This window comes from Chlorocebus sabaeus, chromosome 23 (assembly GCF_047675955.1).
Source record: "Chlorocebus sabaeus isolate Y175 chromosome 23, mChlSab1.0.hap1, whole genome shotgun sequence".
NCBI classification, from domain to species: domain Eukaryota; kingdom Metazoa; phylum Chordata; class Mammalia; order Primates; family Cercopithecidae; genus Chlorocebus; species Chlorocebus sabaeus.
The window spans coordinates 18,324,413-18,396,501 of NC_132926.1; positions in this window are offsets into that span (position 1 = coordinate 18,324,413).

A 72,089-nucleotide genomic window follows, 5' to 3' on the forward strand; every position below is an offset into this window, starting at 1 on the left:
CACCTGCCGAACTCACAACCCTTCAGAAAGGGAGGAAGAAGAAGAGGCGAGCTATTTTCCAACTAAGAATATCTCATTAAAGACATTTGAAGCTTTTACAGTAATATTACATTATCTCTGGTGGACCCTTAGAGGAACACAAGCACATACAAATATATTCCCATTCTCTTAAGAACTGTGCCAAGAAAGAAAAGCTGAGAAGGCATCTTCCTCAAAATTCTGAAGGGAAACTACCCTTTAAGTAGGCACTTTTGGTGCACTATGCATTAAAGTGTTTTAATAGCATCCATTTATCATTTTAACAGCAAGCATTTACTAAAAGGTGTATGACCAGGTGCAAAGAAGAAAGCACATAATGTATCCTCAGGCTTAAATTTTCAAAAGACAATGTGAAGTTATGTCAGAAATGAGAACTGCTGTTCTTTTCCTTGTATTTGCCTAAAGCATGTGAGTTTCAAGGCTCAGCTCTATAAGAGACAAAACTTTTGATAAGAACACTATCAATTGTCTTTTATTTGAGGAGATGACTGAAACGAGGCCTCATCACATCATGTTAACCTTCTGGTTAACAAGGCTGGAAACCTTTTGACCATGGGCCGCCATGACAACGTAGTAAATGTAGTAATGATAACAACAGACATTGTGAAGAAAATCAGAATTTACTTACCACTTTCACACAAATTGTCTGAAACTGTTCTTCTAAAAATCCTGTAGATATAGACCTTATCTCTATTTCACACGGCAACACGAAAAATGTTGACTTATTGCCTAGTTGGCGTATGGAACATATTCAAAATCATTCTTGCCCGGCAACCAAAGTAATTTAAAACCACTTACATCTGTGGTCCCTCAAGAAATAGTAGAGATAATCCCATTGATAAATTTCAGCAAAACTTCAAAATCTGCTTTCCTACACTACCCCATTGTATTAGGAGTATCCTATGCATTGGAGATTCATTGCAGTAAGATAACATTACCGCTCCTGAATATATAAATAATAATCTTTCTCTAATTCTTTTCTCCTCTCTCTCACACACACATACAGCCTATCAAAGTATATTATTTTCATGTTTTCAGTATTTTTTTTTGCTTTCAGCCAATGAAATCAAGCCTTTCATTGTATATCTTAGTGAATAGTTTTGACCCATGTGTCAACACTTAACAAGTATCCCATAGGCTTGGCTCCTCTGAACATGGAAAAGGCAGAATATCACATTGTATTTTGAAACACAAGTTTGCAGCAGCTCAGAGTTTTCAAGAAAATTGTAAAAGAGCAAAATGATAAATATCAGCAGACAGGAATGGATGACGTAAAAATATAAGGAAAGATCTCATTAAGCATTAGTTGAGTCTAGGAGAGTAAACCAATATTTAATTTGGTGATTATTGTAAGAAAATGAAACAAGAAACCATATATGACTTCAGAGTTATTGCCAATGAAGAATCCAAAAACGCATTTCCATATGTCATGTGGTCATAAAACAATTCCTAGGAGACCTTTACGGCTTACAATTTGCAGATCTCAAAGCTAATGTATTATGTAAGGCTGAATAGCGACTCTAGATTATTGAGAACAGGAGTTGCAAACTTTTCTTTTTTCAAGGGCAGATGGTAACTATTTTACACTTGTGAGACAGATCTCTGTCACATTTATAAAACTTTGCCATTGTAGCCAGAAATCAACACAGGTCATACTTACATGAATACGTTTGACCTTGTTTCAATAAAACATTACATACAGAAAGGAAGTACTGCCAATCCATGCCATAGATTAAAATTGTTGTGGTTTTGGTGTGTTAATTTTTTATTTGCATTATGCTCACTACTCAGATTCTGTACACAAAAGCAGTGTCTGAACTGCTTCCATTTATATTTACTTCTGGAATCAGGAGAGGACAGAAAGATCTCAAATATGATTGTGTAGTAGCTTATTTTTTGTCACTGACTTTCACACTTGAGGGACCTGAGGCTAGTTTGGTAAGGGCACCCCTAGATTCTAAGCATGCTTCTCTGTCTTCAAAGTTCACTCTCTTTCCTTCCAGTACATGAAATGTATTGTTGGAGGCTTCTACAACTTGTCTTCTTGTTCTGAGAGTTTCTGTAACTGCAGATAACCTATTTGACCATCCCTTGGTATAGTTCTGGCTAATTTCTATAAAGGAGTTAATAGGTGATACCATTTGTCATTACACATTTGAGTACATTTTTCTTATCAAAAGGAGACTCTCAAGATTGGAATGTCTTGAATATACAAAGGAGTACATCTCTGATTGTATATTAAATACACCATGTCAGGAATTGGACAAGAGATTTCAGAAGCTTACACAATCAGTCACACTTTGTAAGCCTTCTTTATCCACTCATAAGTAATGCTTGAAAACATCTTTCTACTCTTTTTTTCTCTATCCTATTTCTGTTTCTGGAACTTGCATAATGTAACCATACTTGCCCGAGGCATCTTTCCCCGTGTCTGCCCTATGCTGTCATGCCACAGTCTGTATTGCTTTTGGAAATGGGAAGCTGTTATTAAGGCCTCTGACTCAACACTGGGAAACTTCAGTGATTCTTTTCTTGACTTTGAGATAAAAGAAAGACCACATTCCTTCTTCTACCCCTAGTCTACTTCTGTCCTGAACTTTGTCACTAAGACCCCAGCTTACAAAACTTTGCCCCTCTCATGAAATGCCAATACTAGAAGAAAAAAGTAACATGAAAAGGCAGTACTGAGAGTAATTTATTTTATTCTCTAGTCTCACTATATGCTGTTAAGAATGGAACATTTTATAGAAAAGAGGTAATAAAGGAGATGAAAGATATCAGCATCATTCTGATAAGCCCAGTTGTCTTGGAATCGTGAATACAGAAGATAAAAAAGAAATACATGTTTCTGTTAAATACTGTTAACACAAATGTATAATTCACACAACCAGATGCAACTGTGACTTCTTGGCTGTAAAAACAGAAGTTAGAATGCATGTATTGGGACAGCCAAAGAGTCCAGGAATGTGAAACCACACACAAAATATTCCCTTATATGTTCCACTTACACTCAGAAACAGATGTGCACCTCTCTGTCATCCATGTTTTTAAACACAAATAAGAAAGCTGCTAGACAAGGACACAGACCCAAACTAAAAAGTCATTTCCCAGCAAGTGACGCAGCAATCTCTACTTTGACTTTGACTTTAGCTCCACAGCTGTGGTGACACTCACATTATGGCTACAGGAAGGAAATTGTTCCCAGGTGAGAAGTAAATTATCTAGCTTGGCACAAAAATGCTGAAAAGGCAAATTCCACCTGCTTTTCTCTAGGCAAGATATTTTTGTTCAAATATCTTCCTGCCACCTCCTCAAGTAGTCTCCCCCATGTCCAATTTATATCCCGTTTCTGGAAATAATTTCAGTTTTGCATTCTTTATACGCATAGGCATGTTTATGTGTGGAAATGCATGAGAGACCTTAGGGCCACAGCACACACTTTCTAATTCGCTAAAGAGAGAGTTTCAGAAAACCTCAAATGCAAATGCCTTGATTTATCAATTCTCCCATTAATTCATGGATTCATTCATTTCTTCTTTTATTCGACAAATGAGTCTCAAGTGCCCGTGTTGTGACAGGCACTATTTTAAGCTCTGGGATTATAGCACTGACAGATGAGGTCAATGTTCTTGTTATCATACAAGAAGACAGATAAAAGATCATGTAAATAATAAATAAACAGACACACGCTTTCCTATTTATTTCACACTTAGCCTGTGTCCAGCATTTATGAAAACAATTTTCTAAGATCCTTCTATAATAGAAAAAATGAGGAAGAGGGCATCACGGCCTTTGCCCTAAAGAAACATAGAATTTTATGGTGGTGGCAAGCATTCAAGTCACTTACCCTAATATAAACCATAATTTTTTAAGTTCTATAATAAAGATACAAGAAAAGTGTTGGCAGAAAACTACAGAAAGAGCAGACAGTGACAAATGACAGGGAAAAGCATGTATGGAGAATTCTTGAAAAAACTATTGTTGATGATATTGAGGAGGAGGAGGAGGTTGATAGCAACTAATATTCCAGTCAGCACTCACTTCATTCCATGCACTGTTATAGGTACATTATTATAACTTTACGCATGTGAATTCCTTTCATCTTTGTAATCCTGGAAGATAAGCGTTTTCTTATTCCCATTGTACGCTCACTGACTCTGAGGCCTGGAGATATTAAGTAAGCTTTCCAAGGTCACAGATGTAGTATGTGAGGGAGCTAGGATTTGAACCCAGGTAGACTGGACCCATTAGTCCATGTTCTTAAATACAGCTCAATACAGCCTCTGATAGTAAAAGGAATTTCAGGAGATAAGAAATAATAATCCTGCCTGATAATACAATGTAACCAAAGGTACAAAGTCTTGAAGGTTCCAAGCATGTTGAAGAACAAGGAGTGGGCGACTTGGTTGGAGAATCTGAAATAGGAGAAATGTAGAGGGATTTGAGGCTGGGAAAGAAAGAACCCATTGTGAGATTTACTGTGTTACCTAATTTTATTCTTTAGGTCAGCAATGGGGAGTCATTGAAAGTGTTTAAAAATGAGAATACAATGCCACTATTGAGAAGGGTTTTACATAATGCATACTGCTACATGACCCCTGTGCTAGGTGCTTTATGTATATTATTTCTAATCCTCAAATAACAGTAAAATTATTAACACAGCTTTAACGATGAGCAAACTAAGGCACACTGCTGATATAAAGCAAGACGGGGATTTAAATTCACATAATTCAGATGACTGCACTATTTCCTTTAATTCCTGTGAAACTGGACTTTTAGCAGTATTCGGGAGGTAATGAGAAAGCTAAGATTATAGGCAAGGAGACCAACAGTGTACCTAGTAGTCTTTATTATTTTATAGGCTTTTAAAACTTGTTAAATACCAACCTGTGTATTTACCGTATTTCTTTGATTAAATTGTGATTTCATTTTGAAGCCATAGAAATGATTAGTTCAATTACTAGGAGGTTTAGGTCCTGTGAATCTGGTAAACTTGTTCACTCATTTACTGTCTTTTCCAACACTCACTGTTACTGTGTTTACTGTTTGCCAGTCTGTGCACTCGGGGGTACAAAGGGTACCATGATAGACACAGTCTTTCTCATTGTGAAATATAAAATCAAGCAAGGAAGACAGAGAAAGGTAACAATAACAATGAAAACAGGATAATAAAGATAAATAGAAGGTGCTTTGTATGGTTCCTCATAGCACAGACTTCTAACCTGGCTGAAGATTCTGTTAAAAGGGGCTAAGGGGAGGAGGTTAGTAAGGAAGGAGCAAAAAATGTTTCCTGGAGAATGAGGAGTTACCAAAAGCATTAGTAAGAAAGATCATGCATGCATCAAGCATCTTCTAATTGGAGAATATAAGTCTACTCAAAGTTACAACATCTGATTGGATTTCAGACTTTTCCTGCACCCACTGATGAGGACTTGAACAACTTCCCGGTTGTTGGAATTTCTAAGTTGGGTGTCAGGTGCTCAGGATGTCAAAGGTGTCTCATGGGACAACAGCAGTGATTTGCACAGGGTAGTCATAGACAGTGCCAGGCTCAGACCTGCAATTTGAAAGCAAAGTTAAAGACAGTGCCTTAGGTTTCCCTGTGTTCCCTCCTGCTCTTTTCATAGGGAGAGGTTCCTAATCAAAGTTTCTGCACCAAATGCTGGCATCAATTGGTATAAATGATTCAAAAAAAACAATTGGATAATTTTTATTTCACTTACCAGAGATGAATGTATGATTGTATAAGGTCAAGACATGGGAGATCTTAGATTCATAGAGACTGGTAGCCCTTAATTTGGGAATTTTGTGCTTTCAACTAATGACAGTTAGAGCTGGATGTTAGATGTGTTCAGGAGTCTACCCAACCCAACAGGCTACCCACCAATCAGAATTTCCAGAACCTCCTTGATTTACCTTCATTTTTTCAGGAAATGACGTGATACAAATAAAATCTGTGCAAATGGAAAATAATAATATGGAATCAACAACAATAGTCTTCTGCAAAAAAAAAAAAAAAAAAGGCTAGACAATGACAAGGCACAATAATGGGTCCTGTTGTTATAAATACAATTATGATCTCAAAATGTAGCATTTGTACAGAAGGGAATAACACATTTTCTTGGAAAAATGACTTCCTTTTCCTCAAAGTCCTTGATTTATGCCATCTGATTTGTGCTGGGATGAAATTTAATTGGTGGTAACTGTCATCAACACATAAATGTCTAGGTTTCATCTTGAATTTCACAACTGGATGAAGTTCATGGACAAATACATATTCATTCTGCCTTAAGAAAACCTTTTCTAGTTTCTAAGCCTTTTGCTTTCTTTCTCCCTTAAGATGTGGTGAGACGTCTTTTACTGGTCTCATCAGTTGACCTCTGATTATCCATAGCTCTAATTTTTTTACATGCTTCAGAAACTATTTAGATAATAGTATGGCTTGGGTGGCACTTTCATTTGAAAACTTTTTAAGTGAACTCTAGGGGAAAAATACTTAAGTTGTAAACTGGGCCCATGCCCAATGGCACAGTAATGACAGTAATAATGACTTTAAATTTTATTTTATAGAAGAAGTAATTTTATGTTATGGTGTCAGTCACTGAGCATCTATTAGGTGCCAGGTACTGTGCTAAGAGATATATAAACATCATCCTATTTATTTTACACACCTTTATGTACTAGGAGCCATTTATCTCCACCTAATAGACCAAGGAAATGAACATTAAGTCAGTTAATTAGGCTGTTAAAGGCCACCACTAGCCAGAATGTGTGTGTGTGTGTGTGTGTGTGTGTGTCATCTTCAAATAACATTTTGTGTGTGTATGTCTGTGTGTGTGTGTTCCAGTTGCTTTGGTTATATAACAAGTTATCCTAAATATTAGTGCTTGAAACAATGATAAAATTTATACTTTACTTACAAATCTGCAGTTTGGGGAAGACTTAGTGAGAATAGTTTGTTTCTGTTTTACTCGGCATCCCTTGGGGTGGCTGGAAGGGAGGAAGCTGGAATCATCTGAAGGCTTATTCACTCACATTTCTGGTATTATCTGTAGACTGTGTTTAATTGGGGCTGTTAGCAGAAACAAGTAAACACCATGGCTTTTCCATGTAACCTGGGGTTTCTTTCTCACAACATGATTGCTAAATTCCAAGGGCAAGCAGAGAAAAGAGACACAGACAGAGAGACCATTTATTGACTCTCAATAAACTAGGTATTGATGGAAAGTATCTCAAAATAATAAGAGCTATTTATGACAAACCCACAGGCAATGTCATACTGAATGGGCCAAAGCTGGAAGCATTCCCTTTAAAAACTGGCACAAGACAAGGATGCCCTCTCTCACCGCTCCTATTCAACATAGTATTGGAAGTTCTGGGCAGGGCAATCAGGCCAGAGAAAGAAATAAAGCGTATTTGAATAGGCAGAGAGGAACTCAAATTTTCCCTGTTTGCAGATGACATGATTGTATTTTTAGAAAACCCCATCATATCAGCCCAAAATCTCCTTAAGCTGATAAGCAACTTCAGCAAAGTGTCAGGATAAAAAATCAACACGCAAAACTCACAAGCATTCCAATACCCCAATAATAGACAAACAGCGAGCCAAATCATGAATGAACTCCCATTCACACTTGCTACAAAGAGAATAAATACCTAGGAATCCAAATTACAAGGGATGTGAAGAACCTCTTCAAGGAGAACTACAAACCACTGCTCAAAAAATCAGAGAGGACACAAACAAATGGAAAAACATTCCATGCTCATGGATAGGAAGAATAAATATTGTGAAAATGGACATACTACCCAAAGTAATTTATAGATTCAATGCTATCTCCATCAAGCTACCATTAAATTTCTTTACAGAATTAGAAAAAACTATTTTAAATTTCATATAGAACCAAAAAAGAGCCTGTATAGCCAAGACGATCCTAATCAAAAAGAACAAAGCTGGAGGGATCATGCTACCTGACTTCAAACTATACTATAAGGCTACAGTAACCAAAACAGCATGGTACTGGTACCAAAACAGATATATAGACTAATGGAACAGAACAGAGGACTCGGAAATAACACCACACATCTAGAACCATCTGACCTTTGATAAACCTGCCGAAAACAAGCAATGGGGAAAGGATTCCCTATTTAATAAATGGTGTTGGGAAAACTGGCTAGCCAGATGTAGAAAACTGAAACTGGACCCCTTCCTTACACCTTATACAAAAATTAACTCAAGATGGATTAAAGACTTAAATGTAAGACATAAAACCACAAAAACCCTAGGAGAAAACCTAGGCAATACCATTCAGGACATAGGCATGGGCAAAGACTTCATGACTAAAACACCAAAAGCAATGGCAACAAAAGCCAAAATTGACAAATGGAATCTAATTAAACTAAAGAGCTTCTGCACAGCAAAAGGAACTATCATCAGAGTGAACAGGCAACCTACAGAATGGGAGAACATTTTTGCAATCTATCCATCTGATAAAGGGCTAATATCTAGAATCTACAAGGAACTTAAACAAATTTACAAGGAAAAAACCAAACAACCCCATCAAAAAGTAGGTGAAGGATATGAACAGATATTTCTCAAAAGAAGACATTTATGTGGCCAACAAACATATGAAAAAAAGCTCATCATTGCTGGTCATTAGAGAAATGCAAATCAAAACCATAATAAGATACTATCTCATGCCAATTAGAATGGCGATCATTAAAAAGTCAGGAAACAACAGATGCTGGAGACGATGTGGAGAAATAGGAATGCTTTTACACTGTTAGTGGGAATGTAAATTAGTTAAACTATTGTGGAAGACAGTGTGGTGATTCCTCAAGGATCTAGAACCTGAAATACCACTTGACCCAGCAATCCCACTACTAGGTATATACCCAAAGGATTAAAAATCATTCTGCTATAAAGACACAGGCACACATATGTTTATGGCAGCACTATTCACAATAGCAAAGACTTGGAACCAACCCAAATACCCATCAATGACAGACTGCATAAAGAAAATGTGGCACATATACACCATGGAATACTATACAGCCATAAAAAAGGATGAGATCATGTCCTTTGCAGGGACATGGATGAAGCTGGAAACCATCATTCTCAGTAAACTAACAAAGGAACAGAAAACCAAACACCACATGTTCTCACTCATAAGTGAGAGTTGAACAATGAGAATACGTGGACACAGTGAGGAGAACATCACACACTGGGGCCTGTTGGGGAGTTGGGGGGGCTAGGGGAGGGATAGCATTAGCAGAAATACCTAATGTAGATGACCAGTTGATGGGTGCAGCAAACCACCAGGGCACGTGTATACCTATGTAACAGACCTGCACGTTCTGCACATGTATCTCAAAACTTAAAGTATAATGTAAAAAGATTCAGTCTTCCTCAATGTATAACTCATATGTGAGTATATTTGAATACATATGAATAGGAACATCTTGCACCCCACTCATATACAACTCATATATATGAATATATATGTAAATATGCAGACATACACATCTATATACTTGTATCTACATAGATGACTTCTTGGCATCATGAAAATCCTCAATCTATCTGTGATGGAGAATTTAAACTCTAATAATGGAGGTCATTTAGCAGAGATCCTTCAGAATCTAACTACCATTAACTGTCATGCCTAAGGAACACTTTCTTTCACATTCTGTTTCTTCTGGTCAACAGGATCTCAGCTTTCCTATTTCAGAAGATGGTTGTTTCTGTGTATGTTTCACCTGCATTAAATATACAACATGTCAGCTAGTTCAGGAAACAGGAACAAGGAGACATGGTCTGAAAGAGGAGAACGGACAAGGGCTCAGATGGTGGCATTAGATCTGGTTTGGAATCTTGCCTCCACCTCTTAACTATACAACCTTGGGGAATTTATTCAACCTACAGATGAGTTTTAGTTTTTTTGTTTGTTTTTTTGTTTGTTTTCCCAGGCTGGAGTGCAGTGGCGCGATCTTGGCTCACTGCAAGCTCTGCCTCCCGGGTTCCCGCCATTTTCCTGCCTCAGCCTCCCGAGTAGCTGGGACTATAGGCACCGCCAACACGCCCGGCTAATTTTTTGTATTTTTAGTAGAGACAGGGTTTCACCGTGTTCGGTGACCTCGTGATCCGCCCGCCTTGGCCTCCCAACGTGCTGGGATTATAGGCATGAGCCACCGTGCCCGGCCGAGTTTTCATTTTCTTATCCACAAAATGAGGATATTGTTGCATTCCTCACAAGATTGTTATGAAGGGACATGAAATAGCATCGGTAAAGTATTTGGTGCAATGCCTAGCCCATAGATGTTATGTAGAAAATTGTATCAAAGTTTAAATAAAGAAGGAAATGTCATTTTTTTTTTTTATAGCCTATAAGATATTTTCATGATTTAGCTCCTGTTAACCTCCCTGGCTTCATCCTACCCCACACTCCACTAAGTCAATTTACAATCATTATGCTCTAAACTTTATAACCTTCTTTCTACTTAAAAAAAAAAAAATCTGTCCTGGCCTCAAAGCTATTGTGAATTTTCTTCTCTTTTTCTGGAAGATTCTTTTCTCAAAACACTGCATTGTTAATTCTTTTCCATCATTCATATAGTTTAATCTTATTGAGGAGGGCTTTTCATGCTCAACTTCTTACCCAAAGGACTTCTGTTCCTCCAAATAATTATTTATCATGTTATTTTGATTATAATCTTTCTGACAATTCTTTGTACTCAAACGTATCTTTATTATGGATTTGATTTACTTTGTAATTATGTGGGTCTCCCACAAGATTGTGAGCTGTGTAGAAGCAGATAAAAGCTGTGACCTTCTCTGCCTTGTTCGAGGGCCCGAGAGAGTGCCAGGCCAATAGTAGGTGCTCAGTATATATTGGATGGATGGATGGGTAGATGGATGGATAAACACGTATGAATGTGTGTTTATGTGTGTTTAATGAGGGTAAAGTGAGGAATTATTTTAAAAGGAAACAGCACATAAATTAGCATTTCTATGGGAGAGATGAGACTATGACATTTACCTACTGTTCTTTATTGAAGGGATGCAACTGAAAGAGACCTAGGTGATTTCTCTTTATTCACCGCAGGGCTCACACTGGAGATGAATTTACCCCATGCTGCAGTGAAATAATAAGCTACTTTTATCTTTTCCTTGATGCCCTTCATTCTTTCCCTTGGGCCTTATGAATGCATGACCTAGGGATTATTTCTGTTTCTTTCACTTCTGTTCTCCTGGGTTTAACTCAGAGTATCTAACTGGATGCCTCTCTATGAAGAAAATTTGCCTCCCTTTTCCAGGAGATGTTTCAAAATCTCAAAAAATGAATGTATTGCACATGCAAATCAATACTCCAAAAACAAAACAATTCTAAAAATCATCCAAGCTTGCATAAAAATAAACGTTAAATTCCTTGGACTATTTTTTACTTTTCTGGCCTTTATACTAGAGCTATTTGGCAAATGAAAATTCATCAGTGTATAAATGAATTTATGTGTTTGTGTAAGAAGTTCTAATTAGCACATACAGTGAAGTGTGGAGAGTTTTCTGTGTAACATTCTCTGGCTGAGGTTTAAAACCAAGGTCTCTCCTCTGAAATAAGTGGACAGCTGCTACGTGCTTAAAAAAATAAAAGGAAAGAAAATAAGTTGTTAACTTGGGACTGTGGAGTGGAACTTGACTGTATCTCCGGAACAGATGTTTCAGGTCTGGGACATTTTGCATGGAATCATTAGAGACTTCATATCCAAAGACTCCTAGGGAGCTGTCTGACTGTTCTGTTTAATTAATAGATCTCTTTGCAACTCTAGAAGCAGCAGAGCCAAGAGACTATTACTGGCGTGCAGTGCCAATCACTTTTCCACCTTGAAAACTCTTATGGTCACCCCAAGTGGCCTTGGACTGGTCACCAGGCCTCCCTAGGCCTCAGTTTCCCCATCTTAATTGGAGAGAATATGAATATTTCCATGTTTCACAGAGATATGTCAGAGTACCTAAACTAATGAATTGTACAAAGTTGTTTGCTTTCTGACAACCCTATTTTTAAAGTCCCAATTATTCTCTTTTTCTTTATAATCACCATGAATTCAGGCTATAATAATTCTGGGATTAAAGCCACATAATATAATATTCTCACAATAGTTTAATGGAACTAAATAGTTTGCTTTTCATCATTCATGTTCAATCACTCAACACTAAATTTAGTATTAAGCAATTTTGTAACAATTTCAAGAGAAAAAGGGTTGAGAGAGAACATTGCTCTTCCGTGCTCATAAGCTTCTCTTTGTTTTCTTCATAAGCCTGGACATTTGGAGAACTGAGGGAGGAACATGACATACTCAGTAGGGTGCTTTGTACAGCACCTAGAAAAGTGACTTTCTTCTTATTCAGCTGATTTACAAAGTGATCGATGATAAGTAACATCCCTAAGCCCCCTGCCTAACCTAGCTTCTCAAAGATCAACTTAGCAGCCATTAAGGGATATTGTTTTCATATTGACAAGGAAATCAGAATGTTTTACTGAGTGGTGGTTGCATGTTTTCTTCCTGGTGGAATATGATTTCCTAGTGTCCTTGAAAGCACCACACTTCCCTCTCCCTACCCTCTTCATACTGGAAAACATTTCCACTCTCTTTGCATCCTCAAACAAAGAGACTTCCTATTCACTTAGTTTGGTTCCCTTGTGACCTGAAATCATTTTACCTATAGAAGACAGATGACTTCAGCCCTCCCATCTTGAGCTTGAATTGCAATACAAACCAAATTAGATAAAATAAATCAATAATATCTTTGCAGGCCAAATTCACTTAAGTAACATTTACAGTTCAATTGCCCACTTTGCCTATATACTTTAATCCATTAACACTCTACATCTGGCATCTGAATAAATACGGTACCCCAGCTGAATACAAACAAACTAGGAGTCCATCATTATTTTGTGTTGAGTGAAAGGTTAGTAAATTTTCATTTCTTTTTTGTTTTAAAAAGTGATGAAGTAAAGAAAAAGCTGGTATATCACAAAGCTTGATTTGTTTGACTAGCTTTTGCAATGCACTCAGAGCTCATTGATGGCTGAGAAGCTTATATTGCTGTAATTACATGGACCATTGCATTCATATCTCTTATGCTGTGAACCCCCATATATATAGTCCAATACATTTGTATTTGGATTCTAACTTGGAAAGCAGACCTTAGATAAGGAATAGTAGACACACATGCTGAACTGTGGCACAGAATTTCATAGTGGGTTCTGTGCTCATCAAATTAATAGGACACTTAAATATTACTGTGGCTAGCATAGGCATAACTCGAACATCTTGGTCAGTCCAATTTGCTAAATTTTCATGTAAACTGCAACTGAATTAGTCTCTCCAGTTCCAGAATTACCAATAGACTATAGTATATTATACTGAACAAAGCTCTGTAGATAAGATTTTTATGTAATCATTGGTTTGAACTTGGGAGAAGGGCTTTCAAACAACTTCTTTCTACCAATATCAGAGCCCTAGTTGTGTCAAAACCTTGGTTACAACTGGAAAGAGGTGACATTGGAAACCTAGTCCCAGAGGTTTAGGAAATAGAATGCAAAGTAGTCAAGCATCTGCCTATACAGATGACTGTAAGACCATCGCTGCAAAAGCAGTGACAAGACAGCAACAACATTCCCACTGGATGTATATTTCAGGGTTTGGGGCTACCTAATATTTTGGCTTTTTGTTTCTTATACAATACCATCAAAGACTCTCATGGGTATGTTGTATAATAATATAGCACAGGGACTAAGGTAGAAGTTTCAGTGTTAGGAAGCCTAGATTCAAATATTGGCACTGCTACTTTCTACTTTCTCTCTGATGGGAGAGTCAGTAACTTTTGTAAAATGGGAATAAAAACAAAAGCTAATTCGTAAAGGCCTATGATGAAACTAAACTAAGTGACAGAGAAAGGAATCAAGGCACATGGAGAAGGGGAGAGAATGAATGAACATTTAACCGAAGGCATGTCTGCCGCCTGCCATTGCCCTTAATTCAGGCAGGCATGGAGTGGGAGTGAGATGAAGGTCTTGAATTTCTTGTTTCCACAGGTGGTTCTAATATATACGGTGCTTAGATTTTTGGCCCCACTCAGCATGCTAAGTGTAATTATAATATACGAGGATATACAGTTTTGCTCTAATGATGAGAATATGATCCAAGTATTTCATCTAGTGCACAATCAAAATCAGATAAACTTTTCCATTCTTATAAGAAAAACTGACTGTGTTGTACATGCAACAATAATAAGTTGGTACCAAGCACAGTATAGCTTCCTAAGAGTTATTCAGTGGTTAATTTTTGAACACATCTAATTCTGCTCATATGTGATGACTTTAAAACCTGGCCCAGAATAAGAAAGAATCCTGCCTTCTGGGCCAGAGTGTACCACTGAGGTTCAAGGATCAGACCACATAATCTGGCAAATATTGGGGATTGAAGCACTCAGCAACTACCAAATGGGTATAGTAAAGCCTTTGGAAATGACTCTTTCATTTAGCTCAGATCTAAAGTTCCCTCATACTTGAGACAGAGTCCTTAATTCAGTAAAGCAAGCTCATATATCAGAGATAATTCATAGGATTTATCCAGCAAATTGTGTGGATAAACAGGGGAAAAATTAGCGACACAAAGAGAGAAAAAGCATTTGTGCTACAGTCTAAATCACATGGAAAAACAATTTACAAAATGGGTATTTTAATAGACAAAGCAGAATGTTTTTACTAGTTAAAAAATGCTGCAAAATGTTGGCAACAATAGTTTGCATCCAAATAGTCAAACCTAATTGTTTGTGAATGCAACATAATTGAGTCCTCGTTGTAAGAGCTTTAAGAAAACCAAATAATATAACATGGGCTTTTATGACATTAAAAACAAATAATTTGTACAGAGTTATTATGTTTGAAGAAACACATACCCCTCAACTCATTTGATTTCATTAGCAATAGACAAATTGGTGAATGTATTGTTTTGTTTTGTTTCTGCTTTGAACTTCACAAAAGATAAACCTCATTTCTCTGGAACAATGTCTACTCTATTTCCTTAGAATTAAACTTTCAAAGTACATGCTAAAATAAAGCCACATTTAAAGTAAAAATGACACTCATAATTACTAGTAGCTGTTAACTGTATTAATCAACTCTCAGTGGCATTTACAGTACTTGTGCAACCTCTAAAATTGGAAGCAATACCCAAAAACAACTGAAAAATAAGACTCATCAATGTAAGTGCAAACTTATACTATTAAGGAAGAATTCTGATCAGTTAGAAAACCAAAAATGGGATTCATAATAACCTACACTAGAGCAAACAGAAATAGACCACAAAGAAAAATAAAATAAACAAGTGTACGTGACTTTAAAGAACTTTAAAATGATTCCCAGCTTCTGCCATTTTTGAGCCCTGTTGCACATATAACATTGAAGCGAGAAGGAATTAAGCAGAGAAGCAAGTTATGGATCACACACTCTGGTGTAATCAAACTTCAACAGTTACAGCAAGAACAAAATGTCAGCTCTAACTAACTACCTTATTGAATTCCCCAAATCTATGACCCACAAGATAGCCATATTAATTTGGTCATGCTCAGAGCCTGAGGGAAATCACTCAGGGAATAAAGGATATCCAATAGAGACAAAATTAAATGTGAGGCATGCTAGCTTTTCAAATCTACACAAAACCATTTGACCATGATCACCAGCTTGTCCCAGTTTGCCTGGAACTTACCTGATTGTAGCCCTGAAAATCCTGCATCCCAGAACATTCACAGCCCCCAACAAACTACAAGAGTTTGTCACCCTACCATTTAATCTGAGCTTCTCATCACTGCTGACTTACTCACCTGAACATATCTTTGACTAAACTATATATGGAGCAGTGGTTCTCAGACTTTACTGTGCATATGGATCACCTAAAAAGCTTGTTGAACACAGTGTCCTGGGCCCCATCCCACTTCCAGAAGTTGAAGTGGAGCCAATGAATTTGCATTTCTAACAAGCTTACAGGTAAGACAAATGCTGCTGGTTTAAGAACCACATTGTAACACTGCTGTAAACTTCAGATGCCTTTTCCATTTCTCAATTTTCCTTCCTACCTTCTGAGTTTAGTTTTCAAGAGTACCGATGCATGAACAGATTGTGTCTTAGAAGTAGAAATAGTTCATCCTGGAATGAAGGATGACAATATAACTAATGGAAAACTTATCCAATAAACTGGTTATTTATACAACATTAAAAGATGTGAATATTCTATATATATATATATGAATTTTGTCAGTTAATTAAATTGTAAAGCCTTTCTAAACTGCTAATTCATTTTATGGAATTAATAGAAATAATAAGAAACAGAGATAACCCTTGGCCATAGCCAATGTGTTTACTGTAGTTGTAAAACTAGAATAACCCCAAATGATCTGAAGAAGCCCAGCAAGATTTTTATAAAGACAAACACATGTTAACTATATCAGAAGTTCTCTAATTCTCTGACACCAACTGGGTTTCCAACAATTCAGTTCTGACACTAACTTCCCAAAGTAGGGCACATCCCAAGGATTAAGAGCTCAGTCCTACAAGACTGCCTCCACATCACACACAAGTCTCACTGGCTATAAATTAGGAGGTCCCCACAACCTCCTCCTCAGGTTCTATAATTGCTAGAATGATTCACAGAATTCAAGAAAAGACTTTCCTTATTGCTGATATATTTTTTTGAAAGGATACCACTCAGGGACAGCTAAGAAGAAGCACTGCACAGGATGAGGTATGGGATCGCCAGGAAGATCACGTCCTCTCCAGATGCACTCTTCTCACAGCATCTCAATGTGTTTACCAACTCAGGGGCTCCTCAAACCCCTTCATTTAGAGGGTTTCATCAAGGTTTCATCCCATAGACCTGGCTGATTACATTATTCATCATTTGTGCTTAAACTCTCTCTCTCCTACTTTCTCCTGAAATGGGGGACTGGGCAGGAGTTCTAACCTTCTAATTACTTGGTTGGTTTTCCAGAACCTGGGGACAAAAAAATATATATTTATTTTTGTATTTTACCACAGCAGGAATTTACTTTTATTTATTTCCCTCAGGAAGTAAGATACAAGTCTCGGAAGAAAAATGTGTATTTTGTAAGGGATTAAGTTTCAACAGTCACAGCTCTGTCTCCAACACCTATAAATATAGATTGAACCAAGGATCATGAATGTCCACAAGAATGCCACAAGGTTATTGTGCTTCATTTACTCTAGTTACTGTTGTAGGGAAGTCAGTGGAGATGTTTTACAGATAATTTTCAATAGCAGAAGCTGAATCGGAAGGAAATTCTCTGGGTACATTTATTTAACTAGAATATTATACTTCCTAAGCATTTCAATATACTGAATGTTGAATGTACTATTTGTTTAAAGATAATCTTGCCCTGGGGTGGTGGTGAACACCCATAGTCCTAGCATTTTGGGAGGCTAAGGCAGGAGGATTACATGATTCCAGGAGTTCAAGACCAGCCTAAGTAACAAATTTAAAATTAAATGGGCATGGTGGTATGTACCTGTAGTACTAGCTCATGGGGCTGAGGCAGGAGAATCTCTTGAGCCCAGGAAGTGGAGGCTGCAGTGAGCTGTGATTGTGCCACTGCATTCCAGCCTGGGTGACAGAGTGAGATACTGTCTCAAAAAAAAAAAAAAAAAAAAAAAAATATATATATATATATATATATATATATATATATTTACAAATTTAAAATCTTTTGATAAATGCTAACATTTATAAAGAGCCTCCAACCTATTCATCTGCCATTTTTCATATAATACATTAAAAAACTCATGTATCAGCACTTATACTTACTTGCACTGCTTAATCTTTACTGGCTGCATTTGGAAATAAACTCTTCATGTTTCCTTTACACTAAAAATACTGTCCATTTTCTGACTATAGTTATAGTTTCTTTTAAATCTCCATTAACACAGCACTAAATTTCCAAAGTCATCTCTAAGTTAACGACAACAACAATAATATCTGCAAGAATTACATGTCATTTATCGAGTGTTCCCTATGCTACTGACCCTGTTGTATACAATTTATTTTCATTATTACTGTTCATCTTCACTCTAGAGCCAAGAGTAAGGTGAGATGATTAAAGCTCTCATCTTAGGTGGAAAATCTGAGGGCCTATCAAAAACTTAGTAGTCAAGATAAATAATTTTTAGTGAATTTTAAAAATAAAAATTATTAAATATTTGTGATGAACAAAATGTCAGAAGTTGAAATAAAGAATAAATCAATACCAATTTTTCCTTTTGCCTCAGATTCTAATATGGCTCAGTACAGCAGTATTACTGATTTTTCACAACTCTACAAAATACATGATAGTATTATTCCCATTATATGAACAGACATTTAGAGAAGCTCAGTAACTTGTTCAAGGTCACAGAGTTGCTTAATGGGGAATAGCACTGCAAGTTCTTCAGCCATGATATTACAGTGCCTGTCATTCACACAGTGCTGGTGATGAGTGTGATGATGGGGGTACAGTACTCACCCTGAGGTCAATGCTTTACTAGAAGAACTCACTGAATATTATGATTGCTATACTCATGGTTTTGTTTTAGGGGAGTGAAAGGATATAGATTAAAGTCATGCAAAATAAGACATGTGTGGGGCAGAGGCTGGGAGGATTCCAAATGTGGAGCTTCCAGTTATCCTCCCCCAATGGAGCCCCTGACATTACCTCTACCAGCAATGATTTGTGACAATATGCACAAAGTGTTACCTATTAGGGAAGCTCACCAGACCTTGGTATCCAGAGTTTTTATTGAAACTCAATCACACAGGCAAAGTTGACTGCCTCTGTGCCTGACCTTTGGTCTCCAGCCCCTCTAGAAGATGAGTGGATACTTCAGGGCCTGAAGTCATATCATTAATCATGTGCTTGGGCTGTCCAGTGTGGCTCAACTTCCCAGGTAAACAAAGGTACTATTATCAGGCAGGACATTTCCATGGCCTAAAGATCGCCTCACAGGAGCCGAGGGCAAAGGCCAGCCCTCTCTTTTGGGTTAGATTAATTCTTTGCTATGCAACATGTCAGCACTGCGGGCAGGAGAGAAGCAGGGTATGAATAAGGAGATGGACACCTCTTTTTGGAGCAAATGGTATAAGTCTTAAGTTGATAAAGTAACATGACCCCACAAAAGTATACATAAGTTTCAGGTACATTGTCTATATCTTTAGTAGAAAAAAACACATGTGGAAAAATAATCTGAGCTGAAGAATAATATTCCTTTCAGCTTCAAGACTGCTGGTAGGGAAAAGAGTCTAGTGCTAGGCATTACATGCTAGGCATTACATGCTGCCCAATTTACTAAACCTACCTTGCTGCTTTGGTGAAAGGAGATGCCTGTATTAGTTTGTTCTCACACTGCTATAAAGATACTACCCAAGACTGGGTAATTTAGAAATAAAAGAGGTCTGATGGACTCACAGTTCCACATGGCTAGGGTTGCCTCAGGAAACCTACAATCATGGCAGAAAGTGAAGGGGAAGCTGGCACTTTCTTAGCAAGAAAGAGAAAGCAAAGAGGGAAGAGCCCCTTATAAAACCATCAGATCTCATGAGAACTCACTATCATGAGAATAGCATGGCGGAAACAGTCCCCATGATTCAATCACCTCCCTCCCTCAGCACGTGGGAATTACAATTCAAGATGAGACTTGGGTGGGGACACAGCCAAACTCTATCAATGCCTAACTCTAAAATCAATCAGTATTGAAGTCAAGAAATCAAAGGAGATGTACACACATCAATATATTATTTACTTGATAAATGATCTCGGTCAGAGACCATATCTATCCCACCGATCCTTAGTATATTTCTCCTGGAGCTCCTGAACATTATCTCTACTGCCTTAGTCCAAAAATAGAAAAGGCTACCTAAGAGGTAGAAAGCTTACCGCTGGTAGCATGTCACATGATTTTAGGTGTTATATGAACAAATAGGTTTTATTTTATTAGCTATGTATTTATGTAGTGTTATTAGTACATTTTTAATAGAGGCATATTGGAAACATACTAAAGAAAGTATTTAAGCTTTTAAAAAAATTATCAATTTAAAGAAAAGCATTAAGTTACTTTTAAAAATAACAGAAGAAGCCATATTTGGATATGGCAAAAGTTAGGAGGGAAAGAATATATTTAAGTTTAGGAAACCACAGATTAATAATGCATAGATTTTATTCCATTAATTTTAATAAGAGGGTTTTAATTCTATGGCTGTCAGAAAACTGGCTTCCGAAATGGAAATCTAGCCATGTGTAATTCAGGATTTTATTTATTCAAAAAAATTTAAACTGAGGATGTTTGTTTGTTTTTTGAGATGGAGTTTTGCTCTTGTTGTCCAGGCTGGAATGCAACAGCATGATCTCGGCTCACTGCAACCTCCACCTCTTGGGTTCAAGTGATTCTCCTGCCTCAACCTCCTGAGTAGCTGGGATTATGGGCACCCGCCACCATGCCTGGCTAATTTTTGTATTTTTAGTAGAGATAGGGCTTCACCATGTGGCCCAGGCTGGTCTCAAACTCCTGACCTCAGGTGATCCTCCCGCCTTGGCCTCCCAAAGTGCTGGGATTACAAGTGTGAGCCACCACACCTGGCCTGAGGAATTTTCTTAAGTTTCCTTTTTTTTTTTTCCCCAGAGATCACTTTTGAAGGGGAAGGTGGGGAAGAATTCTTTCTAACTTAACACAGAAAATCTGATCATTCTGAAATATTTTTAGTCCTGAATCAGTTCGCTGATAAAAATTTTCTATTCAAAGTTTCCCCCAGTGACAACCATTATCATCAAATGCTAACAACCCATCATTCCTGTACCTGATGATTGTATGTCTTTTCTAGAAAATCAATCGGACAGCTGAGGAGGAGGAAGGCTGTCCTGGTGGGAGGGGGCATCCAGGTCCCCAGGGCTCCACTCCCACCTCAGTATGACCCTTAGAAAGGGCTCCTCCTCCCTCCACTACCTCCCTCTCACCATTTGGGAGGAATGGGACAGTGACTCTATCATCACATGGAGAGATGAATGAATTCCTGTCTGCAGGCACCCTGAAACATTTGAAATGCAAAGAGGCAGGAGGTGATGGAATGGGTTGCTGGCTGTGTCTGCGATCGCAGGAATGAACAGAGCATGTGACTAGGCGATGGGATGCGAGGGCCCATTCTGAATATGGAACAAGTTACTGGTTGTACTTGGAACCCCCATACTCCTTTGTTGTCATAGAGCACGATTAAAATGAATGAGCAAATGTTAAAGTCGGGGCTGAAATCATCTCCTGGATTGTTTCCTTGTTTTTTTTTTTTCCTCCTGATTTACTTGTTTGTTTGTAACGGACTAGGAGAAAAGTAGTGTTGAAGAAGACTGGATTTTAAGATTCATAAGCTGCAAAGGGAAAATCACAGTGACTAACTATAGAGGCTTTAGAATGGATGGACCTGATTCTCAGTTCACGGTTTCCTGTGTGACACTGAAGAACCAGCTTTACCTCTCAGTTTCCTTGGCTGAAAAGGGGGTATAATAATAGTAGTGACCTCTTGTTGTATTTGAGATAATTAAATGAGATAATGAAGTGAAGCATACAATACTCAGCACATAATTCTGCCTCTTAGTATTCATTTAAATGAATAATTTAACATAATTACATTATTATGACTTAACCTCTTTAAGTTGCATTTCCTCATCTGTGAAATAACAGTAACTACTTTGTGCCTATTTCATTATGTTAATGTGAGAATCCAATGAGATCATGGAAATAAAGTATCTGTAACATGATTCTTGGGAGCCTTTCTGTTCTTCTGAGATTTAAGTGAAATGGGTCTGAATGCTCTAAATTTTAAAATTTGTGTGTTCCCAATGCTTACTAACATACACACACACACACACACACACACACACACACACACAGAGTTTCTACCAGTTTCCCATCTTTCTTTCTCATTGCCCCTGTCTCCATGCCATTTTCATAGACATTCCCAGGAACCCACATGTCAAATGCAGACCCAAGATTCTGTCCTCCTTCTATTCTTCGAAGAAATCTTATTACTTTGAGCATGCATGAGCTTAGTAACTTTACTGAAAATCATCAAACATAGTGTCTTGTTATGGTGCCCCCATCTTCTATTCCGGGCTATACCCCTCTGCTGTCAGCGTTCCAAAAGCTTGTCCTGCCATATGCTGCCCACCTTGTCACACAGAGCTGGCTGGAGGTGGTAGTTCTAATGCTTCTACTGCAACTGCTTTTGGAATGACACTCCCCCCTTCCCATTCCAAATATCTTCCTTTGTCAACTAAAAAGCATGCATTCTAAAGTATCATATATGTAAACTATAAGAAGGCTGAATTTTAATTCCAAGTCAATTCAGGATATATTTATGGATACTCTTCCTTAGTCATAGATTACGCTGGTTTCTCCAAATGCAATAATGGATAAACCGTATTTCCTTCTTCAAAAAGCTGGCAGCCAGTTAACAAAAGAGTGAGGATGGCAAATGGCTACAAGACAGGGGAGAGGAGATAAGGCAGTGCATCTCCCATTTCTGGAGAAGGTAAAAAAAAGGCACAACAGGATAATGAGATCTGTAGAAGAAAGACAAGATAAAGAAAAAGGAAAAAGAAGAGAAGGTCATTTCAGGTAGACAAAAAACTATTGCAAACAAAAAGGAAGAAAAAACACTTAGAAGCATAGCATGTTGAGGGAACAAAAACATTTTATTGTGTTTAGAGTTCAGGCTAGGCACTGAGATGGATCTCTACTCCAATGTGTAAATATTTCTAAAATCAAAACAAAATTGAAAACGTCATATTTTAATACTATTTAGATAACAAATAGTGATCAAATCCAGCTCAGAATTAATAATCTGGAATAAAAACAGGCATTAGAATCTCAGGTTTATTCTCATTATATATTTAGATAGATAGATAGATAGATAGATAGATAGATAGATAGATAGATAGATACACAGGCAGATAGATATCAGTATATACCAATAAATGATATATATCATAATACATTGTAATAGGAGCAGGCAATAATAGATATTGTTATATAATTACAATAGATACTTATGTAGTTTTAGGATACCTTGGTATCTGGAAAGATGACATGTAAGAACCCCAACATATAGGGCTTTTGAGGGCATATACAAATGCACCCTTGGATGCTAAAATGAGAATCCCAAACAGAAAGAAATAAAAGCATATCAACTGTTGCCCTTAGGGGCAAATTTTCCTATTCTCCATCATTAAAAGTTATTCATTGCAATGAAAATAGGTTTTTACAGCTGGGACTAAAATTCCTATTTAAAAACTAGCTAAAAGATTATAGCTATCATAAACAGAGGAAAGAGAGCATGAAATTGGGGGTTGTCAAGGTAAAAAAAGAACCTAGACTTAAAACTGAACTCACAGAAGACCCACGTAATAAGTAAGGTTATTCTACCTGAGACGAAAAATGTCCTATATTTCTCCTACATAAATGGTTTTTAAATATATATATATATATTTCAAATATAAATAGATCTCACCTTCTAAATTTGAGAATAAAATCTAAACATGCTTGAATCTCAGGCTTTATCCCACCAAATTCAAAGAATGACCACCTGGTCTTTGCCCAATATGCCCAGCCTTACTCTTTTTATGCAAGTGTGGGTCCAATTTTCTTTACAATGCATAGGACAACTGTGTAATTTGTGTAACATAACTTTTGTCTAGACTGTAGCGATAGTTGAATAACATCTGAAGTACCCTAATCAGGAATCTACCCTCTAGGGTTTTCATTAGCTCCTAAAGATACTCAATCAGTTATGTACACTCCAGAGGCAGCTATTGTTAGTGCTTCAAATGTTACTATATAAATTGGACAGAGTTTATTAGTTACAATAAAGGATATTAGAAGTGAATTTTTGTTGTTAAAAAGTCACAAAAGTGACTTTTTGGAGACAGTTTGTTTAAAAGTATTATTGATAAGCTTGCCACTTTAATGCCTCTGGGTTAGTACACCAGATCTAGAAGGCTTGAGCATTTGTTCCCCCCAAAAAATGGAATAGCTTGAGAATCAGTGGGATTTTCAAACGGTCTATAAGGATGGAAAGTCGAGTCTTTACCTATAAGGAATAGGCTGTATGTCCATTTATGCACCTAGTTGTTAACAATGTCTGTTTGTGTGCCAGGGAGCTTGACAGGGGACTGGCTGTCATTAAGACTTAATGCTTCATAGAGTGCTGGACTGTGTGAAGACATCTGGTTTCTACTTACCTCTAACTGTTGGAAGTAATCAATAATTACCAAAGGACTTTATTAATTGTGAAAGTCAAATGATCTTTACCTGGGTTCCTGAAATTCCAACCTCCATACAAACGCACACTTGAAAATAACCCTTACCCTAGAACTTAAAGTATAATAATAATAAAAAAAAAAAAAAAAGAAAAGAAAATAACCCTTATCAAAGTCATGCCCTTTAGCACTATGGTGATTTTGACTCCCAAGTGACATTTGGCAATGTTTGGAGAGATTTTTGTTGTCACAGTTGGAGGTAGGGGCGCTACTATCATCTGACAAATAGAAGCCAGGCATGCTGCTAAATATCCCACGGGGAATAAGACAATCGTCCCTCCCAACAAAAATTTATCTAGTTTCAAATGTCAGTAATGTTGATGTTGAGAAATTCTGAGCAAAGGATACAGTTGGGACCCCAGGTCTGAAAACTGGTAAGACCTCATTCTCTAAGTCTTACTCAGGAGAAGCCACATCTTCACTTCCTTTCAGAATATCCTCTTGATTCCATCCCAAGATCCCCTTTCTCTCTCAAATAAACATCAAGAATTATATAAATCTGTTAATTCTTGGTGAAGCACAGAAGCTCAAAATTAAAGTTTTGCAGAACTTCTGTAATGTCTAAGATTGGGGCACAAATGAGGATTTTTATATTCCCAGTCTTCAGAAGGTGGAAAGCACTAAGAACATTCCAAATATCAATAGTTCAATAAACCCTCATCTTGACTTTGAAGAAACCACAGATTCAGTCCAATGGTTGTGAGGCATTGATATTACACCTTCCTTGTTCTAATTTTTTCTAGACGATAGAAGGGGCAGGCAAGCATGGCAGTGCTATATAATAATGTCCATAATAATAATGGACATGATGATGATGCTAGCTATTTATTGCTGTAAAAGTGATAGGGTCGGGTTCTGCAGCTCACACCCATAATTCTAGAACTTTGGGTAGCCGAGGCAGGTGAATTGCCTGAGCTCAAGTTTGAGACTAGCCTGGGCAACATGGTGAAATCCCATCTCTACAAAAAATACAAAAAGTAGCCTGTCATGGTGGCTCATGCCTGTAGTCCGAGCTACTTGGGGAACTGAGGTGGGAGGATCACTTGAGCCCAGGAGGTGGGGGTTGCAGTGAGCCAAGAAGGTGCTGCCACTGTACTCCAGGGTGACAGAGTGAGACCTTGTCTCAAAAAAAAAAAAAAAAAAAAAAAAAGGATTCCATAGTATTAAGAATGTGCCTTATATTATTTATATATTTCACATCCACCTCATTAAGAAGGTGTTATAATTCCTATTTTATAAATTAGGATACTAAGTAAAAGGAGGTGATTTAGGTTGCCCACATTCACACTGATACTTAATGAAAGAAGAGGGATTCGAACCCAGAATAGAAATGTTTCAAACTCAAACTCAATAACATTAATTCATTTCAAATTCATTTAGTATTTGTCATATACTAGGCACTGATTTGGGTAACTTGAGATCAATCAAAGAGCAACAGGGACTAATATCTCTTCACCATTTAGTTATACCATCTATAATATGAACATTTTCAGCTATAGTAAAGCAGTGAACTGCTTTCTTTGCTTGTCACTGGATTGGATTATGAGATTTTTTTTTCACTATACATGTTTTTCATCATCTTAGTTCCCATTCAAAGCAGATTTTCTTGTTAGGTGACTTTAACTTACTTTGTATGTCAGTCAATTCCAAGCATTAGACCAGAGCAAAATCTTTCTGATATTCCCAGCAAATCAAATTCTAAAACTTAAAGTTTCATAAACTAGAACCCAAGCTCTTAAAGCTTAGAGACTTGGAGAGAGAAGCATTTACTTGAGGCAAAGTTCTCTTTTGAGGTCTGCATAAAGAATCTTACTGAGATCCAAGACTCTTTAATCATCAAAGACTCAGTCTTCACTGTCATCAGACCCAGTGTCACCACTCTCACCCGGGCAAAAATTCCCTTTGACTTTAGTAGTTGAGAGAGTAACTGGAGATTGGCCTGAAGAACGGATGCTGTACCTGAGGGGGTAGGGGGTTTGCAGGAACATTGGTTTTGTCTCTTAATAATGGGATTGCCAGCCATGGCACTGTAAACACTAAACTATGTATCAGGTTAGCAAATATGACAGTGTCACAGAATTGTCATAGAGCAGTGCTCAAGGGTGTCCATTTTGGAAAGAGATAAAAGAGGAGACATTCAGGCATCAAGGAAAAGAATACATAGTCCACATAAGGATGTAACCAGCAACCTGCAACCAATTAGTTGTTGCCATTCAAATAATATGTTTCCAATCTGGAGAAACATAAACTACTAAGGAGGGGCAACCATAAATGCTTAAAAAGCTAAACTTGAGAATCAGAACAAGGCTCTGTTCTCTGCTCCATTACTTAGCAGCTGCATAACTTAAGGCAAGTTACCTCCTTAGTGCTTTACACTTGTTTGTTTTATCCATTAAAAAGATAATATTGATAATACTTACCCTGAAGGATAAAAATGAAATAATATATATAAAACACATAGAAAGTCCGGCACATTCTAACAATAAAAATGGCATTGTTATTATTAGTTAGCTAACTTGCTCATTCAGGTATTTTCAACCATTCTTTGGAAGCCTGAAATGAGAACTTTTTCTGTAGATAGCGTTCCTTGTAAAACATGAGAAAAGACGGCATGTTTTCAGTGGCCTTTCAGTGTAAGAAGCTAGAATTAGCTCATCGTTAACATATGGATTACTTGGAGAAGTTTCAAATCCCAGTTTTGCTACAGCAAAATCCCTAATGCCTTCACCATTAAACTAATCACTTACCATTACTGTGAAATAATTTTGTTTCCTGTTTAATTTTCTTCATAAATAATGATCATCTAAGTTTAAAGACAAAAATATCAACGTCCAGGAAAGAATTTCAAAACTAGGTAAATGAAAGGTATTGTTTAGCAAACATGTTGTATTCTGTAAGAAAACAAGGATATTTTGTCACTAGTTCTGTGGCCATGAACTAGGGGGAAAAAAGTGGTTACTATATAATGCTCCAGTGGATTGTGATATGAGACAGATCATAAATTGAGATTTAAACTGAAAAAGACCAAAGGAAGTGATGAAAATTAACTCAGATGGTCAGAAAGTAAAATTGAAAAAGCAAGGAAATGAAACTTACAAGAGGAAATAGAAAACCACAGTATGAGGGAATACTCCTTTGGATATTAGCATGGTGGTAACCAAGCTCCTAAGTGCTCTGTCGATAAGCATAGCTGTCATTAATCTTTTGTGACAAGACACTTTGGAATAGCCAAATTGTGATAGTCCCAGGCCCTTTATTATCCTCAGGATGGAAGATTAATTCTATATACAGTAATTGTTGTATCATGTTTCTCCATTGTAGTAAGTTTTAACAGAAATGGCTTTCAAAAGCTGTCTTAATAAAAGTGATTTAGAAAAAAAAAAAGTACTGAACTCCACTTATTTCTTTTTCAGTGTTCACTTAGATATATTTGGATTTTAACATTTTTTTAGAAGGACAGAGTTACTATGTCATTTAAAGCTGAAGTAAGAACTGAGAGGTTTGCATTTGGTCCAGGGTTTTCTAACAAAAGACACACTACCAATTGTGTAATTAGTGCTGTTTGCACATGTTCTGTAAATCTCAAATCTTATGACATTTAAGTGTTTTGTGAGAGAGATTTTCAGGAAGCGGTTAAGATCAAAGTTAGACAAATCCAAATCTAAACTATTATCTCTTAGTGCAAAACCAGAAATTTATAGCAAACAGGTTTTCCTTAGCAAAAAAGAGAGAAAGAGGGCCTTTTAATTTGCTACAATAATTATAGAACCTTGCAGAGAGATTTTAAAAAATGGGAAAAAATAACAAGACAGAAATCAGGCCCCCCACAATGTACCTCTCTCAGTAAAAGAAATTTATGGTTGGGTTGGGAGGGAAGGCTCTGCAGTTCCGTCAACTGTATTTCATTTTAACTGTTATGTGACCATGAACAAATTTCTTAACTTCTCTGAGTCTCAGCTATGATATCTGTTGAGCATAGATAATAACAGTACCTATTACTTAGGGTTGTTTTGAAAATTAAATACTCCAAGTAGAAATGCTTAACAACCAGTGCCTGCAACACAGTAAATTCTCGCTGAGGGTGGGCACTTGTAGTGGGTTGAACAGTGGCCCCCAAAAGATATGACTGTGTCCTGAATCCTGCAAATGTGACCCTATTTGAAAAAAAAAAAAAAGAGTCTTTGAAAATGTAATTATGGATCTCAAGATAAGATTATCCTGAATTAAGCAAGTAAGCTCTAAATCAAAAAAAAAAAAAAAAGTGTCTTTACAAAGACAGAAGATAAGGCACACAGAGAGGAAGACAATATGAAGGTGGAGGCAGAGATTGGAGTGATGCAGCTACAAGCCAAGGAAAGCCAGGAGATACAAGAAGCTACAAAAAGGCAATGAAGAATTCTTCCCTAGAACCTCAGAGGGAGTGTAGCTCTGCCAACATCTTAATTTCAGACTTCTAGTCTCCAGAACTTCAAAATAATTAATTTACGTTGTTTTAACCCACCTAGTTTGTGGTAAGTTGCTATAGCACCCCCTAGTAAATTAATACAGAGCTATTTTTTAATGGCTTTATTGAAATATAGTTCAATCCCTACAGTTTTTCCATTTAAATTATATAGTTTGATGGTTTGGGTTATATTATGTAATTAGGTTTCTTTATATTGTGGTGAAATACGTATTTTAAAAGTTTGTCATGTTAACCATCTAAAAATATACAATTCAATGTCATTAATTATAGCACAATGTTGTACAACCATAACTCTATCCTTACATTCCAAACTTTTCATCACCCAAACAGCAACTCCAAACCCATTAAATAATACTCCCCATTTCCCTCTCCTCCCAACCCCTAGTAACCTCTAATCTACTTTCTATAATACAGAGCTTTTTACTATTCCAAGTTCTACTACTTTTACCATACCAACAACATTTGGAGCTGTGATAGAGCTATCTCCGTTACTAGACAGGTGATTTTTGCAAAACATAATTGCCAGACAATGACCTAAAAATGAAAATATTTGCCAATTCACCAGTTGTGTGCTATAGGAGGTACCCATCCACCAAGCAACTGGTTTGGACTTTGCGGCTGTGTAGCCCAATGAAGCCCACAAGGTTCTGAAAGTAATTATAGAAGAAGGGCTACATTCCTATTTACCTCAAATTTCTAAATCCTGATATATTCTTGCTTTATCAGTGGATCTAAACCTCTTCTCCTCCTGGGTATACTTGGTGGGCAATTTGGGTCTGTGGAAGTTTTCTCTATAATCCATACACTGCTATATTGACAGTAGGCAGAATCTAGTTCACTCTCCTGTTGATATGATAAAAATTGTCTGAATGTTTTCCATTACCCATTTTTTTTTTTTTCCTATTTGAAATATGGTTCTCTGGGGAAGATATTTTATAGTATTTGTTCTACTGTCTGTTCTTTATTTATGTACTTATTCATTAATTCAACAAATGTTAGGGGAAATGGCACACTATTCTAGGCACTATAAAGGAGGTAAGTATTTGAATTTGCTTGGTCTATACTTGTATTTATCATCATCACTGCTGCTTACCAGGCTTTGAAGCATGTGCAAACTTTAGAAAGTTCTTTTTACTGGTTGTTTTAAAGATAATCATTCATAGGCCGGGTGCGGTGCCTCACGCCTGTAATCCCAGCACTTTGGGAGGCCGAGGTGGGTGGATCACTTGAGGTCAGAAGTTCGAGACCAACCTGAAACCCTGCCTCTACTACAAATACAAAAATTAGCCAGGCATGAACCTCCCAGCTACTTGGGAGGCTGATGCATGAGAACTGCTTGAACCTGGGAGGCGAGGGTTGAACTGAGCCAAGATTGCACCACTGCATTCCAACCTGGGTGATAGAGTAAGACTCCGTCTCAAAAAAAAAAAAAAAAAAAAAAAAAAACAGGTAATCATTCATAATAATTGGGGCTAGATCACAGGGCATCATATTTTAAACCATCTGCCAGAAATTTTTTCTGTTCCTTCTGTTTAAAAAAGAAAGAAAGAAAGAAAGAAAAAGATCCTTTTTTGAGCCAAGACTTTTTTTGACATTATAGGGATAATCATATCGGGATTTGGGTCCTACTTCTGCTACTAATAGCAGATGGAGTTTAGGCAAGGTATTTAATCATGTTAGGTCTAATTTTTCTTATTCTTAATAAAGCATAATGCTTGAGTCTATATCTTACAGTTTTGATAATTAAATGACATGAATTGTTTAAAACTACTAGCACAGTATCTTACACATGAATGTTTAAGAAATGGTAACCCAAGTGATCAGGTTAAAAGGCCAGCAATCTTACACAAATATTAAGTAGTCTTTAGTTTCAGAAAGTTTCATTTCTCTAGAAAATGTATTCCATCATTTTTACAGGCATCTTCCTAGATATCTTTTTTTTTTATTTTATATTTTAAAGATAAGATCTGTGGTTTGAGATTAGACCTAGATTGAATGACTCTTCTCCTCAGCAAAATATCACCCTCCTCATTCAGTGATCCAATGAGCATTTATTAAACACTCACCATCTCCAGTGTGCTATGTTCTGTACTTTGCCCTAGAAATTCATGGCATAGTGGTATACAGACATGTAAGCCGATTATTACAAAAATGAAATAAAGGTTTTAATAGGAGGCTATGCTGGGCACTAGGGAAATATTATGAAGCAGACACAACTCCATCGTGCAAAGGCAGGGGAAACGGCATTTAAGGTGAGTCTGGAATCATACATAAAAGGCAAGTAAAAATAAAAGAAAGATAAGATTCAAAGTGCAAGAAAGGGCACAGCATGAATGAAAACTTCAATATTTGCTTTATGTGGAAGAATGAGAAACCCATGACAGTGGGACAGGAGCTGAGATTGACAATAGCTGACTTAGAGCTAAGGACTTTGGCTCCTCTCTCAAAGATAATGGGGAGAAATTGTAAAGCTTCAAATAATTAGAAATCTTTATTTTTTTATTATTTTTATTTATTTATTTATTTTTTGAGATGGAGTTTTACTCTTGTTGCCCAGGCTGGAGTGCAATGGCATGATCTTGGCTCACTGCAACTTCCGCCTCCCAGGTTCAAGCGATTCTCCTGCCTCAGCCTCCAGAGTAGCTGGGATTACAGGCACGTGCCACCACATCTGGCTAATTTTTGTATTTTTAGTAGAGATGAGGTTTCACCATGTTGGCCAGGCTGGTCTCGAACTCTTGACCTCAGGTGATCCACCCACCTTGGCCTCCCAAAGTGCTGGGATTACAGGTTTGAACCACCACGCCTGGTCATGATTAGAAATCTTAATCATATTTCCAACCTGCCTCCCCTTGTGTTTTCCACAACCACCCATTGAGCACCCATTTTGTGCACCTGCTTTGTCAGAAGAAAAGCAGAGCCCAATCCGCAAGGCAATCACAGTCAAGTGAAGGGGCAGGCAGGTAAGTATATCACCACACCTGGATACATTAAGGGCTGTTGCAGAAGGAAGTCGAAGGTGCTTTGTGAGAACAGAAAAAGAGCATCTAACCAAGTCTTGGCAAGGTCAGAGGAAGAGCTCCAGAAGAAGTGTTTTCTAAACTAAGCCTTAGAAGATCAACATAGTAAAATGCTCAGGAATTGTGGGTGTAAGAGTGCACTAGGCAGAGAAAGTGGCTTACAGAAACCTATTGTACCACAGCAGAGAGAACACATGTGGAATGCAGAACACAAAAAGGTGTTCAGTATAACTAAGACTTACAGTGGAACGTGGGAAATAGTAAGATACTTGGCTGCAGAGAGAGAAAGAAAGAGAGAATCATTATGTGAAGGGCTCATTAAAACATGTTTTGGAGTTTAGACTTTATTTTGAAGGTAATGGGTATCTAAAAAGGGTCTGTGCAGAGAAGCAGCACAATCCTACTGGCGTCGTAGAAAGATCACTCTAGCTATATATACAGAGAAGTGCTTGAGGGGTAAAACAAGAAATAAAGAAATCAGTTCTACTTTGTAGAAGCCTGCTGCAATCATCCTGATAAAGGATGAGTATCTTAATTATGATAGTGGTAGTGGGCATAGCTTGGAGAGATATTTAGGAAGTAGAAGGAACTGAACTTGGTAATGTGAGAAGTAAAGAACAAGGAGTTAAGGATAATGCCAAGATTTCTGGTTTGGCAAGCCCAGTGGCTGACTATGTTTTCATTCTATGATGAATTCAGAAGAAAGAGCTCTGCTTTGGAAGAAAATGATGAATTCAGTTGTGAATGTGTTAAGCTGAAAGGAATGTTCCCACAGAATACTTTAACAGATACTTATGAGGGAGTTGATATTCAATATAGACAGAAAATATAGATTTGGGATTTGCTAAAAAGAGGTGGTCACAGAAGCCTTTGGAGTATTGGAGATTGCCCAAGATAGAGGAAATAGAATGAAAGGAAATAAGGAATGAAGATGGAGCTTGAATTCATCAATTTCAATTTCAGCATTTATGAAATTGGCAACCATAGGAACATATTAAAAGTCCTGGCAGGAGCAGGGAGGGAGGTAAGAAGAAAACTGAAAGTATTATTACATGAACCAAGGAAGGAGTAATAGGAAGAGAAAGAAGTCAATCCTATCATAAGCTATAGAGAGTCAAAAATAAGGACTAACACGTTTCACTTTAGATAGATAACTGTAGACGTATACAACTGAGAATCAAGAAAATATTGAGAATAAAGGTCAGAAATCAGTTATCAAACTGATGTACATGTCCAAGCAAGAGAAGATGAGACCCAGGCTAGTTCAATAGAATGGGGTATTGGCAGGAGACAGATTTACACATGTTAGGGGATACAGATTACAAGGCTTCGCAATAAGGAGTGAGGGATGAAACAGAGTCATGGAGAAGATAGACGGTTAATTTAATCAGGGATTCATTGAATTTGAGAACCACTGAGATTTCTAAGTAAAGCAATGTACAACTATTATGTATCAATTAAAACATAAAAGTATCTTCAGTTCATAACAGAAGTCAGGAAAAGAGAATCACCAGTTATCCCCGTGGGTGAGGAGTGATTGCAGACTGAGAAGAGGAGAGACTGGGAGAGGATTCTGAGAACATTGTCCTATCAGGGAAGAGAAGGAACTCCTAGAGGGGCACTCACTAAGAGAGAAGAAGAACCTTAAAAATTAAGTGAAATAAAAAAATCTACAGTCTCCAGTGCTGCAGAAAGCTGCAGTTCCATAAATTAATTCTCCTGGACTGACTCAGTTCTTATTCCACTAGTGTGATGTTACTAAGAATAAATGCCCCTATAAACACTCTGGATTTAGAATAACAAATTAATAAATCCTTTATTAAACAAAAAAAGGTACATACAAATGTCAGTCTGGAAGAGAAACAAGTTAGTATCCGACAAAATTCAGGTTTTGGTTTTAATACAGTCCATTGTCAGAGAACGATTTTTTTTTAAATGACACATTGAATAAAACATAAGAGTGGCCAATTGATAGACAAAGTGAATAGATGCACCTTGTAAGGTTGTATTAGTCATTTTGCATTTCTATAAAGGAATACCTGATACTGGGTGATTTATAAAGAAACGAGGTTTATTTGGCCCACGATTCTGCAGGCTGTACAAGCATGGTGCCAACATTTCCTTGGGTTCTGGTGAGGCCTCTGGAAGCTTTTACTTATGACAGAGGTGAAGGGGAAACAGGTGGGTCACATGGCAAGAGAGTGAGCAAGACAGATGTCAGGTTTGTAAAACACCAGCTCTCATATGAACTAACAGAGCGAGAACTCATTCATTGCCACGGAGAGGGCACAAACCATTCAGGAGGGATCTTCCCCCAAAACCCTAACACCTCCTACCAGGCCCCACCTCCAACAATGGCAATCACATTTCAGCAAGAGATTTGGAGGGGACAAATATCCAAACCATATCAAATGGTAAGAAAAACATTCTCTTAACAATTTGAAGGGAGCACAATATGAAATGTTATGTGACCAGTCTCTACTTCCCCATGGAATTTGTCTCAACTGTTTGTTGAAGCCACATTATAGTTAGACAAGATGTTGACATCTAGCATCCCTTAAGACTATTGTATATGTATGTATGCCCCAAAATGCATATACTAAAAATATGACTTAATCCAGTAAAAAACATTCTAATGATAATCAGCAACATATTCCAGCTGAATAAAATTTCAAAATAGATACTCTGGAGGAAGTGAAAATGCTTAAACAACTATGAATGAGAAGGAAGAATTAGATACTGAAAACCATGTAAATAGAGCAGGAAAAAGCTCAGAAACTCGTCCAAACTTACAGGCATTTTAACCCACATTAGCAAAATACTTTGGTAGAACCAAAGTCTCTTAAATTGCAAAATGATTATATTAATGAATAAATACATTAACCATAATATAGGCCTATGTTCTTCCATGCACAAGTAGCTTTCCCTCATATGTTTGCTAATTTGAATGTTTTCATATATAATTAAATTGGTAGCTCTAATAAGATAAATGCTACATACTAAATGCTAGGTTGATCACTAAATACAAATTATCTTGATGTACAATGACTGCAATGAGAATTATAAATATCTCAATGCACATGATCTAGCCCCTAGAATAACACCAGAGTAACACTACTCCCCTGAGCTGGCCCTCCCCACCCCACACTTCCGGGCTGTTTTATACTGAAAAACTGAGGGGGGTTCGGTGTTCAGAAAGTCTTCACATTAAGAATTCAGAGAGTCTGAAATTACTTGTTGTCCGGATCCAACCGTCTTGCTGCTTATAATAAGTCCACAAATGGAATTTACAGGCAACAGAAATAGTTATAGAACATTGTGTCCTTTTAAACTAAAGTTCTGAACCACTGGCTAGCTTAGTGGCCAGAAAAGTTATATTTTGGCTCCAGATCATTGTCAAATGCCTCCTACGGATTCCATAATAAAAACAGAACCTCTAACCTTGAGAGTAAACTGCAGGGGTTCGTTTTGCCACATTCTGATCTAATAGAGTAGCCAAGACTTCATATCTATTAACATCCATATCATCATTTTAATACACTACTTTATCATTCCAGGAGAGTGCATAGAGTGCAGCAAAAACCATATTTTACAAGCCAATTTTAAATGCCTTTTAATGATGATTCACGGTGCTCTAATACAGATTTCTCATCAATATCACCATCCTGCAGGCACGCATTAAAGCTGCAAATCATTCCTTGGGTAGCGTTACTGTCAGACTCCAAATGTACGGCAAACGTAACTCAGATGTCTTAAGCATTTCCCTTGGATGCAATGGGCACATCCTGATTTCTGCAAAATGGAAGGAACGCCCATTATGCCAGACATAGATTTGAGTATCCTTGACTGGAAGACATAACTGAGCCTCTCTCTACTCAAGAACGAAAAAGAACAGGCAGACACTCCCTCCGTACAGAGCACCGTCCTCCTGCCCCACAAAATAACCATGAGTTGAACATCTGTCTAGGTTTCTACAATTTGCAAATTGTTTGGTTATGTAAGTCTTTTTTTTCCCTAGTAAGTGTTAATCAGCATTCCTGCTGGTGGTTCTTAGGGTTGTTACCATGGAACTTATAAATGAATTTAAAGATGTAGCTGAGATAAATGGGGACACCTGTGGATGATTTCTTTCCATTATCATTAGCATAAACCCTTACAGGCCAATTCCTGCAAAATCGTGATAAACTGCTGGAAATAGAAATGTATGATACAAAACATGGTGGGAAGGCTTAAATTGTTCAGGGTCTTTAGCATATTTTCACATTGGTATTAAGAATTTTAGAAATAATTTAATCATTGCCTGATTATAGCAATGTTGGGAGTAATGAAATCCTTGCCTTATTACATATGGACTCATTCAGAGCCTCATTATTTATTTGGCAAGCATTAAGCATCAAATCAATTTAGTCAGATACTTGTAAATGGGAAATTCAAGATGAAAGTGAAAATGAAGATTAAGAGGTAAAATTAAAACTATTTATTTCTAGCAGGAATAGAGCAATTTTCCTTGCAAGAGACCCATCCCAAGAGAGTTTAAATAGGAAGAAGGGCAAATGGTAGAATCCATCCCAAAGAAGAGAACTTAAAATGAAGAACAGTGAGCAAAGTATCCCCTACTTACATTTGCCTGGAACAAATGACATTGGAATAAGAGGGTGATAACTTTGATTTGTAGCTGTGGAATATACGCTGTGCTTTTATGCAACTGATTATTATTGGAATGGTTTCCATTTCCAGCTCAATAGAAATAGGAAGAAGGGAAGTACACACTGATCACTTGGGAATTTGTAGTTTCAGTTTACATATGAAGATGTACTGACATTAATAGGATGCAATAAATGTATTGTGTGGTATTTTGGTTTTGGACTTAATAGTAGTGGTCACATGAATGGCTATGTATTTTCACATTGCAATGTGTATGGAAAAATATCCATACTAAACTGAAGACGGAGATAACGTCATCATAAGCGCCTATTTGGCTGTTGCATGTAAGGACATTTTCTAACGCATTGATCCATAATAATTACTGAATTGGGATGCAGGAAGCTGATCAAGCTCATTGTGTAATGGGGAATAATTGGCAATAAAATCATAAGAAGGCCTTAAGGAGAAAATAACTTCTTCCTTTGGGACACAGAGATAAGTGGAAGTAATGTCAGGTCTATTTTAGGGGAGTATTTGGATGTGTCACCCTGGCTCTTACACACCAGATAGCAATACCTATGACAGCATAGAGAACCAGAAGCAGATGGGAGAAGAAGTTGGACTTAATTCTAGTCTTTCAGGCTAAAGCAAGAAGATAAACATTTAGACTGAATGTTGGAAGCATTTTGTGTTTCTCACTAATCAGAGCATTAACTACAGGAAGCAAAATTCATGTTTATTACTGAAAGGGACACTGTTTAGCCCAGAAACATGAAGAATATGTATTTTGTATTATGAAATTGGAGCAAACACAACAACAAAAAACCAAGACAATGGAAATTAACTATTCTTATTGCATCAGGCACTGGGTTAGAAGTTTTCCATATAATATATCATACGAAGAAGATTCAAATTTAATAAAGAGAAAACAGATTTAGGCAGATTATGTCACTGCTTCAGGTCATAATGTTGGATATAACTGGCCTGGATTTAGAACCAGCTGTCTGATTCTAAAGCCTAGGCTTTTAAAAAATTGCAATATTGGTTTACACGGTATAAACCATCAGGTAAAAAACAACTCCCATTCTGGCTTTCTCTGGGATTCTGTCAGCCAGCTGGAGAGGCTGATGGAGAAGACCTGAGGTCAAACAGCTTCTGTGAAGTGACCCCAAATTCAATAAATAGTCATTTAATCTGCTGAAGTTGTGAAAGTGACTTTAGTCTCAGTCAGTAGTGGATCAATTCATCCCCATTGGAATTTATTTTAATGCTTAGATTTTACTAGTCAGCTCACTAGAGAGTCAAGAGGAGGGTTAAAGGAAGAAATTCTTTCAAAAACCTGCTTTATTTCACTTGGGCTTGCTTGAAGTTCTTTCGTAAAGAGACAATACTAATGTAAAGAGAGGGAATCTAATATGCCCCTTTGCTCTGATAATTACTGGGTAATTCCGCTACCTATTGCCAATCCCTGTGCTATTTTCAAGCAAAGACCTGTTGATTTTTTAACCAGTTCATTATTACTGAGTTGCATTATTTTCTCTATCTTATCAAGTTTTGTTGTTTACATCCTGGCTAATAATATAAAGCTGCCAAAGTATAATCAAACATATATGGTAGTTAATGTTTTGGAAATGCTCTTTGCCTCTTTGTAGGCGCTAACTCTCATTCTAAAGGATCTTTGTGAGTAATTATTTCATTCTTGGAAAATTTACAGTTCCTTTAAAAAAATTTAACACTCATATTTCATGAATTCACGACTGCCCATGTGATTAAGATGAAAATAGTTTTGCTACTCTGATAAAGGTTGGTTGCCCTTCGTGGTCATGATAACCAAGCCAACTTAAAAAAAAAGGAGGGGGTTCTTTGCAAATAAGAGACATCTTATTGTTAATGCCACTGAGATCTTCTTAGCAAAAAAAGGAAACCGTGTTGCGGATATATTTAAGAAGAAAGACGGAATATAGTATATCTCCAAATATTATATCAAGAGGAACACATATGACAAAAAAAATTATAAAACACAGAGGTTAAAATGAAAGTCAAACACTTTAAGTCTAGGAAACCTTAAAGTAAAGAGACTTTAAAAAGGCTCACCAATACCAGTTACAGATGCATACTTAGGTTTGTATTGTAAAAATTGGAAAGCACTAGAAATTTTGCAACGTTTCAGTATTAATACTTATTAAGAATTGCTAAAGAATTAAATTCACATGGAGTCAATGTAGTGAGGAAGGAGAGGGTGTGCTGACAGAAATAAAGTAATTTTGGCTAGTTAAATAAAGAGAAGACAATAGGGAGGAGGTTACACTGAGGTAGGAAAAAGGGGATTACAAACCTATGAATATTTGTGTAGAATCAGCTCCTACAGCAGAATGAGAGAACAAAGGAAACATACTGCAGATACTCTGTCCATCACCAAAAATTTGAGAAGAAATGAGAAGGCCTAACATTTTCATTCTTAAAATATGTGCTTTCTTAGGGGAATGATTCATTTTCTCTTCATCTGGAAAGATTTTTCTAAGTCATCTTGCTAACAGAAATGAAACCAGTTCATGTAGAACTAACTCTCATTTCATTTATTGAGGGGTGGAGGATCCATTTATGGGCAACGTGGTTACCTTTTCTGCCATGGAAATGAATTCCATGTGGCTCACCGCCCCATTCCATCTACTCAGCTCTTAAGTGACACAACATGCTACAGCTATAGAAAAACCGGAGAGATAGATAGATAGATAGATAGATAGATAGATAGATAGATGATCGATAGGTATATAGATGTATAACCATCACATGTCTATACTTCTGGGTTACTCATACAATGGAGGGGAAACATAAGAATAACAAAATATTACTAATGATTTATGTCAATATACCATATCCATGCAAACAGTTGCAGCATTTTAGAAGACTATGTCAACACCAGCTTCAGAGCGTCCTGTCATTTTCATATTTATGCAACCTAGTAGGGGATGTATAAAACTAAGCCTTGGCACCTCCCTGGCTACATTCATTTGCAACTGAATAAATCTCATCAATGTAAATCATGATACAGTTTCTCACATCCTAAAATATCTACTCTCTGGACTCCTCTAGCTACCATCGCACTTCTCTATTCTCCTTTGCAGAAAGCCTTCTTACATCCTCTGATCCAATTCCTTTCTAGCATTCTTATTTTTCCACTTTACCATTATGAAATAAAATGCATACATATAAAAGTACACAAATAATAAACTTAAAACTTAGCCAATTGTTGTAAACAGAAAACATACCTCTAAACATTCCCTGGGTTAGGAAAATATTCCCTGTAGCTCGGAATCCCTTATATACCCTTTAATTGTAATGATTTCCCTCCCACCTATAACCAATATCTTGATTTTATGCTCTTTATCTCCTTATCTTTTAAAAAGTAGTCTATATAATTATGTTTGCTAATACAATCTATTTTAACTTTTCCTGCTTTTGAATGTTAAAATATATTGACACTCAAAATATGTAATGCTCAAAATTACATTTTTGAGATTTACACAGTGACTTTGTAGGTAGCTACAGTTGTTTCATTTCTGTTACTATTTTATTATTCAAATGTATCACGATTTTTATAGTTGTTGACTATAGCTAAATCTTTGGGTTATGCACAGGGCTTGGCCATTACAAATGATAATACATCACACTGTTTCCCAAAGTACCAATTGACTCTTTCAACTAGTATGTGAGTATTCCTATTGTTCTACATTCTCATCACACTTAGTGCTGTCAGATTTCTTTTTCCTTTAACCAATCAGGTAGGCATGTGGTGGTATTATAATGATATTTTAATTTGCCTTTCTGATTAATTTATTGATTAATAAGATAGCATCTTTCATATGTTTATTGCCTATTTTGATATTTACATTTGTGAAGGGTCTCTTAAATTTCTTCCAATTTAAAAAAAATGGTTTATTTTTCTATCTTATTATTTTCTAAAATTTCTTTCATTTATTATAAACACGAGTTATTTGTCAGTTAAATATGGTTGATTCTAATTTGGTTCCAGATTGGGCATCTGGTTAGGATCTCAGGCTATTTTCTTCCCTCATGGTGGAAGGGGAGTTGATGTGTGCAGAAGTCACATGGTGAAAGAGGAAGCAAGAGAAAGAGAGAAGGGAGGTGTCAGGCTCTTTCTAACAGCCAGCTCTCAGGAACTAATACAGTGAGAACTCACTCAACCCCAACCCCCAGAGAGATCCTTAGTCTATTCCTGAGTGAACTCCCCCTTCCCCCTCCCTTTAGGCCGCACCTCCCAACACCACCACACTAGGATCAAATTTCCAATGTGAGATTTGGTTGGCCGAAACAAACCAAACTCTAGCATGTGTATATGTATACACGATTAGAAAACCTGAAAACTGATTTGAGAAATTATTTTTAATTATTGCATGTCTTTGTCTAATAATGTAGTTGTTTGTGTATGTTTGTCATGTATGTATACTTTGCATATTTCATATTTATACATACAGTGCAAGTATAGACACATATGCAAACATATGCTCTTCTACGAGTCAGAATCCAAATTAAGTCTGCACATTATAATTAGTTGATTTATTTGAAATGTCTTTATTTTTAACATTTAATGTTTTGCTTTTACAGCAAAGTTGCAAAGATATTATGGAATTCCTGTTTTCTCATGCTGTTTACCCTATTATTAACACCTTCATTACTATGGTACATTTGTCAAAACTAATGAACAAATCTAGAATTATCTCAAGTTTTTTTTCCCAGATATCTTTACTTTTTACCCAGAAGTCTTTTTCTTCTCCAAAATCCCATCTAGAATACCAACTATTATTATTACTAATATTATTATTACTACCACATTATTCAAGCATCATGTCTTCTTAGGATTCTCTAGATTTTCCCAGATGAAATTTTCTTTTTTTGTGATGATTTTACCAGTTTTGATAAATACTGGTCAGGTATTTCGTAGGTCAGGTATTCTTCCACTGAGGTTTCTCTAATGTTTTTCTTACGGTTAGACAGGAATATGGGTTTGGGAGCAGACTTACAGAGGTGAAGCTTCTTTCTCATCACATTATATCAAGGATACACACTGTCAACATGACTTAACAATTTTGAGGTTAACATTTATCAACTGGCTGAGTTAGTATTTGTCAGGCTTTTCAACTATAAAGTTCTTCTTTTCCGGGCTTTCTACGCTATATTTCTAGGGGAAAAATTCACTTTGTGCATCTCGCACTTAACAAGTAGAGACTTACATTCCAAGGGCAGGTATCCATGTAAATTATTTGTCATTCTTCTGCATGAGACTTCCCTACTCTTTCCCATTTACTTATTTATTCAGTCATTCAGTTATGTCAATATTAACGCATGAACATTTATTTTACACTTAGGGTTATAACCTAGTACTATACTATTTATTTAGATTCTGCCCAAATTATTCCAGCTTTGGCCATTGGGAGCTCTTCTAGTTGGTTCCTATATCCCTTTGACATGCCTCCATCATTTTGGTTTTTCAGCATTTCCTACTTTCTGGCTCCACAGCATGCACCATGTTTTATCTTGAATATCCACTCCCCTGGACCTAAAATCAACCATTTATCCAAGGAGTGTTGGTTCCTTTCATTGGAGAATGGTTTTAGAAACTAAGATCTGGAAGCTGGCTGTGCTTATTATAAATGGGATGCTGTTGCTTCCAGGTTCTCTCAACAGACAGAGTTGGAAAACAAATAGAATAGTGATAATCCATGCCATCACACACAAGAAATGCAATGAATATAACAACTGCTAGAATTGTTCCGCCCTGCTAAGATATGTAACCAGGTTTTTGCAATGATTAAAAAAATCAGTCCATCCATCCATTCACCCATCCATCCATCCATCCATCCATCAATCCATCCATCCATCTATCCATCCATCCTTTCAAATGTACTAAGGCACTAACCCTTAACCTTAAGGAACTAAGTGTGTGGCTGCAGCAGAACGACAGAGAAGTAAACAGTTGCTTTTAGGTAAATGAGGTAAGTTTTTAGTACTTCGGTGGAACAGAAGAGAGAGTTAAGAAACGGACTCACAAATAGATAACATACATTTCCAAGAAATACTGCAAATGAATTGAATGGGAAAGGATAATGTCTTTAAAAAATTTTGCTGGAACAACTGAATATTTACATATAAAATACTATTAATTCTTACTTAACATCATATCCAAAAATTAACTCAAAATGGATTGTAGACCTAAATGTAATCTCTAATACTATAGAAAATATAGACCTTTGTGACTTTGGTTTACAATTTAAGATTTTTAAAAGTATGATGGAAAAAATGGATAAGTGAGGCATCATCAAAATGAAAAAATTTGCTTTTCTAAATATGCTTTTAATAAATTGAAAAGGCAAGCCACATACTGGGAGAAAATATTTGCAAAGGATATATATCTCACACAAGATTGGACGTGGAAAAAATGTATATCTTTAATGAAGAACTTCTGTCTTGGCTATATAAAGAACTTTTACAACATAATTGTAAGGTAACAAACAACTTGATTTTTAAATTGGGAAAAAATCATTGTACTTTTCTCCAAAAAGAAGATGTGAAACACATAAGCATATGAAAAGGTACTCAACATCATTAGTTCAGGGAAATTCAAATTCAAGCCACAAGAATATATCAATATCACTTCATGTTGACTAGGAATGGCTAAAATTAATAACATCGACATTAGTGAGTGTTGGAGGTGATGGAAAACAATTGGAACTCAAATATAATGCTGGCAGTGATGCACAATGGTAAGCCATTTTATAAACAAGTAGTTTCTTATAAAGTAAATCATATGCTTCCCATGTGATAACATGTCTGTCCAAATATCTGTATTCACTCCCTACAGTTGCTATGAATAGAACGGTTCACAGCAGCTCTATGCATGATACTCTTAAATTGGAAGCAAAACAAATGGTCTATCAATGGATGAATGAATAAATAAATTGTGACATATCCATACAATGAGAAACTATTGAGTAATGGAAGGAAACAAACTACTGGTATATGTAAGAATATGAATAAACTCTTATGTGTAATATTAAGTAAAAGAATACAGGTACAAATATATATGATAGAAGATAGATAGTATTATTCCATTTGTATAAAATGGAATATAAATAAATAGAATTCATTATGTATTAAATAGAGTGATATATTTTTATATAATAGAATTGATATGAAATTTTTAAAAGGTATAGTGATAGAACAAAGGTATGTGGTTGCCAGAATGAGGATGGGAGTAGGGTATTTTATTGCAAAGGTGTAGACCTTCAGGATGATGGAAACTTTGTATCTCATATTTGTGTTGTGGTTACATGACTGCATTCATTTGTCAAAATGCATCAGATTTGTCAATATTATTGTATGCAAATTATACTTTAACAAACTGTGCATCAATAAATATTTTTAATGAGTATTCTTTGGCCTAAGCATAAGGGGCTTTGTCTAGTGTCATAGGTAGGCTGGTAAGCAAATAATTATAATACCATGTGATCAGTGCTACATCAAAATATGTACACATACTATTCATTCAGTTGGCTGCTCTGAGACTGGGACTTTACTAACCACTGCAATGAAAAGTGTTCTTACAGAATTTAAGGTCTGGGCAGGAAATAACTAATTCTATCTAAGATATAGGAAAAGACTTCATAGAGGTAATTTCAGAGTAGAGTCTTAATAAAGAAGGTCATGACAAAGAGAGAAAAGTATGTGCAAAAGTACTAGGACTATTAAATTTTATGGAATGTCATTAACATTGAAGTTAGCTTTGTGTGGCTTTTCCTAATCAGTGAAAACATATTCTCTGTGAAATCTCAAAATGTTGAATTTATGCATATTATCTATCTGATAGTATGATATGATCTCAAAGTTTGTGTTTTCTGGTTTTGGACTCATCTGAATCCCTATTAAAATGCTAGGGAAAAATCATCAAATTTAGGTCTTATAAGGAAATAATAGATGCTTTCAAAAGGTAAAATTTGCCAGTAGTAAGATGTTTATGATTTATTTTCTAAGTATTATCATTCAGATAAGCTAAAAAGGCCCAACGGCCAGAGATTGCCATTAACTTCTATCAACACAAGGATCTTATCTGTTTTGATCACCACTGTATACTGTAGTGTCTGAGATCTGGAAAATGTCCAATAGCTATTTTTGTTGTTCAATGAATATAAAATCATGTTCTGATAGCTTATTTCACTCACTGACTGTCTCACCATAGCTAAGAATGGCATCTGTAGATTGTTGGCCTCAATCATTGTGGGTTTTTTTTCCTCCGAAAATTCCCACTTTAACCTTCTACCCAATGAATTTGAATAAATACATTAATATCCTAATGGTCTATGAAACTCATGACCAAACAGTTTAGATCATAGGTGAGAATCACAGAAATATTTATACATCTAAAACACCTGAATTTCCTTGCTGTCTAACTAAGCACTTCCTCTAGTCTCTGATTCCTCATGTATCTGGATGGTTATCATAAATCTGTATCTGTCTGATAGCCTAGTTTGTGATATCCTCAGAGATGTGTAGAACTGAACTGGTAAACCATGGACACTTACCCTGCAACCTGCCTGCAAACACTCTTAGAATAGTTAAATAACTTGAAATCCAACTGAGTGACAGTAATGTTTATTTCAACACTTCCCAATTCAACAAAAAGGCAAACAAGGCAGACCTCCTAGCTTGTTTCATCACAAGAGAATGAAATGGGGTTCAACATAATTGCATGAGAAATGATGGGTTGGATTTGCTGGTAATTCAAGAGCTAGGGAATCAGTTCAGCTCATTTCTGGCATTTTGACACAGGCTTTTCTATCTGTGTTTATTCTTTTTTCCTCTCACGTTATATGAGTGGAGAATCCCTTTCCTTTCTGAATTGAAAGAAACACAATTACAAATTATAAATCACCTTTACCTTACTTTCACTTGATGTTGCTGACCAATAAATTAAAATAGCAATAAATTTATCTATTATTGTTAAGGGAAGTAGAAACCCAGACACCTAGATTTAACCATAGTTTCTCTGAAAAACGTCTTGTGAAGTCAGCTTAAGGAGAGTATGTTAGCTTTAAATTAGTTTTCAATTAGTTCAAAAGCAGGAACATGAATAACCAAAGAAAAAATTTCCTTTGGAACTCGTAACAGCAGATACTTATTTTATAATGTTAAAAAGTATCTCTGTGGGTAAAGCTTTGAACCACAAGCTAGGAGGTCTGCTTTGTTTGCCTTGCTAGGCCATTATTTCACCTTGAGAATTTGAATAAGACCCTTGAATAATGTGTATCTCATTTTCCTTATCCTTTGAATAGCAATACTACTTTACATACCACTACAAAGTTTTCTCTGAAAATCGTCTCACAATATATGAGAAAATACTTAAGAAAGTATTATGCAATGTACAAATATTTGTTATCACATAGACTCTTTTGTGTACACATAGTATTGTGTTAAATCCTATAGAGAATTTACTCAGGAAGACAGAATCATCAGGGCTAGTCAACCCTGATTGGTTTTTAAGTAACCACTTAAAAATTCTGTTATGACCTTTCAAAAAGCAAAGAAAGGCTCATGTATTTTTGGCTTCTCTAGATGCTGAGTAATTCAGGGTCTGAAGAGAGGAAAAACTAGTTGAATTTGTTAAGTGCTTTCATTGAGATGACCAAGGTAAATAACACAAGATATAAATATTGAATATTGACTATAATACTATCCCTTGCCCTCAGAGTTTAGAGTTTAGCTGACATAAGTGTAGACAAATTATAATTCGATCTTCCCCCAAAATATCCTCCAAATGCAAATTGTTAAATTCAAAATTCCCCAGTCTCCATGTCCTCGTATCCTCTGTGTTTCTCTCTTCAACTACAGCAATTATTCATGTCCTTATTCTGACACCACTGAGCTCTACTGTGTCTTTGACCCCTTTACTTCTTCTCTCTGCCAACTCCACCCCACATCTTTATTTTTCTTCCCTATCCATCTGTCTTAGTCCATTGTGTGTTGCTATAAAGTAATACCCAACACTGGGTAATTTACAAAAAGGAAAAAAGTGTATTTGGCTCATGTTTCTGCTAGCCATAATATTAGACATCTGGTGAAATCTGCAGGCTCTTCCACTCATGGCAGAAGGTTAAGGAGAGCTGATGTGGACACAAATTATATAGTGAGAAAGGAAGAAAGTGAGCGAGAGAGAGAGAGAAGTGGGGCGAGGGGGGAGGGGTAGGGAGGGCAGGCTCTTTTTTAACAACTAGAAGAGATATGTATGTGTTTACTCTTTGTTACCTCTTTCCTCTTCCTGATTTCTCAAAAAAAAAATCACAATCACAGATTGATCAATTCCATTCAACAAACATTGGAATCTGAATCTGTCCAGTTCTCTCAAGTCCTACTTCTACTTCTCTAATTCCATCAATCATTCATTCAAGAAAGTTCTTTTGAATGCCCACTCCATGCCAGGCACTGTGCTACAAGCTCTGGAAAAGCACTATGATCAAGCTAGATATCTGAGCTTTCATGGAGCCTCTATAACCTTTCCTGAATTATTGCTATAGCCTCATAATTTGTCTCATTTTCTCCAAATATGTTGGCTTCCAAATTATTTTTTATATTGTAGTCAGAATTTTTTTTCTAAAATGAAATTTTAGCTATGATACTCCTTGGCCATGATACTCCTAGGTGGATCTTTATTGCTCTTAGGATAAAGCCCAGGTTTCTTAACATACCCTACAAGACCCAACGTGACACAGCCCCAACTTGTATTTCTGGACTTAGGCTTCCAATACTCCCCCTAAATTTTTTCTTTTATCTTGAGCAATATGATCCAGCCACATTTTCAATTTCTGTAAGCCACAATGCTATTTCCCACTTAGCACACTACTTTTTCTACATGAAGCACTCTCCTCTTAATCTGGTTGCTCACTTTTTCTAAGGAGCAATGTAAACCCGACCCACTCACTAAAGCTGTGCTCCACTCTCTTCTTCATTACTCTTCATGGCATCTTCTAGGATGTTATGCTGATGTTTAAAACATAGTTTTGATTTAGCTTTTTTCCTTATACTAATATTATCAAATTATTCTAATACAAAACCCTTGTATATGGTGGCATTGTCCGTATCACTGTAAAGATAGTATACCTACTGGTAGGGAAATAAGTCTCAACCAATGGTATGCAGGTTTATCTGTGAAAATTTTAAAAGTACAAATGCTTATACGAAGGCCTAACCCCAGATGTACAAAATCATAATTGTATGGTATAACACAGTTATAAGTTTTTTTTAAGTTCTCAAGGTAATCTGATCCTCAGTTATGTTAAGAAAAACTACACTACACACACACACACACACACACACACACACAGAGGGAGAGAGAGAAAGAGAAAGAGAGAGAAAAAAATGGAAAAAAAGAAGATGAACACTACACTGGATCAGTAATTTTTAAAGTGTGACGTGGTCCCTGGACCTCTAGCAACAGCATAATTTAGACACTTGTAAAAAAACACCAATCCTTGGATCATGCCCAAGATATATTGAATCAGAAACCCCATAAAAGGTGGGGCCTATCGGTCTGTATTTTCAAGAGTCCTCAAGGTGTTTTTGATATAATGTTAGAAGACCACTGCCTTAGACCAACCTTATGATTAGGATAATATATCCTATACTAAACTATACATGCAGAGCACGATATGGTAGTTGATTATAGCAGACTTTCCCTTTGAGACTAAGCATGGTTTCAGAATCCTTCTCAACCTAGAGATCCAGGAAACCACTGACAATCAGAGTTACAACCTTAGTTGAAATCTACCTTTGATTTCTTTATTATCATTTCATACAGGATTCATGTTGCTTCTTGTTACACAGAAAATTTATTAAGACATACAGGATTAAACAATGGGAAAGAATGATTGGGCATGAAGACAAGAACTTTCCGATGTTCTTGAGGAAGGAAAGAACAAAAGGAATAATGTGAAGGAAAGTATCTCTAAATGCAGGGAATATTGGAGACAACAGTGGAGAGAAACCACATAAAGAGGAAACATAACAGGCCATTATAGGGAAAATGGACTGGAGTTGATAATGAACAGAGTTTTTAGCTATCATATATTTTAAAGCCAATCAAATTAATTTATACTTGCACAGAGTATTGAACCCTATAACTCAGAGCCTAATGCCTGAATTTGATATAGAGTATAATGATGGCAGGAATTTTCCTAACTGATCAGTCTCATTCAATGAGAAACAAGAAGTAAATAAACATTTTCAAATTGGTTAAATGTACAGCAGTATTTCCAAATAGGCTAAATTTTAAGAATGCAAGATAATTTTGAGAATTTCTGAGTTTCAAAAAATACTATACTGGGCTTAACGCAATTAATGCCTAAGCTTTTCAGATTCATTTATTTTATTTTTATTAAAAAGTCATTTTATTTTACAAATGAAATCACCTCTGAGCTACTAATGCTTCCCTTCTTTGAAAGGAACAGGAAATTTTATAGGAATATCCACAGTTTTTATTTATCCAAACCATTAGAGGTTTGACGCCTCAAAAGGTCCAGAATCATGTATAAATAGGAGTAACCAGAGTGTTTGAAATGTATTTATAATGGCCCCATTTAATAAATATCTCTCATACTTTCCATTATTTTACAATATTTTGAAAGCCTAAATAGTCTTATTTGAATGTTATGTTTCCATGCTGAAATTTGTGTAACTTTGCTGTCACCAACAGGTTACTGCGTGAATTAAATGTTTTCATCTCAGTATGTTTTCATTGTATCTCACAGTTAAAAATAGAGGAATACACTACACTGTTATTTTTCTTAAACTTGAGATGTTCTGTAGAGCACAATTAAGCATTAACATATTACATCTGGGGAGGTGATTATTATTTTTTCATTTGCCTGAAGAGGATAGTGTGGACATGTATCAGCCAAAGAGCCATTTTTATTTTTTTTTCTAGCAGCAGATTTATTTCTCCATTAAATGTAGAAAGATCATCAATATCCACTACATGGCTTCAATTAACTGAACATTTTGTCAACCACTGCTATTCTCCAGCTGCCGGATATACCCTATAAGAGAATAGAGAATCTGTCCTGTTTTCTCATCTTCCTTCTCAATTTAACAAAAGAAAATAGAATGACAAGAGGATATTAAAACTAAGCCTACCTTTTAGTTGACATCTGCACTTCTAGAGACAATTTGTGAAAAGACATATAAAGAAAGGACCAGTGTAAAGACAGGAGTACAAAGGTATTGAAGATGTGTCTCTTCCCCCTACCTCATTCCATATTCAACTACCTTGGTTCTTGTGTTTCCCAGAAAATCTCAGCATTGAGGCAAAAAAAAATTCAGGCAGTATTTTTCTTCTGCCAAGAGAGAAATACTCAAGCAAGTTATTGGGTCAAGTATCAAATAACACAGATTGTTCATTAATGTAATTTCATATTATGACAGATACCTTGTGATTCTATTATATTTTAATAATCCAGGCTGTTTTGTTCCTATTAGATAATTTTAAAGGTTTCACTAAACCTAAAATATCCTAGATGGAGGCAGGAAATTAAAACTTGTATTTAATATTAATGTGGCTTTTAATAAAGAATGTATAAAAATTTACAGTTATATAGGTGATGACATGAGAGTAAGAACATATATTCTCTCTCTCTCTTTTTTTTTTTTTTGAGATAGAGTCTTGGTCTCTCTCCCAGGCTGGAGTACAGTGGCATGATCTTGGCTCACTGCAATCTCTGCCGCCCGGTTTCAAGCAATTCTCCTGCCTCAGCCTCCTGAGTAGATGGAACTATAGGCATGTGCCACCACACCTGGCTAATTTTTGTATTTTTAGCAGAGACAGGGTTTCACCATGTTGGCCAGGTTGGTCTGGAACTCTTGACCTCAGTTAATCCTCCTGCCTTGGCCTCCCAAAGTGCTGGGATTACAGGTGTGAGCCACCACACCCAGTATGATGTTACATTCAAGTGTAGCCCATATGTACAGATTGATTTAGACTATCTGAAAGAGCTATTCTTTTTTTTTTTATGCTGATACTTATTTAGTCATGTATCTACAATGTGATTAGTAAAGTACTAGATGATTGGGGTGCAAATCTCCACTTTAAGTATTGTCTAGTTGGGGTTATGTGACAACACTAACCAATACTTATATTAGTGTGACAAGAGTAATAATGGATGCGTGCATACACACGTGTGTGTGAATATGGAACCAGAAGAATAAGAACCTAAGGCACTAGGGAGTGAGTATGGAAGACTTTCTCAAGAAAAAGTTATGTGAGATGAGTTTTCCTAATTTTAATTAGATCATTTCATGATAAAAGAACACCTTTGATGAAGACATGAAGATATTCCCTTGGTTGTTGTCTTTACTAGAACAATGACAAGGCAGGCTTTGTACAACTGTACAATGTGCTTTAAAGGAAATCACCTCCATTAATCCCCCCAATGAACCATGAGACATATTACTATTATCATCTCTCTAAAGGGTAAACAGTAAACCCAAAGTCAAACATGTTGGATTATAGTTCAGGGAATCTTATTCCAGAGCCCATTTGGTGCAATATTGGAGATGGGATGGCTCTTCTCGGAACATTCTATTTTTCTCCATGACTAAGAATCTGTTGTATTTGGGGTAGGAGCTACAAGAGGTGACACAAATAAGAAGTGAAAGTCTGAGAAAAGATGATCTTTATATGTGATAATGCCAAGTGTGGATTTTTATTCTGTTGACTACATGGTGGTATTGTAGCATTTACAGAAAGGATAGACAAAATTAAGTAGTAATTATGTATTAATTTTATAATGACTATGTATTAGTTTTATAAAAACCAGTGAAGTAGACAGAAGTAATGTTAGAGCTGGGAAATAACTTAAGAAACTATGACAATATTTTAAGCAGAAGCTAAGAGCTTGAACTGAGTGAGTGGGAGTTGAGAAATAGACAAAGTCAGGAGAAATGGACAGGGAAATTCTATAGGACTTTTCAACATTGAAAATGTGGAGAGAGGTAGAAAAAAAAGGAATCTGCGGTGACTTTCATGTTAACAGTCTGAGTTACATTTGGATCGTAGTAACTCCTGCTGATAGAAAATATAGGAAGAAGACACATTTGGGAGTGGAGTGAAGAAAATGATGAACTCTCTTTGGGAGTGGAGTGAGGGATGATGTAGCTGACATACCTATAGAGAATATCACGGCAGTTGACTGGAATGATCTTGGATGCAGAGACTAAGCCCAGATTGTGTATCTGTGTGTAATGAATTTCTAGGCTGTTGAAGTTGTGCCAGATGGCTAGATTGACTAGGAGAGTATGTACAAGTAGAAGATAAAGTGATCTAGATGTGGGGAAAAAAAAAATCCCATGAGAGGGGCTGAGGGGGAGAAAAAAAGCCAGTAAAGAGAGACAAAAGCAGAAAAAAATCTGGTAGAGAAAATTCTGGAATATAGGCAATATCATAAATGTTAAATAATGCAGAGAATGTAAGTTAGATAAGGACTTTAACATGTCTACTGAATGTGGCCTTAGAATGGACAATTTTGGTTGAGTTGTAGGGAAAAGGGTAGACTATGGTCATATGAGAAAGAGATTTGAGTGTCCAGGCAGTAGAGGTGCTGAAGTGATGCATCATGGGATCTAGAAGGGCTAGAGAAGAAATTAATGGTAGGTAGAACCTAGGAACTAGAGGTTGTGATTAATTTAAAGGGTAGAAGTTGTCTCATCAAGGCACTAAGGAAATTGAAAGAATGAGAGGTTATAGTGAAACAATGTATCACTACCTTTTAAGATTCCAGAGGTCAGACATCTCTGAGCAATTATACTGCCTAGGGATTTGGCCATGAATAGAGTCAAAGGGAATGGAAATGAAGGTCATTAGAGGAGAGAAGGTTAGAAATTTAAATAGGTGGCCATGCAAATGTTTGAAGCACCTGAGGCAGCTGACAGAGTAGGAGTAGAAAGGGAGACTGAGGCAGGAGCCAATTCCCAGAAGTACAAGGTTTGAGGAGCAGGGTAAGAAAAGAGACCAGTCAGTTAGCAGGAGTCTCATGCACAGATGGTTTTCTCAAGCAGGTGGATAAACAGTTTAACAGTGGACATGGTGAATTAAAGAATGTCAGCATCTCCTACCAATCACAAGATGTGCAGAATGTGGAAAATTGAGGTGTCTTAACTAAAGAGAGCAGCAAAGTAGAAATGAAATTCGTAGCATCTGGGTTCAAGCCAAGCCTTCCTTTGCTGCAATCTGAACTTTTTACTACATAGTATTCACTCTGCTTGTGATTATAATAGTGTATTTGTCATCATCACATTTAACTTGTATCGGAATTACTGTATTATATCTATTGCCTCATTTCTCATTATGCTCATCGTTGTACCTTCCATAGGATACATCTCAGAGCCATATAAATAGTAACCTTCCAATAAGCACTATGTAAATGAAGGCACAGATGGGCGTTAATCAGAAATACTACTGGGTCTTTTCACATTGGATGACACAAGAACAAAAAACATAGACATGTCTATTCAAGATATTAATTTATTTGCATTGTTATTTATATAGTCAGCAAACAAAATAGCTAGAGCTTTAAGTGTTTGTTCTGACCTGAATGATCATCTAATGCAGCTATCTATTTTGGCCAAATTAATTGGGAATATGACAATAACCCTGCTTCAATTTATGTTGTGCATAAAGAGGCACAGCAATGAACAAATTAAACCAATTAACTATAAAAAATCTAGGTACCAAAAGCCACATTTTTGAAAAGAAAAAATCAGGGATAATATTGCCAAAGATGCATTATGTATTTTTTTTGTTTTGACTTGAGCCTCCCAATTTAATTCCCTTTAATCTGTCTCACTTTTATATTTCCTAATGATGCTTCCTCTTGCAGTTTCAGAATCTGAAATTACAACACGGGAGACAGCATCAGAATTCTCAATGCTCAGAGTGACTGTTGTAACTAGCAAGACTACAGGTTCAGTCACTGTTTCAGTTAAAGAATCAAATTTGTATCTTGTCCAAAGTCTGCTGTCTCTCCTTGACAATAACTTCCACTACTCCCTTGAGGAATAACCTGTAAATGCCTGCAATTTTCTATCTAAAGTCCTCTCTTCTCACTCACTATCCATTGTCTTGGCAAAATACTTTTCTTTCTCACTGTTTCCAAGCTTGCCCTTGTTACTCCTTTATGCAATCTGGCATTAGTACTGTGATTAGACAAGTGACCTGCAATCGGTAGAAGTTGATCTCAAAGAGGTCAGATGGTAAAACTGTTTTTTGTTTGTTTGTTTGTTTGTTTGTTTGTTTTTGATGGAGTTTTGCTCTTGTTGCCCAGGCTGGAGTGCTGAAGTGCAACGGTGTGATCTTGGCTTACCACAACCTCTGCCTCTCGGATTTAAGCAATTCTCCTGCCTCAGTCTCCCAAGTAGCTGGGATTACAGGCATGTACCACCATGCTCCGCTAATTTTGTATTTTTAGTAGAGATGAGATTTCACCATGTTGGCCAGGCTGGTCTCGACCTCCTGACCTCAGGTGATCTGCCCACCTCAGCCTCCCAAAGTATTGGGATTACAGGCGTGAGCCACCCTGCCTGGCCAGTATTCAGAATCTTAAAAGTGTATTTCCCATAAACAGAATTTAAAAATTTCAGCTCTAGAACCAGTTGCCAAGTACCAAATGATGAGATAGGAAAAATATTTGATTAATATTCTTTAGGCGTGTCACTTTTAATGAAGTCAAATACAATAGTTGAAATAGCCCATTTTTCCCATCAATTAGCAAATCATATAAGTAAAGAGAGGGTTGAATTTCTTTGACAGTGTGAAACTCATAAAAATAGCAGACACCTGCATTATACCTTATAAAGGCTTTTTTTTTTTTTTTTAATGTGGTAGAAAGAAAAATGTGGTAGAAAGAAATCTAATGTATCTGTTTATATCAGGGATCTATAATATTTTAATGATAGACACAGTTACCTTAATCTTTTTTTTTTTTTTTTTTTTTTTGAGATGGAGTCTCGCTCTGTCGCCCAGACTGGAGTGCAGTGGCCGGATCTCAGCTCACTGCAAGCTCCACCTCCCGGGTTCATGCCATTCTCCTGCCTCAGCCTCCCAAGTAGCTGGGACTACAGGTGCCCGCCACCTCGCCCGGCTAGTTTTTTTTGTATTTTTTAGTAGAGACGGGGTTTCACCGGGTTAGCCAGGATGGTCTCGATCTCCTGACCTTGTGATCTGCCCGTCTTGGCCTCCCAAAGTGCTGGGATTACAGGCTTGAGCCACCGCGCCCGGCCCTACCTTAATCTTTATATGAAATACTGAGGGTGTGCAAACATGTGAAAGTATTAAATGCAGAAGACAGCACCTAGTAGCAAAAAGCAACTGGGATTAGGAAATGAGATCCTTGGATTCAAGTCCTACTTTTTCTCTAACTGCCTGTTTGACCTTGGGCAAGTTATTTGGCCTATGCTTCTTTGTTCTTCATTTGTAAAATGATTGATATAAATTACATTCTTCTAAATTTTCTCCCCATTTTATTATTCAAATGAAAATTTGCAAAATAGTACTCTAGTGTTAGCTAGGTTCATAGCAAATACTTCTCTACCTACCAATATGTGTCTTTCAAATATTCTTCTCCAAATATTTTTCTAAGAGGTAGTAATCTCTAAGCATTTTAAGAAGTAAGCTATGGAAAGATGTTGAGGAATACCTTTAAGCTTTCCCATATATTTCAGGATTGGTCACATGTCACAGACACCTTGTCCAAAATATATGATGCTAAAAGTCTCATTATGTAACAGGATTTCTTTTTTTTCAAATAACATCATCAGGTAGAAGACAAGAACTGAAAGCTTCTACTATACACTTAGTGCTCAGATTCAAGGGAAACGTCACTCAAATACTCTGTCTGTCAAGGTCAAAATTCGCAAACTGTTTCAAATATCATGCATGCTGTCATTGAGTTTTCAGGTATGTATCACAACATGAAACTAGCTATTCAAATCTGAATCTCCAGATTAGTGTGTTCTTAATTGTGTGGCACCAGGTTAATATACCTACAGATATTTATATACTACACTTTGGGGGAAAATGCATAATTGCATTAATTAAATTTTAAATTAACTTCACTATTCAACAGCACACTTAAAATTTTGTCTCTATGAGGGTAAAGGAGAAATAGAAATAAAAGAATGAATGAAAAAGTAAGTGAATGAGCAGACATAAAACTGTAAAACAGGACCATATTAAATATGTCCCATGCATTCATTCATTTGCTCTTCACAAAGCTCTCAAAGGTACCTATTATTAAGATCATTCCCAGACCATAAATTAAAGGCGATTTAGAAATGTGAAGTAACTTGCTCAAAGTCACAGAGTAGGGAAGAAGAAAGCTGAACTACTTAAGCCCAAGTCCAGAGCCCACACACTCAGTAAGCTGCCATGTTCACATCCTGAGATTATTTGTGAGCATTCAGTTACGTTGTGTATGTGAAATGGGCAGCACAGCGTATGGCACATGTCTAGATCATGATATTGAAGAGAATAAGCAATAGTGATGAAGGTGGACTCAGGAATAAGAATTCAGGGTTCAAACCTTACCTTTGTCACCTGATAGCAGTAAGACCATGAGCAAATGACTTAATCTCTTTGAGCCCTGGTATCCAAATATTTAAAATCATGGTAACAAAAGTATCCATTTTCATATGGTGATTGTGAGGATTAAGTGGATCAATACTTGTAAAGCACTTTCATCAATGCCTAGCCTATACAAGGAACTATAATTATAAATTGTTATTATTGCAAATGCAAGGTACTGTAGCACTCCTGAAATAACAAAGAACCTTTACCGAGAACATCTTCTTTGCTTCTCATTTTATGATTACCATTATTCCCATTTTGCCAATGAGAAATCTAAAAGTCAGAAACATAATTTTGCAGTCATATGGTTAAGGAGTGCCTCAAACTCAGGCCCTCAGATTCTAAAGCCATTTTTCTATATTGTATATCCTGTTGCTTTGGCCAGGAGTCAAAACAAGATCACCCTCACGGGAGGTCAGCATTATTACACCAACTCTTGTCTGGGAGGAAATAGGGTTGCAGCCTGAGAGCAATCAATCAAATAATCAATGTAGAGATAGACTCAGAAATCTACTTCTTTTCTCAAAAGTAAAGAGTACTTTGGAGAGTAAAATAGGTGTAGGCAAATGATGACCTCTGGGAAAAATCCAGCCAGTCACCTGGTTTTGCATAGCCTAAGAGTTGGAAATGGTTTTGACATTTTAAATGGTTGAAAACAACAAACAAAAAGAAGACTGCTTTGTGCTATGAAAAAAATCATAAGAAATTTAAAATTCATTTATTCATACATTTTTATTGGAAGACAGTCATGACCATTAGTTTTCATATTGTCTACAACCGCTTCGCACTACAACAACAGAGTTGAGTGTCTGAGATGGAGGCTGTGTGGCCCACAAAGTCTGAAACTTTACCATCTGGTTCTTTACAGAAAAAATCTGCTACTTTCTTTGCCTCTGCAGCTTAGTGATGGAGGTACTAGACTGTTGAGAAGAAACTATTTTTTATGAAAATGATGACGAAACCAATGTCCTCCCACCCCCTCATACAAAAATACCCTATGTAATGATTGTCTATGTTATGTCTCTGAATAAGAGTACCTGGAATTATTGAAGCACAATGTTAAAATGTTTACCTTTTGATTACAGATGTTTACACCCTACCCTGTCATTAAGAAGTGTTCATATGAGAGGTTGCCAAAGCCAGGCCACCGTATCCTTTCACAGAGAAAATAGAATGAAGGTGATGACTTCAATTCAGACCTAAGTTATGTCTACTTGCGCTGAAATGGAAAGTCCCTAGAATGCTAGCCTCTGAAGATGAACTCTGGGCATCATATCTTGAGATGGAAGAAAAGGCTGCTGTATCCTTGATAAAAGATGGCATGCTAACTCTAGACTCATGAGGTAGAAATTAGCTGTCATTCTGCTTGGGGGCAAAGGAGCCCAGATGATGACCCCATGTTCAGAACCCTGGGAATGATAAATGATTGGATTTGTTATCAGCTCAGGCAATGGTGTTCTCTGGTTTCGCATTCCTAATGACCTTCTGAAACCATAAGCTTAACATTATTTCTTAATGAATTTCCTTTGTCCTATTTCAGGAGCCCTCAGCACTCCTTGGTTACACTTGGGTGACTTATAATTAGTTTTGCAATACTAACATAGATTACAATTTTTAAAAAAGGGAGAGAGTAAAAACAAATATGCTTTCAATTACAATGGGGTGGGGGGAGGAATTGTAACAAAATGTGTTGGTATTGCAAATTACCTGGTTTTATTACTTGTTCTCTTATTTATTTATTTATTTAAATTAAGATCCTAGGTCCTTTAACCCAGACTTGTTCTTTCAATGGCATTCTATTTTCCAAGCTTCGAATAAGTGACTTTAAAAATATATTCTTTAATGTTTATGAGAGTTTGTTTAGATAAGCCACCCTGGCTATTAAATTGGTCATCAAGCAAAAAGCAGCGATTAGTGCATGGCATGTCTAAGAGTCATGGGATCTCAGGGCTGGAAGTATTCTTTGAGCATCATTGTAGAATCTGTATGAGGTTAAGATCAAGAAATCTGGGGTCTGACAAACCTCGGTTTGTAGCCTATTCCTGCTACTCATTAACTGTAATTTTGAGCAATTTATTTCAACTTTCCAAGCCTCTATTTCAAAGGAACTGTCCTCATAGAGTTGTGGTTAGGATTAAATATAGTAATTCATGTAAAGTTCCCTGCACAGGAAGTGCTCATTAAATGTATTTATTATTACTCTATTATAATGTAGTCTGACAATCCCATACCCTATTGACCTAATACTCTGTGCTAAATGAATGAGGATTCTATATAGTGTTGCTGAGAGCCTTTGGTTGTGCAGTCTCTTCCTGAACTTACCATGTGCCCTCAAGGGTGCCCATTTTATTTCATACAGGTCAAATTACCAAAATTCTTCCTACGTTGATCTTCAATCATTAAGTGCCTCTCTTGTCCAATCCTGTGTTGTAGAACTACACAAAATAAATCTTTACAATTGCCCTATAGGTATTTGAAGATACCCTATCCACAGATGGTTTCTCTTCTTCAAGCTAATTAAACCAAGTTCTCCAGCATTTCTCATATTTTATTGGTGGTTCTCAACCCTGACTACACATGAAAATCCTCTGGAAAATTTGTAAAATCCTGATGCCCAAGAAACTTACCAGAAAAATTAAATCAGAATCTCTGGAGGTGGGGCCAAAGCACTGGTATGTTTTAAAGCTCCGTAGGCAATTCTAAATCTGCAGCTAGGGTTGAAAACCACTATTACATGATTTCAAGTTATTTCATTATGTCGATGACTGTATTCCTAAATAACCTCAGTTTCTAACAACACTGCCTACCCTTAAATGGCTGCTCTCAGATACAAACTGTACTTTAGATGTGGCCTGAGCAGGACCACTGCTCAGTCAGGAATGAATGTTTGTGTTTCCCCAAATTCCATATGTGAAAATCTTCACCTCTAAGGTGATGGTGTTGGTAGGTGGGGCCTTTGGGAGGTGATAAGGTCATAGGGGCAGAGAAAGAAATTACTGCCCTTGTAAAAGAAGCCCCTTTCGCCTTCTGCTGTCTGAAGACAGAGTGAGATTGACTGTCTGTAAGGAAGAAGGCCCTCATTAGACATCAAATCTACCAGCACCTTGATCTTGGACATCCCAAGCTCCAAAAGCAAAAGAAATAAATTTCTGTTGTTTGTAACGCACTCTGTCTATGTTATTTGGGAAAACAGCGGCCCAAAAGACTAAGACAGCCACCAACACCTCCCCTTGTCTTAGTGTAATAAAATTGTTTGTGTTATTTTAGCACACATAGTCCATTGTTTCTCAGACTTTACTGTGCATAAAAATAATTGGGGATCGCATTAAATTGCAGATCATGATTCAGAATCTCTAGGACAGCACCCAAGGTTCTGCACTTCCAGAAAGCTCCTAGGTAACGCTGGTGCTGTTTGTCCATGGAGCACTTTGAGTAGCAGAGGTCTACTTGCTGAAAGAATCACATTATAGTTACATACCAGTACAAATACAGAGAGAGACCAAGTAGAGTCTTGGTCTTATCATAAGTCTTTCCATTGAATCTTGTATAATCTGTATGTATCTGGCAAGTTTGTAAGTGAGTTGGCAAGCCATCTATCTCAAATATTGGCTATTTTCTCAGATGTTCTGCTTGGTGCCTGGTTTGGAAACCAGAATCCATTTATCTTTGTGGCAACTAAAAGGGTGAATTTAGCTAGTTGAACGGATTCATAGAAATATGAATATTGCACTTTCAAGTTTCTAAGAAAGAAAACTTTCTAAAACATTCATATCATTTGAGCAAATAAACACTCACTCTGAATACAAGGATCATGCCTCTGGTGACACTTCAACATGATGGACATATAGATGATGTTAAATGAATATTAATGTATTAACTAATTGATGAGACATACTCACTGGACAATAAAACATGCTTCTTATGTTTATAGAATAACTAAAGAGGGAGAGAGTATGCCAAAAATGACAAATTATATGGCATAAACTGTGAATATAATTTAGCTAATAAATGCAAAAATCAAAAAGGGTTGAAACAAGGTTTTGAAGGAGTGATAATTTGTGAAAAGGTAGAGGAAGAGGGCAAGGAAAAGACATTTCAACCTTTCATATGGGTAGTTTTATGGGCAGAGTCAACATCATGCTTGACTTGGGATATCTAATGAGACTGCAGACCTAAATGGTGTACTTGTAGGACCTTCTGTCACATAATGTCAGGGATAATATATTATGCTCAGGAACATGTGAGTTATATTACGACTGCGAGGGAATAAAAATTAAAACCCCTTCATGTGGAAATAGACATAATCGTGCTACATTTCCCTGCAGAAGAGCATACAGTGGCAATTTTTCTTCATATAATATTACATTAGTTTTAATTCTTATTAATAAGATACAAGAGTCATTAACACTATTAAAAATCTAATTATGTTAGCAATTTTCCATCATGTCATATTTGAGCAGTTAAGTATTGGTATTTGTTTTTCCTAATGGGATTCAAAAGTCTAATTAATAGGCTTTCTTTTGTGGTTAAGTAGAATGAATCTCTATGAGAAATAAGCCATTTTTAATATCTGCAGGCAGCTTATTTTCTCATATATTACCAAGTCATCTGGCCATCTGTGGTATAAATAACTAGATAAGAATTATGAGATTATCATATGAAATTGAACAATGCCCTTCATTACATGTGATGTTATAGCTACTATACTGTAAGAACTTTCATATTTACTGGACAAGTAGTATAGAAAGTGGTTATACAGTAGATTATTATCTAAGGAAATTTGAGGAAACTGAAGATAGCATATTGAATGGATCAGATGGTTTTTCTGCTTAAGCTGGTATTACTTGGGGTCAGTGCATATCCAACTAACTAATAGCCAAAAGTTGTGTTTCTTAACTCCAGTCTTGTTTAATTAACTTAACGTTAATGTCTTAAAAAGAAACCTGGGGGGGCACCCAAGATGGCCGAATAGGAACAGCTCCAGCCTACAGCTCCCAGCATGAGTGACACAGAAGACGGGTGATTTCTGCATTTTTCAACTGAGGTACCAGGTTCATCTCACTAGGGTGTGTTGGACACTCAGTGCTGGTCAGTGGGTGCAGCCCGAACAGCGAGAGCTGAAGCAGGGCAAGGCATCACCTCTCCTGGGAAGCGCAAGGGGGAAGGAAATTCCTTTTCCTAGACAAGGGAAACTGAGACACACAACACCTGGAAAATAGGGTAACTCCCACCCTAATACTGCACTTTACCAAGGGTCTTAGCAAACGGCACACCAGGAGATTATATCCCACACCTGGCCCAGAGGGTCCCATGCCCACAGAGCCTCCCTCATTACTAGCACAGCAGTCTGAGATCTAACTGCAAGGCAGCAGTGAGGCTGGGGGAGGGGCGCCTGCCATTGCTGAGGATTAAGTAGGTAAACAAAGCCGCCGGGAAGCTCGAATTGGGTGGAGCCCACCGCAGCTCAAGGAGGCCTGCCTGCCTCTGCAGACTCCACCTCTGGGGACAGGTCATAGCTACACAAAAAGCAGCAGAAACCTCTGCAGATGTAAATGTCCCTGTCTGACAGCTTTGAAGAGAGCAGTGGTTTTCCCAGCATGGAGGTTGAGATCCAAGAAGGGACAGACTGCCTGCTCAAGTGGGTCCCTGATCCCTGAGTAGCCTAACTGGGAGATATGCCCCACTAGGTGCAGATCGACACCTCACACCTCACGTGACTGGGTACACCTCTGAGACGAAGCTTCCAGAGCAAGAATCAGACAGCAACAGTCTCTGTTCAGCAATATTCTATCTTCTGCAGCCTCTGCTGCTGATACCCAGGCAAACAGGGTCTGGAGTGGACCTCAAACAAACTCCAACAGACCTACTGCTGAGGGTCCTGACTGTTAGAAGGAAAACCAACAAACAGAAAGGACACCCCCACCAAAACCCCATCAGTATGTCACCATCATCAAAGGCAGATAAAACCACAAAGATGGGGAAAAAAACAGTGCAGAAAAGCTGGAAATTCAAAAAATCAGAGTGCATCTCCCCCTCCAAAGGAACGCAGCTCATCACCAGCAATGGATCAAAGCTGGATGAAGAATGACTTTGACAAGTTGAGAGAAGAAGGCTTCAGTCGATCAAACTTCTCAGAGCTAAAGGAGGAACTATGTACCTAGCGCAAAGAAACTAAAAACCTTGAAAAAACAATGGATGAATGGATAACTAGAATAATCAATGCAGAGAAGACCATAAAAGAACTGATAGAGACGAAAACCATGACACGAGAACTACGTGACAAATGCACAAGCTTCAGTAACCAACTTGATCAACTGGAAGGAAGAGTATCAGTGATTGAAGATCAAATGAATGAAATGAAGCGAGAAGAGAAGTGTAAAGAAAAAAGAGTAAAAAGAAATGAACAAAGCCTCCAAGAAATATGGGATTATGTGAAAAGACCAAATCTACATCTGATTGGTGTGCCTGAAAGTGACGGGGAAAATGGAACCAAGATGGAAAACACTCTTCAGGACATCATCCAGGAGAACTTCCCCAACCTAGTAGGGCAGGCCAACATTCAAATTCAGGAAATATAAAGAAAGTCACAAAGATACACCTCGAGAAGAGCAACTCCAAGACACATAATTGCCAAATTCTCCAAAGTTGAAATGAAGGAAAAAATCTTAAGGGCAGCCAGAGAGAAAGGTCAGGTTACCCACAAGGGGAAGCCCATCAGACTAACAGTAGATCTCTCGGCAGAAACTCTACAAGCCAGAAGAGAGTGGGGGCCAATATTCAACATTCTTAAAGAAAAGAATTTTAAACACAGAATTTCATATCCAGCCAAACTAAGCTTCATAAGTGAAGGAGAAATAAAATCCTTTACAGATAAGCAAATGCTTAGAGATTTTGTCACCACCAGGTCTGCCTTACAAGAGACCCTGAAGGAAGCACTAAACATGTAAAGGAACAACAGGTACCAGCCATTGCAAAAACATGCCAAAATGTAAATAATGCTAGGAAGAAACTGCATCAACTAACGAGCAAAATAACCAGCTAATATCATAATGACAGGATCAAGTTCACACATAACAATATTAACCTTAAATGTGAATGGACTAAATGGTCCAATTAAAAGATACAGATTGGAAAATTGGACAAAGAGTCAAGACCCATCAGTTTGCCGTATTCAGGAGACCCATCTCTCAGGCAGAGACACACATAGGCTCAAAATAAAGGGATGGAGGAAGATCTACCAAGCAAATGGAAAACAAAAAGAAAGCAGGGGTTGCAATCTTCGTCTCTGATAAAACAGACTTTAAGCCATCAAAGATCAAAAGAGACAAAGGTCATTACATAATGGTAAAGGGATCAATTCATCAGGAAGAGCTAACTATCCTAAATATATATGCACCCAATACAGGAGCACCCAGATTCATAAAGCAAGTCCTTAGAGACTTACAAAGAGACTTAGACTCACATACAATAATAATGGGAGACTTCAACACTCCACTGTCAACATTAGACAGATCAACGAGACAGAAAGTTAACAAGGATATCCAGGAATTGAACTCATCTCTGCAGCAAGCAGACCTAATAGACATCTATAGAACTCTCCACCCCAAATCAACAGAATATACATTCTTCTCAGCACCACATCGCACTTATTCCAAAATTGACCACATAGTTGGAAGTAAAGCACTCCTCAGCAAATGTACAAGAACAGAAATTATAAGAAACTGTCTCTCAGACCACAGTGCAATCAAACTAGAACTCAGGACTAAGAAACTCAATCAAAATTGCTCAACTACATGGAAACTGAACAACCTGCTCCTGAATGACTACTGGGTACATAACGAAATGAAGGCAGAAATAAAGATGTTCTTTGAAACCAATGAGAACAAAGATACAACATATCAGAATCTCTGGGACACATTTAAAGCAGTGTGTAGAGGGAAATTTATAGCACTAAATGCCCACAAGAGAAAGCAGGAAAGATCTAAAATTGACAACCTAACATCACAATGGAAAGAACTAGAGCAGCAAGAGCAAGCACATTCAAAAGCTAGCGGAAGGCAATAAATAACTAAGATGAGAGCAGAACTGAAGGAGACAGAGACACAAAAAACCCTTCAAAAAAAAAAAATCAATGAAGCCAGGAGCTGGTTTTTGGAAAAGATCAACAAAACTGATAGACTGTTAGTAAGACTAATAAAGAAGAAAAGAAAGAAGACTCAAATAGATGCAATAAAAAATGATAAAGGAGTATCACCACCGATCCCACAGAAATACAAACTACCATCAGAGAATATTATAAACACCTCTATGCAAATAAACTAGAAAATCTAGAAGAAATGGATAAATTCCTGGACACATACACCCTCCCAAGACTAAATCAGGAAGGAGTCAAATCCCTGAATAGACCAATAACAGGCTCTGAAATTGAGGCAATAATTACTAGCCTACCAACCAAAAAACGTCCAGGAACAGATGGATTCACAGCCGAATTCTACAAGAGGTACAAAGAAGAGCTGGTACCATTCCTTCTGAAACTATTCCAATCAATAGATAAAGAGGGAATCCTCCCTAACTCATTTTATGAGGCCAACATCATCCTGATACCGAAGCCTGGCAGAGATACAACAAAAAAAGAGAATTTTAGACCAATATCCCTGATGAACATCGATACAAAAATCCTCAATAAAATAGTGGCAAACCGAATCCAGCAGCACATCAAAAAGCTTATCCACCATGATCAAGTGGGCTTCATCCTTGGGATGCAAGGCTGGTTCAACATACACAAATCAATAAATGTAATCCAGCATATAAACAGAACCAAAGACAAAAAACACATGATTATCTCAATAGATGCAGAAAAGTCCTTTGACAAAATTCAACAACCCTTCATGCTAAAAAATTCTCAATAAATTAAGTATGGATGGAACATATCTGAGAATAATAAGAGCTATCTATGACAAACCCACAGCCAATATCATGCTGAACGGGCAAAAACTGGAAGCATTCCCTTTGAAAACTGGCACAAGACAGGGATGCCCTCTCTCACCACTCCTATTCAACATAGTGTTGGAAGTTCTGGCTAGGGCAATCAGGCAAGAAAAAGAAATAAAGAGTATTCAGCTAAGAAAAGAAGTCGTCAAATTGTCCCTCTTTGCAGATGACATGACTGTATATTTAGAAAACCCCATCATCTCAGCCCAAAATCTCCTTAAGCTGATAAGCAACTTCAGCAAAGTCTCAGGATACAAAATTAATGTGCAAAAATCACAAGCATTCTTATACACCAGCAACAGACAACAGACAGCCAAATCATGAATGAACTCCCATTCACAATAGCTTCAAAGAGAATAAAATACCTAGGAATCCAACTTACAAGGGATGTAAAGGACCTCTTCAAGGAGAACTACAAACCACTGCTCAGTGAAATAAAAGAGGACACAAACAAATGGAAGAACATACCATGCTCATGGATAGGAAGAATAAATATTGTGAAAATGGCCATTCTGCCCAAGGTAATTTATAGATTCAATGCCATCCCCATTAAGCTACCAATGACTTTCTTCAGAGAATTGGAAAAAACTGCTTTAAAGTTCATATGAAACCAAAAAAGACCCCGCATTGCCAAGACAATCCTAAGCCAAAAGAACAAAGCCGGAGGCATCATGCTACCTGACTTCAAACTATACTACAAAGCTACAGTAACCAAAACAACATGGTACTGGTACCAAAACAGAGATATAGACCAATGAAACAGAACAGAACCCTCAGAAATAATACCACACATCTACAGCCATCTGATCTTTTACAAACCTGACAAAAGCAAGAAATGGGAAAGGATTCCCTATTTAAAAAAATGGTGCTGGGATAATTGGCTAGCCATAAGTAGAAAGCTGAAACTGGATCCTTTCCTTACTCCTTATATGAAAATTAATTCAGGATGGATTAGAGACTTAACTGTTAGACCTAAAACCATAAAAACGCTAGAAGAAAACCTATGAATTACCATTCAGGACATAAGCATGGGCAAGGACTTCATGTCTAAAACCCCAAAAGCAATGGCAACAAAAGCCAAAATTGACAAATGGGATCTAATTAAACTAAAGAGCTTCTGCACAGCAAAAGAAACTACCATCAGAGTGAACAGGCAACCTACAGAATGGGAGAAAATTTTTGCAATCTACTCATCTGACAAAGGGCTAATATCCAGAACCTACAAAGAACTCAAACAAATTTACAAGAAAAAAACAACCCCATCAAAAAGCGGGCAAAGAATATGAACAGACACTTCCCAAAAGAAGACATTCATACAGCCAACAGACACATGAAAAAATGCTCATCATCACTGACCATCAGAGAAATGCAAATCAAAACCACAATGAGATACCATCTCACACCAGTTAGAATGGCAATCATTAAAAAGTCAGGAAACAACAGGTGCTGGAGAGGATGTGGAGAAATAGGAACACTTTTACACTATTGTTGGGACTGTAAACTAGTTCAACCATTGTGGAAAACAGTATAGCAATTCCTTAAGGATCTAGAACTAGAAATACCATTTGACCCAGCCATCCCGTTACTGGGTATATACCCAAAGGATTATAAATCATGCTGCTATAAAGACACATGCACACGTATGTTTATTGCAGCACTATTCACAATAGCAAAGACTTGGAATCAACCCAAATGTCCATCAGTGACAGACTGGATTAAGAAAATGTGGCACATATGCACCATGGAATACTATGCAGCCATAAAAAAGGATGAGTTTGTGTCCTTTGGAGGGACATGGATGCAGCTGGAAACCATCATTCTCAGCAAACTATCACAAGAACAGAAAACCAAACACCTCATGTTCTCACTCATAGGTGGGAATTGAACAATGAGATCACTTGGACATAGGAAGGGGAACATCACACACCAGGGCCTATTGTGGGGAGGGGAAAGGGGAAGGGATAGCAATAGGAGATATACCTAATGTAAATGATGGGTTAATGGGTGCAGCACACCAACATGGCACATGTATACGTATGTAACAAACCTGCACATTGTGCACATGTACCCTAGAACTTAAAATATTTAAAAAAAAAAAAAAAGAAACCTGTGTCTATTGACTGTGTTTCTTCATTCCTTGGTACCACGCTAGTATGTCTATATACAGATTCAAATATGCAATAGCACTATATAACATAGCATATATTGCATATATATGTAATACAATATATGTTAAAATGTAATATTATATAGAGATAGATATAGATATATATAGATACAGATATACTAATACAGTACCAAGGAATAAAAAATATTTTTATCAGGTGCTGTTTTTCATTATTATTAAAAATATCCTTATGATATGTGAGTCACTGTATTAATCAAATAGTCACAGGTATTAAATCATCATATTTATTTTTCACTCTTTGATGAGGTATTACTCTATCATATATTATAAATATGTATGTGCTTATTTTACTAGTCCTACTGAATTTTAAATTCTTTAAGATTATAGGTCATCTGTTAACTCAGTTTTGAAAATTCCTGATTTCAAATGTATAAATTATATTCAACATAATGAAGCTCTTTAGAGATAGTATGGAAAAGAGTGGGGGTTGTTACACTATAAACCTGTGAAAGTGTAGGATATCCCCACACCTCATCCCCAAAACTCAGACCAGCCCTACTTATATTTGTTTTACATCTTAATCTTTTATATAATATGTCCTTTTGAAGGGATTTCTTACCTTAAAAAGAAGTTTCAAAACCAATATACAGATTTACAGAAAAGATGGCAGATTGACTACACATTTTTATCTCTATTCCCTTCCCAAGACCCAGGAGAATGACAATAAATGAATTTCAAGGCCTACAACCATAAAGATAATGATAATAGGAAAGGAAAAAGCAGACCTAACATTGTGGATTAGAAGGCAGGTATATGAGTGGTAAGTGACATAGAGTTAATTATTAAGCTGTTATGGAGGAAATCTAAGAAGCAACCAAATTTTTACCTTACAACTGCAAAACCTCAGGAATTCATTGCTCCATATTTTCCTGAAAGTGGAGATGAAAGTGATACCCAAACCAGGACCCTGCTTGTGAAGCATCTTACTGCTGAATTATCCCTACTCCAGCACAAGATGGGAGAGCTACTCTCTTCTGAGGGAATTTTTTTTTTTTTTTTTTTTTAACAGAATACTAGGTACGTGCAGTGGCGGTGGTGGTTTAATACTGAAAAAAGTGGAAGGAGGAAAAGTTAAGTAAATGTTAACACACAGAATGTTACATGTCCTAGCTTTCTTCTTACACAAAATGTTTGGAATGCTTATGTTATAGGAAAGATTAGGAAGCGACTATTCTGAGCAATTTAATCAATAAAAAGAGAAAATATAACAATACTGACATTTGTCTCCTCCAATACAACTGCCCAACCAGATCAGGCTAAGTTAAATACTCATTTAACAAATCACAGTCAAAAGCTCAGTTCTAAATTCGTTTTCTGTTTTCTACTATTAAAATATGCAGAGTCAAGGATCGCCAGCTATTAGAAAATTTCTGTGGTGAAATACAGAGAACCCAACAAGCAAGCAAACAATATGAAGGAAACAGAATTGTGCAGAGATTTATTTAATTAAAAACAGTCATTAATATTTTTAGAAAGATAAGTGAATAGTCTGCTATAAAAGAGGAACACTCTTTTCAAAACTGCAAAACAATTATTTTTAAAAGATGAATGTTCACAGAATAAGGGAGATATCTTATAAATTACTATGACAACAGAAATGTAAGATTCAAAAGAAGTGATAGAAGAACAAAAAGCTAGAGATGGAAAATATAATAGAAAAGATAACAAAATAAAAAAGGTAGAACAAGAGGCCCAATATCTGTATACTTGGAATTCCACAAAGAGCAGCGAAAGGAAAGCAGGATATCAAAACATTCAAGAACTAAAGGACTTTAGTTTTGACATTGAAAAGGGCCAGTGAGTAACCAGCACAATGGATGACTTTGGACCCACATTAACAACAGACACACACAATAATATCCTCATGAAATTTTATGACACAAGGAACATAACAAAGGTGGTCCACGCCTTCTTGTGGAGAGAATAAGCAGACTTCACATAAAAAGAAGAGTCTGAATGGCATCTGAGTCTCCAACACCCATCTGAGAAGCTATGGAACAAAGACAGAATGCCTTCAAAATTCTGAAAGAAAAAAGATTCCCTAATTGTAAAACTGGCTGAACTAAAATTTAGTATAAAGATAGAAGAATGGTTTCTGTAGATATATGCATATGCTATATCAAAAGAAAAAAAAAAACTACTCCAAATGAGGTCATTCTCTTAAAGCAAGTAGAAAATATACTTCTCTTCCATTTCAAAAAGAGACAAAGGGATCAGTCCCCAGGAAATCATGAATGTAGCACCCAGTAGCACAGCTGAGCAGATGCCTGGAGAACTAGCAGCATGAACCTCCCAGGAGAAGTTGCTTTGATCATGGAACAGGTAGATTACCTGATGCCTTTTTTCCTAGTAACAGAAGACTTACACAACTGATAGAAGAATTTGCAGTTGCATTTGTGATGAGTTCACAGACAATTAAGCTAATAAATAGCAATAAAAATTAATTTCAGGGAAACAAAAATTTACCAGAAAATAAAATTAATCATGATACCTAGATCAGCTGAGAATAGCATTTGCATAGTCAAATAATGTAAATGCTTAATATTCATCTAAGGAAAATTATGATATAACTGTATTGGGAGAACAAGAATATTGGAAGTCTGTGTGTGTGTGTGTGTGTGTGATGCATGCACATATGCAGGTAGATGATGTGATTTGGATGTTTGCTCCCTCCAACTTTCATGTTGGAATGCGATTCCCAGTGCTGGAGGTGGGGCCTGTGGGAGGTGACTGAATCATGTAAGCAGATCCCTCATGAATAGTTTAGCACCATCCCCTTGGTGATGGGTAAGTTCTCGCTCAGTTAGTTCACCTGAAAGATAATTGTTTAAAAGTCTGTGGCACCTTCCCCCTTGCTCTCTTGTTCCTGCTCTCACCATGTGATGCACCTGCTCTCCATTCACCTTCTGTCATGACTGGAAGTTTCCTGAGTCCTCACCAGGAGCAGATGCCAGCATCATGCTTGTATAGCCTACAAAACCACAAGCCAATTAAACTTCTTTTCTTTATAAATTACCCAGCCTCAGGTATTTCTTTATAGTAACACAAGAATAACCTAACATGGTAGAGCAGGTTAGGGGGGACAAAAGGGATAAAAAGAGAAACGCTGATCTTTTTTACAGGAATATCAATACATAATGTTTAAAATTGAAAAATGAAAACCTAAATGTATACATACATTATTTAGAAATATGGAGTGAGCTAAATGGATTAAAAGTAGTTACCATGGCTGGGCACGGTGGCCGATGCCTGTAATCCCAGCACTTTAGGAGGCCGAGGCGGGTGGATAACTTGAAGTCAGGAGTTTGAGACCAGCCTGGCCAACATGATGAAACCCCATCTCTTCTAAAAATCCAAAAATTAGCAGGATGTGGTGGCAGGTGCCTGTAATCCCAGCTACCGGGGAGATTGAGGCAGGAAATCACTTGAACCCGGGAGGTGGAGGTTGCAGTGACTCGAGATTGTGCCACTGCACTCCAGCCTGGGTGACAAAGTAAGACTCCATCTCCAAAAAAAAAAAAAAAAAAAAGGAGTTACCATGAAGAGTAGGAAATAATTGGGGGAATGGGATGGGGACAGTTATTTTTTATGAAATGGAGACCAATTACATGCATATACTTGATAAATTATATGTGGGCTTATTTAAAGCATACGCATATTCTTTGATAAAGTTAAAACTAATTTTAAAACTCTAAAGCAAAACTCAATAACAAAATTAGGTTCCTAAAGCCTAAAGTCGAAAACGTGTTCTGACTTAATAAATAATTTGATTTAAATACTCTAAACTACGTCCATTTAACTAAAGATACTATACTAAAGCTTAATATACCACACAGGATGACAAAATAATTTCCAAATTCATTCCATCCTTGACCAAATGTAGTTATTTAGAATAGTACGTTGAACAGGATTTTGAAAGTAAATCTAGGATCAGTGGGAAAAGGTCCCATGCTTGACTAAGCATGTCTGCCATGCATGGAATAGTGGAGGATGGTAGCACAGAGGCAAAACATTTCACAACCTAACAGATGACCGAAAGGTCCTAAAAGACCAGTTTTATGCATATCAGCATGTGGTTTAGTTCCAAGCAGCATCACAATACATGGAATGATTATGTAATTTTTAAAATAAAATGGAAGGAGGGAGCTATTAATAATTATGCTGGGATAACAAGTGTAAATGTAGACTATCCTAAGCAAACCAGGACAGTCCCTATGTTTACCTGTTGTCCTAGCATAATGACTTATGGTCACTCTAATTATATAATACGTAATACTGAATGGATCTGTTTGGTGCTGAAGTTATGAGATAGGGTGATTTTTAAATTGATGGTGAGGAGTGATTGACAGGATATGGGAAGTCAAACAGACCTAGAAATGGCATAATACAAGAGCTTGCACAGCACAAACATAAAATGGTGGTATTAAGGGCCATTTCTGTCTGGGGGGTGTGTGTGTGTGTGTGCATGTGTGTGTGTGTGTATTTCAGTTTATTCATAAGCATAAAACAAAAAGTCTCAAAAAAGAATTAAAATTTAGCTTTGTAATTTGCAGACAGCAACAAAAGTGAAAATATTATAAAGGCTATGACATATAATTATTATTTTCATCTTACAGCAGAGAAAAGTTCTAAGACAAAAATGTGACTTTTTAAAA